At 55.9% G+C, this 69,790-nt stretch overlaps 1 protein-coding gene and 1 long non-coding RNA gene across 4 annotated transcripts; one reads left to right on the top strand and one right to left on the bottom strand.

Annotated features, from left to right (window-relative positions):
- Positions 1-14,982: 14,982 nt before the first annotated feature.
- On the bottom strand, positions 14,983-22,708 carry LOC309812895. Its single transcript, XR_014295413.1, has 4 exons — positions 22,626-22,708; positions 20,976-21,045; positions 20,117-20,281; positions 14,983-18,742 (listed from the first exon to the last, which is right to left on the bottom strand). It is a non-coding gene; the product is annotated as an uncharacterized lncRNA (long non-coding RNA).
- On the top strand, positions 22,540-36,532 carry KLF15 (KLF transcription factor 15). Of its 3 annotated transcripts, none has more exons than XM_082637181.1 (3): positions 22,540-22,928; positions 27,321-28,424; positions 35,447-36,532. In XM_082637181.1, the coding sequence occupies exons 2-3, from the start codon at positions 27,346-27,348 to the stop codon at positions 35,607-35,609; spliced, it is 1,242 nt and encodes a 413-aa protein (XP_082493307.1). In that variant the 5' UTR covers positions 22,540-22,928; positions 27,321-27,345; the 3' UTR covers positions 35,610-36,532. The 3 variants fall into 3 exon arrangements, with proteins under 3 accessions (XP_082493307.1, XP_082493308.1, XP_082493306.1); XM_082637182.1 differs by lacking the exon at positions 22,540-22,928 and adding an exon at positions 23,200-23,355; XM_082637180.1 differs by lacking the exon at positions 22,540-22,928 and adding an exon at positions 25,894-26,312.
- Positions 36,533-69,790: the final 33,258 nt, after the last annotated feature.

A 69,790-nucleotide genomic window follows, 5' to 3' on the forward strand; every position in this document is an offset into this window, starting at 1 on the left:
TCGGCCTCGGGGGGCCTGACATGTGGGCCCACGTGACTCAAGTGGACCTCAGAACCCCTCTCCCACGTGTGGCACAGTTCCTACAGTAAACAGATGTGGACCACATGGGACACATCCGTTGATACCCCTTGGGTGTCTGTAGGCTGACAGTGGAAGCAGGAAGAGTAGCCATGCAGCCAGCAGAAACACAGGAGGATTCTCGGTGACTCCCTCTCGGGACTGGATGGGCACCATGGCGGTCAGACGCCTGACTACCCAGGCCTCTTGCATCTGGATTTCCTTTTCTTCCTCCTTCAGTCTCAGAGGTTGCAGGGTGCGGAGAAAGTCTACCCCACGGTGAGCCGGGGTGTTCGTGGGCCGTAGGGCCCACGTGTGCTGCTTCCACTTAACCTGCCATTAAGCTCCAGGCCATCTGTGGTCTACAGTACTCCCGTCTGCCGGACCAGGGGAAGCTGCCAGGTCCTGGAAGGGAGTCTGAAGCAGTATCCCACCTCCCCTGAGGGCCCCCTCCCCACCCCAGTGCCCTCACGGGCCCTTATAGTGCCCTGGCCTGGCGTGCTTTTTATGTCGCTGTCATCAGACTGCTTTCCTGACAGCTCAGATGGACAGATAATTTGACTGGCATCTGGGGAGAAAGCGGGGTGACTTTTGGCATCCACATTTGGCTACAGTACAAGAGAAACAGTGTTAAGTGAGCTGTAAGGAAAGTCTTGGAGCCCGGAGCAAGATCAGTTGGCTTGAATCATCAGGGGAGGCATCCCGGGGTGACTTCACTGGAAGCTGGTTAAAGGATGCATGGGGTCCACATAGGGCACTGGAGGAGCAGGGAAGACTGTGGAGCTCAGGCAGCAGCAGTAACCCTCTGAGACTGGGGTGCAGAGAGTGTGGTGGTAAAGGCGGTGGCCGGAGAGCAGAGGCCGGCGGGGGCCCCAGGAGAAGGTAGGCAGCTGCCCGCCGGATCACGGAGGGTTGGAACGTTCTTCCTGCCGTGACTGGGGTCTTTCATCACTCCCCAGGGACACAAAGAAGGCAAAGCACGATCCGATTTGCTTCAGAGAAAGGAGGCCGATGCATGTAGGTGTGGGTAGAGCCCAGGTGGGCAAAGCAGGAAACGGGCGGAGCGGCGGGGCCGCGCTGTTCGAATCCACCGCGGGGTGTCGCCCTGCACCAGTTTGAGTCCCGGGCCCTGGTGAATGCCCTTTCTGCCCAAGGGGACTTACAGGAGAAGAACCTTTTGTGCTAGGCAGCGGTGAAAGGTTCCCGGGTGACTCAGGCTGGTAAACAAGCTGCCCCGAGAGCGCGCGTCAGGCGCAAACGGAGACCTTGTCGGCGGGCGAGCGCGCGTCCCGCGGCTCTGCGCTCGGGCTGGCGGTGGGCGTGGGGCGGGGATCCCGCTCGGCGTCCTGCGCGCCCGCGGACGAGGACGCGGCCGCCTCCGGGCACCGCGTCCCGCTGGGGACCCCAGGCACCCTCCTGGATTGCTGCAGACAGCCGCAGGCAGATGCCGGAGGGGGTGCGGGGGACATCAACATGAGAACACCCTCCCCCGCCAGTTTAAAGCTTGCTGGGAAATGTGCAGTCTGGGCGCCATCCGAAACTTCATTTATTCGGAATCCTGTTTCAGGCTCACGTTTTTAACCCCGCCCTCCCCAAACACTAACCCGAGGCGTTTTTACCCCAACTCTGCTGGGCCTTTTAGTGAAAACCTCATTTCTAACCCCAAACCCCCATCTACTGACTCTAGTCAGAGCACCCGTTAAACCAACAGCAGTGAAACCTAACCCAACCCGGATGTGACCAACTCCAAACCCAACCCTGGACTCACAGACATTTTAAACCAGACATTTTAAACCACTGAATAAACAGACAAGAAATGCACAAATATGTTATGAGTGTAAAAATCCCAGTGACACCAATGAAGCGGGTCAGGCGTGGATGGTCAGGGGTCTGACGCACTCCCACCTCTCCAGAACCCTCGGCTTTGCAGGGGGCGTCCATCCTTTGGGGAGTGGGATCCTCCCAGCCCCACTTTCGCGGAACTTGCTTTTCAGACGAAGCTGTCGCCAGGCAGCCTGTGGAGAGCTTGCCCGATTCGAGGTGCCTGGCCTGGCACGTGGTGGCCACTCGCGTTTGTGTGGAAAGGCTGGCCCACCAGAGATCCGTGCACCCCCTCCGGGTTTCCCCTCTGTTATCAGCAAGTGCTGTCCCCGTACGGAAATGTGTAAGGAGGGCTGGGCTCACTTCAAATCCAGATCGGTGCTGCCGAGTTGCCTTTTGGTTGTATTCTTTTGTTTTGTTCTGTTCTTTTTTTGCCTGTGCCAATTTCACTTCCACCAGTGTCGCTGAAAAGTGTTAGTTTCTTCAACATTTACCTACACTGAGTGTTACCAGTCTTTCTCATTTTTGCCAATCTGATGGGAAGAAAAATCTCAAATATCATTTTAATATGCATTTCTCAAGGACATATCTGCAATCTCTCCAACAACTGTTTATTAAGTGTTCAACAAATATTTCTTTATACCATATAATAAAAATCAGCACTTCCTTGCCCACTTCTCAAATTCTTCTGGCTGCTTCCTCTCGTTTATTTCTCCATATTCCTAAATAATCTGTTTAAGCTTTGATTTCTCAATTTATCAGTTTTAGATACGTGTCAGTTGACTCCCCACAGTTGATTCAGGGTTTGGGAGTCCGTCTTTTCCGATGTATGCCTATATCAGTGTGGTTCCCTTGTGAGACGTTACGTTTTTGACTGTTCTCCCTGAAATTAAATCCTCCATTTTCCACCACCTTCCTTATTTGTCCACTTTTTGAATTATGAAATATATAAATTATACAGAAGACTGTATAAAATATATGTACAATTCAAAGAATAACAATTTTAAAAAGGAACAAATACCCAGGTTAGGAGCCAGACTGTTGCCAGTTCCTTAGAAATCCCCGGTGGCCCCATTCTGACTTTTGGGCTGTGCTCCCCCTGGCTTTGTAGTTTTGTCATCCACCTTTGTCTTCTGAGAGAGTCTGTTGAGTCTTCCCTGGCACATGGTGGGTGAACTTTGTGGAAATGGAAGCATTTGTCCTTATTCTTGGAGGATGAGCTTTCCTCTTCAGCACTGGGAGGGGGTATGTCCACGTGCCTGCGGCTCACCCATGTCCATTGCCACGTAGCCGCATTTCATCGTATGAACACACCACAATTTACTGATCTATTTTACCGCCGATGACGTTAATGTTTTGTTGTTGTTTGGGCCACGCCTCGGGGCATGAGGGATCTTAGTTCCCCGACCAGGGATCGAACCTATGCCCCCCGCAGTGGAAGCGCGGAAGCTTAACCACTGGACCGCCAGGGAAGTCCCTGCCGATCGCATTTGGATTCTGTGCAGTTTTTTCTTGTACAAACAATGCTCCAGAAACCAATCTTGTACATGCCACCTGAGGCACAGATATGGGTGGAGCTGCTTGGTCCGAAGATGGGTGTTCATTCTGCTTTACTGGCTAACACTAGACTTTCCCACAGTGGTGGTGCCAGTTTACACTCCACCAGCAGGGATTCTAAGTTCCCTGTGATCTGCTGCCTTGCCAACACTCTGAATTGTCATTTTTGTCATCTGATGGGAGTCCCATCTCAGTGTGCTCTTAGTTTGCATGTCCCCGGGGACGAGGGTGGTGGGTGAAACCCCTTTCCCTGTGCTTCTTGGCGCTCGGCCTCCCTGTTCTGTGCAGCGTCTCTGGAAGTCGTTGCTTATTTTCCTGTGGAGTTGCTGTCTTTTCCCTGTCAATTTGCAGGAGTCCTTAGGTACTATAGACACTCATCCCTGGTCCGATATACGTGTCACAAATATCTTCATTTTCTAAAGGCTTTATAGATTTGCTTGCCACATTTTTGTCTTTAATCCACCTGGAAACTACTTTTGTGTATAGTGTGAGTCAGAGACTCACTTTCACTTTTCCCCTGTTTGGCTAGCGGATTACTGCGGTACCATATACTAAGGTCTATCCTTTCCTCTATCTGCACTTTGATAGTGGCCGTATATGAAGTATCTGTACATACCCTGTGTCCAGGCCCCATTTTATTCAGTTGGTTCCTTTATCATCTGTTTGATTCTATATGTCATGATTACTCATCATTACAACAGCTCTAAATATCACTTCTTAATGGACAGACACACAGGCAGTTCCATCAGTGCCTTAGGTGTGTGGGGTTTTTTTTGTTTGTTTTTGTTTTTTGCAGTACGCGGGCCTCTCACTATGGCGGCCCCTCCCGTTGCGGAGCACAGGCTCCGGACGCACAGGCTCAGCGGCCATGGCTCACGGGCCCAGCCGCTCCGCGGCATGTGGGATCCTCCCAGCCCGGGGCACGAACCCGTGTCCCCTGCATCAGCAGGCGGACCCTCAACCACTGCGCCACCAGGGAAGCCCAGGTGTGTGTGTTTTCTTGCATAAATCCCTCCTGGGACCGCCCGCCCTGCTGCTCTTACCTTGACTGGCTGATTTGTTAGCCTCCTGGTTGGTTGTCACATTAGGACGTCCCTTCCTTCTTCCTTGCAAGAAAGTGTCTCCGGCTCCCTGGGTCTACCTTCTTGTTTTGGTGGAGCATTCTTCTAGTGGCTTCCTGAGAGAGTCATGGGAGGAAAACTTTAGAGATCTTACATTTCCAGACAGTCACCTGCTTGAGAGTTTGGCTGGGTACAGAATTCTAAGTAGGAGTAATTTTTCTCCTGGGATGTTGAACGCATTTTGCAGCCCCTTTTGACAGATACTATCTTCCAAAAATAGAGCAGTATGTCCAGTCCCGAACGCTCATCCGTAACCTTGCTACTCTTTAGCAGGACACCCTAGAGCCTCAGCAGGTCCTCGGACAGCCCTGACGAACAGAAGGCGGCAGATGTCAGGTGGTGTGACTTTCCAGGCTAGGTCATGAAAGATGATAGGGCTTCCTCCGGACTCTGGCTCCTGGACTCTCAGCCCTGTAAATCAGCTTCCTTGTTGTGAGGAAGCCCTGGCCACGTGGAGAGGCCACGTGTGGGTGTCCTGGCTGGTAACCCCAGCTAAGGCGTCAGCCAAGAATTAGCCTCAATCCCAGACTCGAGTGACCAATCTTTCAGATAATTTCAGGTTCCAGACTTCAAATCACCCAGCTGATGCCAAGTGGAGCAGAAGTGTACTGTCCACTGAGCCTACTTAGATTGAAGATTTAAGGACAAAATAACCGTTGTCATTGTTTTTTTTTTTGGTTTTGGTTTTTTTTAAATTTATTTATTTATTTACTTTTGGCTGCATTGGGTCTTCGTTGTTGAGCGCGGGCTTTCTCTAGTTGTGGCGAGCGGGGGCTACTCTCCGTTGTGGTGCACGGGCTTCTCATTTTGGTGGCTTCTCTTGTTGCAGAGCGCGGACTCTAGGTGCGCGGGCTTCAGTAGTTGTAGCTCGTAGGCTCTAAAGCGCAGGCTCAGTAGTTGTGGCGCACAGGCTCGGCTGCTCCGCAGCACGTGGGATCTTCCCGGACCAGGGCTCGAACCCGTGTCCCCTGCCTTGACAGGTGGATTCTTAACCACTGCACCACCAGGGAAGCCCCCGCTGTCATTGTTTTGAGCCAGCCAGTTGTGGGGTATTTGTTATGTAGCCTGTGTGACTGGAACGCCCCTCTTCATGGCAGCTCCTGGCTCAGCAGACTTGAGGACATGATGGTGAGCCCTCTGCCTGAGAACATGATCTAGTCAATCAATTTAAATAAATTTTAAAATACTGTAACAGAAGGTGAGCATCCCACGTGTTCCCAGCGCCTGACGTTTGTTCCTGTTCACAGCAGCATACTTGGACGTGGCGGCGGGCAGCCTTCCCGAAGGATGGAGGACCAGCGGTGGGTCTGCTTCTCTGGGCGCATTCTGCCAGATTGGGCTGGTGACCTGGGGTGATGGGAAGCTGGAGAGCAAAGCCCTGTGAGGCCTGTGCTGGCCCTCGCTGTGCTGCGGCCATGAGTCGCTCCAAGTCACCAGGGCCCCAGATGAAGCAGGAAGGCGAGGTCACCCGGGGAGGGTGTGAAGCAGCCCAGAACCGGGCAGGGGACGCAGGAAGCCCAGGCCCAGACGGGCCCTTTCCTGACCCGGCCATAGGTCTGAGCGGGTGCTGGTGCTGGCACCGAAGAAGGGGCTTTGGACTGCCTCCCGGGGGTGGGCCCCAGCCTGAGCAGGGTGAGATTATTCCTTCAGTCGTTCAAGAAAGAGTTACTGAATTGTCACCCCCCGCCAGGCATGCTGGCAAAGAAGAGAAGAAGCGAAAGCCCCTCCCCTCAAAGAGCTGACCTTCTCGTGGAGAGAGAGACAGCGCCTAACAGCCCAGTGGGCCGCTGGCCAGGAGAAGGGGCAGTGGGTCCAAGGCAAGCCTGGCGGGCGCTGGGAGGGCGGCGGGGGACGGGGGTGGTTCTTTGAACACTGGTCAGCCAGCGGAAGTTGTCTTTGAGGCAGAGGCCTGAGGAGGTAAGGGTGGCAGGCAACCTCCCCAGGCAGAGGGAACCCCCCAGGGGGAGCAGGACAGGGAGGGCACTGGGTGTGTCTGGTGAGAGCGAGCCTGGAAGAAAAAAGTCAGGAAGAAAGGGGACTGCGTGGGTTGGAAAACACCCCCAGTGCGCCCGTTAAAACGAAGGTGAAAACTCACACGCGGGGCTTTTTTATGTATTTCAAGATAAAACACTGCAACCCTAAAAGCTTCCTGGGAATTAGAAATTACTTTCAGAGACAAGAGCTTCAAATTTACCCTCAAAACACAGCCTCAGAGTGATAGAAACTTTCTGGGGGAAGGATAAGACAAACGACTTCACAACCCACTGAGCAGGTCCCTCTCTGCCAAAGGCCCGGAGCTGCTCAGATTTGCAGCTCTCCGTGGAGATCCAGCCCGTTGGCCCAGAGGCTCCTCTCAGGGAGCCAGCGTTTTCTTCTCTGTTTCACAGATGAGGAGACTGAGGCCCAGACAGGTGAAAGCATGTGAAGGCCACACGGCTGGGGAGGCTCTGAGCCAGGCCTGGTGGTCCTGGCATCGCTCTGCCTTCCCAGTGGTCACCAGCCCCCAGAGGCCCTGACTGCAGGCCCACCTCCTCCAGGGCATCCGTCCATGGCCAGTGCTGTGCTCCCTGCACCCATGGCCCCATCTCCAGCCCAGCTGCCTGCGAGCTGCTCCCACCCCGGACTGCTCCCTGCCAGACACTCCAACCCAAACTGGCCCACCTCTCTGATGAGGGCCCAGCATTCTGGTTTCTTTACGAACGTCTTCCCTCAGGGCGGGGATTGTGACTTTTCTGCCTGAAAAGTGTGGCTTGTCAAGGGCCTGGGCTCTGGCTTCAGACGACCTGAAGGATCAGATCAGGATTCAGCTGCCTTCGAGCTGTGTGTCCTGGGGAGAGTCACTGCACCTCTCTGTGCCTCGGTCTCCTCCACACAAGGACCACGAGGGGACCAGGCTGTGAGAGCATTAGATGAGTTAATACTGGGCCAGCACTTGGAAGGCACCTGGCCCTGCCCGTGCTCCCGGCCCGCTGAGGGGTCTGTTATAGATTCACCTGCGGTGCTGCTTTGCCTCAGGCCTAAGAGTCTCCACCTGGTCTGGCTCCTCCCTCCCCACTCCTGCCCTCCCGTGGCTCTCCCCGGGCTGCTGCTGTGGCCGCATGGGCCTCCCTGACTTCTCAGCTTCTCCAGGCCGCCGGCCTCAGGACCTTGGCACTGCCTGCTTCCTTGACTTCAAGGCTGCCATCACCTTCTCAACGGGGCCTGCTCCCATTGCGGGTTACAAACTGCAGCACACGCCTGCAGCCGGGCCCCCAGCAGACCCTTGACCCCCACCTCTCATTTCTCCACAGCCTGTCTCCCTTCTGACCTGCCCTCTCCTTTGCTGCCTGAGCGTTTCCACTGTTTCATTTTCCTCTGGCAGAAGGCAAGCTCCCGAGGGCAGAAATCTTTGCCTGTGTGTTTGCAGCTGTGGCCCAAATGCCTAGGCGGCACCCGGCACACAGCGGTGACTCTGAGTAGTGGTGACAGAACTGTGGATTTCAGAACCAGCTGGGTGTCTCCTGAAAATGCAGATTCCCAGGCCCCGAATCAGCCTTTCTGGGGGTGAGGCTTGAGACTGTTTGCTAACCTACTGCCGCCCAGCAGGGACTGATGAAGGCACATGTGAGACAGCCATTGCACTGAAGGGGGCGGCCTGCACCCCAGATCCCCACGCCCCAGTGCCCAGACCACAGACCACCTCTGACTTCTGGGGCCCTAGCTGTCCAAGCCCCTGGATTTCCGTGGCCTTCCAACAGTGGCAACTTGCCCAATGCTGTATGAGAAACATTTGCTTTTGCAAAACGTGGCCAGAGGCATGGGAAAAAGTCCAGCCAGGACCGGGACAGTTAAAGGGCCATTTCCAGGCGGTTGAAGAGGTCCTGAGGAAGGAGCATGGCCTGAGGCTGGCTGGGGGTGGGCCAGAGAAGACGATCCGAAGAACTGGGCGCCGGACCGGCAGTTACCCAAGCAGGGCGGGGAGCACCCCTGGCAGGGGGGAGGCAATGGTTCCCACCCCTCACCCCCTACCCCCCCCCACCACCACGAGGAGTGCAGCAGGCCTTCCGGTGCGCGGGGTTTGGCGTCGGTTAACCGGCTCTGCCTCTGGGTCTCCCGTCAAGCACCAAGGAGTCCTTGCCACTAATCCAACTTTAAAAATGCAAATACCCTTGACCTAATCCCCCACCCCCACCTGCCCAGACTTCCTGCTCCCCCAGGGCACCCGCTGCAGGGGTGGCCTCAGAGGGCACGCCCAGGAGCAGGGCCTGGCAGGGATGACGGCCTGCACGGCGGAGCTGACTGATGGGTCAGGGAACATCCCCACCGGCCCCGCTGGAACAAGCCTGGAGAGACTGTGAAGCCATGAGTGTGCGGGACAGTCCGTTTTGTGTTTTAAAAATGCACGTGCGGAAAATGCACGTGCGGGCTTCCCTGGTGGCGCAGTGGTTGAGACTCCGCCTGCCGATGCAGGGGACAGGGGTTCGTGCCCCGGTCCGGGAGGATCCCACGTGCCGCGGAGCGGCTGGGCCCGTGAGCCATGGCCGCTGAGCCTGCGCGTCCGGAGCCTGTGCTGCGCAACGGGAGAGGCCACAGCAGTGAGAGCCCCGCGCACCGCAAAAAGAAAAAAAAAAATGCACGTGCTTCTCTGCTCAGCATATCCTGGGACTGGCCTCCGGGAAGGGCGCTGGGGAGGGTGGCTGGTCGGGGACAGCGGCTCTTCTCTGAACGTACGGTTTGGCCCGCCTGCCGTGCGTGGATTGCACAGCCGACTCGGCTGCGCTGAAAGCGGACCAGCAGCGCGCACCCTGGCGGCCGCTCACGCCTCGTTCCCTTCGCGGCTGCTCCCGGCTGCGCCCAGGGCAGACGCGGGGCGTTCGGTTTCCAGCCCCGTAGAACCCACTCGTGAGCCGTCGGGAAGCAGAGTTTGAGAGCAGCCGGCGTTGCTGGACCGTGGCGGACGCAGGACACGGATCGGGGGAGCTGAGGGTGGGGCGGCCGAGAGCCCCGCACGGCTCCCCTGCCCGTGCTGGAAGCAAGCCCTCCCGGCCTGCGGACCTCCACCGCGTTCCCTGCGGCCGCCCGCCCGGCTGGCCGCGCTCTGCACGCGCCGGCTTGCTCGCAGTCTGCTTCAGCTCAGGGCCCTGGCGCGTGCCGGGTCCGCGCTCGGCCGGGCCTCATCCTCCGGCCCACGTTCATGGTCAGGTATGCACGGAGCTTCCAGGAGCAGGGACCGTGCTGGTCTCGCTCGCTGCCCTCCTGCAGCCCCTGGAACAGAGCCTGCCCTTGTTGCTACAACACACAGTCTCCCTGATGCCTTCCCTTTCTGGCCCTTTCACCCCAATTCTCATGGCCCAGAGCGCCCCACCCCCGCAAGTATCCTCCCCTTCCCTCAGACTCTGTCCCGCACAGGTGTCCCTGGGGACAGTGCCTGCGAGTGGGCAACACAGAGGGGTTTGGGGTCCGGCTCTGTGGCCAGGACAGGCCATCCTCCATCCCTGGACTTCAGTGTCCTCATCAGTAAAATGGAGACAAAAACCAGTGGAGAGGATGATGTTTCCTTGAGGAAGATGAGAAGTCAGAGGCGGTTGCATCTGCCGGGTGCCAGGGGATGGAGGTCCCAGGGGTTGGAAGTCCCAGGGGATGGAGGTCCCAGGGGATGGAGGTCCCAGGGCATGGGGTGCCAGGGGATGCGGTCCCAGGGGACAGAGGTCCCAGGGGATGGGGGTCCCAGGGGATGGAGGTCCCAGGAGATAGAGGTCCCAGGGGATGGAGGTCCCAGGGCATGGGGGTCCCAGGGGATAGGAGTCCCAGGGGATGGGGTCTCAGGGGATGGGAGTCCCAGGAGATGGAGGTCCCAGGAGATGGGGTGCCAGGGGATGGGGTGCCAGGGGATGGGGGTCCCACAGGATAGAGGTCCCAGGGGATGGGGGTCCCACGGGATAGAGGTCCCAGGGATGAGGGAGGGACTATACTGGAAGCTGCCCTTCTGGGGTACAAGGTGCAGATGGAGAAGGAAGTGGGGGTCCTTGCGTGCCAGCGCAGTGCCTCCCCAGCCCTCTTGGCTGTGAACCAAACAAAGAAACCCACTGCTCAGCGCAGGCCTGAGAGGAAGGTTCCATGCACAGGGCTTGGTGCCGTCCGCAGTGACGGCCACGCTTCCTTTCCTTTGCTTGTGGATTTTATCCTCTTTGTGATTTTTGGCTTCACCAGGCTGACAGCACTTTCCTGAATGGATCCATGACCCACTCTCGGTTCCAGCTGGCAGATGGAGACGGTGGTAAAGACACCTGGCTAGTGTCCATGGAGAAAAAGTCCCTCCTCCAGGCCTGGCGTGCGCCTCCCCCGGCCCGTACTCCTTGGGTGGGAGCTGACGAGGCCACGTGTCTTCCTCCCTCCTGCCGGGGGAGGGGGGCTGTCCATCCCCCCCATGCCACCCCAGGCTGAGCTCCACCTCTGCTATGCTTTTTGCCTGTGTCTTCAGAATATCCCAGCATAACCCACCTTAACCCAGATGAGAGCCATGTGTGGTGATGTACCCAGGATGCCCTGGCCTGGATGGACCAGCTAGGGGAACATTCACCTGTGAGGACAGAGCCCTTCCTAGCCCCCAGGGCCCTCTACTCCCAGCCACTCCACCGGCCTGGACCCAGCCCTGGCACCCCTGGGCGGTCTGTGGCCCCGAAACAGAAGGGGGCACCTCACACCTCCAGCTCTGCTCGATCTGACCAGTGGGGCCTGTGCCTCTCAGCAGGTAAAGACTTGGAGCGTCATCCCTGCCCCCAGCATCCGTGCTGAGCCGGGCTCGGGTCCGGGCCTGTGCTCCCTGAAACCCGCTCCCTCCACCCCACCCTACCTCTCTCTCCACCACAGTTTTGCATCTTGTTTTTATCAAAGAGCCACCACGAGGAGATTCCACCTTCTCCTGAGCCACGTCCAATCCGCCAGCCAGTCCTGAGGTCCTGCCGCCCACACCTCAAGGCCATTCACGTCCCTGCTGTCACCACGTGGTCATCGCTGCCGCCAGCTCTCCCCTGGCTCCCTGCACTTCTGTGTCTCCCAGTGGTCACCCTCCACCTGCCACTCCTTCCCGGGTCTCTGCCGGGCCTGGAGGCTGACCTGCAGGGCTGCGCCCCTTGGGCCTCACCCTGAGTGTCTGCTTTGCTTTGCCCAACAGGAGGCCCCGGCAGGCAGTGCGGGGCTGGGACAGAGAGAGGGCGGGGTGACTCCCTCCTTCCTGCCGCGGTCCTGGCTGCGCCCTCCTGCCTGCTGCTCCTCTGTCAGGAGTCCTGTCATGAACTCATTGTCGTTGACTTCACACCGTTCGGGTGTGTCGTCTTGTTCTTCGGGGACACCAGGGACAGCGCTCAGCCCTTTTGCCCACAACGGTGGGACAGTCTTTCTGAAAACCTGAATCTGGGCCAGTCTCTCCCTTGCTTCAGCAGCGGGCCGCTCCTGCTCCAAGAACACAGACAAAACTCTTTATTACCATCTACGAGGGTGTTGGTTAAATTAGGGGTCGGAAGGTTAACTGACTGCATTGAATTTCTTTCCTTTCTTTTTCTCCCTTCTTTTAATGACACTGGAGCAGAGAGATTAGCAGAGGGAAGGGAATAGAAATCACGAGCACTCACAGCAGAGGCCTGAGTTCGGGGATTGTTTTGGTAACATGCAAGCTGGTTGAGCCAGAAGGTGATGTCTTACTGTGGATGCCCAGTGTTGGGGACCCCTGCCCTGCCCTCTCCCCTCTTCACAGCCCCCACCTCACCCCCCCGCCCCATCCGCCTGGCTCAAGCCTCAGCTTCCTGTCAGTGCCTCAACCATGCAGGCCCGTTCCTGCCTCAGGGCCTTTGCACCTGCTGTTCCCTTGTCCTGACTGCCCTTCCGTCTGCTCTTCCCAGGGCTCCTTCTCACTCCAACATCACCTCCTCAGAGAGGTCCTCCGAGCTTGGCCCACCCGAAGCAGGTTCCCCCTGTCTTCTTTTTCCTATCACGAGACATTGTTTCATCAGAATCTCCATGAGGACACAAAGACCTGTTGTGTGTTAGTGACGGTCCTAGCACTTTTCCTCATCTGTAGTTACCTGTCTCCTGGCTTATCCCCCGGGAATAAAAGCTCCCAGAAAGTAGGCCCTGGTCTCTACTGTTAACTGCACTGTCCCCAGGTAGTTCTGGGCACACAGTAAGTGCTCAGTACATGCCTGTGATTGCTGCCGGGACAGGGCGGCTTTGTGGCACTGTACTGCCAGGGTGCTTGGCATGCTCGGCAACCCAGGATGGGGGCTGGGATTCAGAGGGGGGTCGAGGGCCCTTGGAATCAGACCTGCAGCACCCCCCTGCCTGCCCTGGGCCCCGCGTGCCCTCCCCACCTTCCCTGCCATCAGCTCGCCGAGACGCATCAGGAGACACTCATTCGCCTCCGCCGCTGGCCCTCTTGACCTTGGAAGTCGAGGCAGCACGGCCTGGCTGGAGGACGGAGGGACGCAATGCAGTGGACCTGCTGCGAGACTGATGTGCAGCTTGACGCTGGTAATAAATCACCACGAATCACGGGCGGGGTGGCACTGGTGGAGTGGCCGTGGATAAGCGGCTCCTTGTCCCACGATGGCTCATCCCTCCCTTGGGACGGTGGCAGTGCCTGAAATGCCAGTGTCTGCCCCCTCACCTGGTAGCCGCTCCTGAATCCTCTTCTGAAAGCAAAGACCTCTGGGACAGGCTCATCCATCAGAGAAGGAGAGTCTTTCTCTTCCCACAGGTGGATTATGAGGGCCCAGCCCTGCGGGGGAGATGCTGATGGGGGAAGGACGGGGCGGGGGAGGGTCAGGCGCCCAGGGCTCCACCTCACATGTCCCCATCAGGATAGAGAGGCTGATGGAAACACGGAACCAAGAGAGTGCAGGGAGGTGACCTGGGACCGTGCACAGGCGAGGTGTGAAAATCTGCACATGGTCCCCAAGGACATGACACCAAACGCAGAGCCCACGACAGCATCTGGCCACACAGAGAAGGGGATCCTGCAACTCCAGGGGCGTGGAAGTCACACATGCGACCACGGGATCCACATACCTGCCCGGAAGAAAAAGCTCCACGTGGCTCCAGAGAGTGGAGAGTGGAAGCAGGCAGCGCACAAAGCAGCCGCCGCCACTGAGAAACAGTCAGACACGCCAAACACACCGAACTCCTCCAGTCATCCAGGGGATGCAGACTGAAACAGTGGCGTCTGTTGGGAAAAATAAAACCTGTCACACTGGCAAAAACGGACCAAAAAAGTTGTCACTTTTTATAAAGTGATACCATTCGGTGCTGATGAAGACCTGGCCTCACTGACAGCAGGGATCTAGATGTTCACAGCCTCTGGAGGATAAGTTGGTCACAAATATCAAATCTAAAAATACCCTTTAGGGCTTCCCTGGTGGCGCAGTAGCTGAGAGTCCGCCTGCCGATGCAGGGGACACGGGTTCCTGCCCCGGTCCGGGAGGATCCCACAGGCCGTGGAGCGGCTGGGCCCGTGAGCCGTGGCCGCTGAGCCTGAGCATCCGGAGCCTGTGCTCCGCAACGGGAGAGGCCACAGCAGTGAGAGACCCGCGTACCGCAAAAAAAAAAAAAAAAAAAAAAAATACCCTTTGACTCAGAAATCTCCCTTTTCACATTTATTTGTAAAAAATAGTAGGCTAAGGAGACAAAGACGTGCACACTGGGGGGATTTATTGCAGTTTCGTATAGGACAGTGGAAAACCGGAACCACATAAATGTCCTTCAAGAACGGAATAAATCATGATGGAGCCACCTCTACAGAGCGCTAGGCAATCCTTTTAAATGACAGCTATTAACCTATCATTATCGGCATAGAAAGAAGTACACGCCTATTGTTCTGTTTTAAAAAGACTCCAGAAGCACCCCAAGTGTCCCTCAATGGATGAATAGAAAAAAAGTGTGGTTTGTACACACAATGTGGTATTCTTCAGCCTTGACAAGGTAGGCAATTCTGACACATGCGACAACATGGATGGGCCTTGAGGACATTCTGCCTGGTGAACTAAGCCAGTCATAAACGGACAGATACTGGGTGACTCCACTCATACGAGGTCCCTTGAGGAGTCAGATTCATACAAGGGTGGGTACCAGTGGCTGGGGGAGGGGTGGGGTGTCGGTGTTCATGGGACAGAGCTTCAGTTTGGGAAGAAGAAAAAATTTGAAAATAGATGGTGGTGATGGTTGCACAAAAATGTGAATACACTTAACACCACTGAACTGTACACCTAAATGGCTAAAATGGTAATTTTATGTTATGTGTTTTTAGCCACATTTTTAAAAAAGTTTCCAAAGCAGTATATGTTTCCATTTTTGTAATATAGCAAGAAATGTGAACAATGATGTGATTATGAATGTTCTTTTTTCTTTTTTTATACTTGTCTGTATTTCCTGATATTTGGGGCAGTAAGAACATTAACTTTTATACTAATCAAAAAAACTATTTCAGGGCTTCCCTGGTGGCGCAGTGGTTGAGAATCTGCCTGCCAATGCAGGGGACATGGGTTCGAGCCCTGGTCTGGGAAGATCCCACATGCCGCAGAGCAACTAAGCCCGTGAGCCACAACTACTGAGCCTGCGCATCTAGAACCTGTGCTCCGCAACGGGAGAGGCCGCGACAGTGAGAGGCCCGCGCGCCGCGATGAAGAGTGGCCTCCACTCGCCGCAACTGGAAAAAGCCGTTGCACAGAAACGAAGACCCAACACAGCCAAAAATAAAGTATAAAATAAATAAATAAATTTATTTAAAAAAAAAAAAACTATTTCAGGGCTTCCCTGGTGGCGCAGTGGTTGAGAGTCCGCCTGCCGATGTGGGGGACACGGGTTTGTGCCCCAGTCCGGGAAGATCCCACATGCCACGGAGCGGCTGGGCCCATGAGCCATGGCCGCTGAGCCTGCGCGTCCGGATCCTGTGCTCCACAATGGGAGAGGCCACAGCAGTGAGAGGCCCGTGTACCGCAAAAAAAAAAAAAAAAACAAAAAAAACCCACACTATTTCAGAAATAACATACTAATTTGCACAAACAGACATTCAACAAAACCATATTCTTTGCTCGTTATAGAAGTAATATAAATTCATTATAGAAAATCTGGAAAAGTGAAAGAGATAATGCTAAAAAAGAGATAAACTGTAATTCCATCACGCCAAAGTAAATATTTTTAAAAACCGTCACTGTAAACACTTTGATATCTATTTCTAATTTTTTCTGCAAATATGTTTTTTCTTTACATAATCATATCTAGAGTAATTCCTTTATAGAGTTTTGCATCCTGCTTTTTTTCACTTTAACTTTCATCAGATAGTCTTTTAAAAACCTGATTGAAACAGATAAATGATATTCCACTGCACGGACAGGGCATAGTTCATTATCAGTTTTCCTTTTGTTGGACTTTAGTTGGTTTCCAATTTTTCTCAACTGTAAGTACTGTTGGGAAGAAGTCTGTACATAAATCTGACTGCAAATCTGGTCATTTCTTTGTGATCAGGTTCTAAAAGGAGACTTACTGACTCAGGAGTGACGTATGTAATATAAGGCTGCTTTCAGGGAACGTTCCAATTTCACCTCTTTGCAACAGTGTTATAACTTTGAAACATACTTGGATGTTTTAAAGTTATATGTCAATTGGATGAAAGGGTATGTTGTTTCAATTTGTGTTTCTTTGATCAAGACGTGAAGTTAGAAATTTCCCTTGGCGTCGACAGGCCATTTCCACGTCTGCTTACGTCTGTTTTTCACATGAGCCAGTGTTTCCCTCACTGGTTTGAAGCGAGGAGGAATCCCTCCCAACTCTGGCCTTCGGGGCAGCCCAGGACTCTTGCGCGGACCCCCCTCTCTGGGAAGCCGGCCGGCGTGTGCCCCTTGGTCGGCACTTCCCAGCCCCACCCTTGGTTCCTTGCTGTTTGCCCTGAACGGGTGACAGCCGGTGACCCTGGATGCTCAGGATGGGCACCCGGGGAGGGGGATGGGTGGTGAGGCTTCAGCTGGCCTGAAATGCACATGCTGACCCTGGGGGACTTTAGCCGGGCAAGAGTGACTCATTAACCCCGTCACCCCGTCAACACCCCCCCCCCAGGAGGGCCTGGGCCTGGCGGGGGCGGGGGCGGGGGTGGTTTCCATCTGCCTCTGTTTCTGAACGTGACCCCGACTGCCGCCCAGTGCACCCTGAGCTCAGCTGTGGACTTTTACACGTTCCATCTGACCTTCAGGTTGGTTCTCAGGGGTGTCCGCTCTGCAGATCGGCCTCACTCGGGCTTTCGCGGACACGTCGGCGTTTCTCCACTTTCAGGAGCTCTCTCTGGTTCTCTGACAGCCGCTGTCTCACAGTGGTTCGTCTTGTGTCACAGATTCACCCCGCGGCGCCGTGGTCGCCCCTCACACGCCCACCTCCGGGCCTCAGCCACAGGTCTGGGAGCCGCTTGCAGCCCGAGTTCACAAGCCCTTCAGCTGCCTTAGAAGACCTGTGGGTTCAGAGTCCTCCCGACACAACCCCTCAGAGGCGGTTTTGGCCAAACTCTTGGTGCCGAGGAGAAAACAGACCCACGGGGGGTGGGGACCAACCCAGGTCTCTGGGCTCCCGGCTCCCCCTGCCCCTTCCCAGCGGCCAGGGCTCACGTCGGGGGCTGTGAGTCACCAGGTGGGAGGGCAGTGGCCAGTGCGGGGAGCCTGGGCTCCGCGTGTGGAGCAGGACAGACTCCCCTTATTCACGACGCTGCTGCTTCCAGTCTCTGAGCCACCTCCATCCTGTCGCCCCACAGTGCCCTGGCTCAGCCCGGCTCGACGGTCATTGCCTGACCTGCAGAGCCATGACCTCTGCGCCTCACTCACCCAGCCTGGGTACAGCGGGCTCCCCCAGAGCTGGGGGGCGAGGACAGGAAGGGCCCAGTGACAGAAGACATGGGATGGGTGGATGCCAGGCGTCACTGCCCGGGCAGTGCTTCAGCCCTTTCCTGCCCCCACCCCTTCCCCACCTTGTTAGGGAACCTCTCTAGATCCTTCCCCTGCCCTCCCAACCCCAGGGTCTCAAGCCTTCTCCAGGAAGCAGCAGACCTCCCAGCCTCCCACTACTTTGTTATTTTCTGGTGGAACCGGGGCACCGCCTCCTGCTGGCTGTGAGATCCTGAGTAAGTGACCTCTCTATGCCTCTGTTTTCCCATCTGTAAAATGGACCTACTAGGAGAGGAGTTATGGGGGTTGAATAAAATCATGTGTTTCAAGAGCATAGCACAGCGCTGGGCCCCCTCCTGCCCTTGCCCACCGAACCTTTGCCCAGGGGCTCCTGCCCCGTCTAGCCAGCATGTCCATTACACTGTTTCCCAGGAGGACTCCTTCCTCCTCTGTCTCTTTGCCAGGGGTGGGGCGGGCGGCAGCCACCTTCGAGGAGAACACTTTTCTGTGACATCGAGGCTGTGTAAATGCTGCACTGACCACTTTGGGGTGTGAGTGGAGCCGCTTGTCCAGGTGGACTGCAGGGTGGTGTGGGCCTGCGGTCCGCCTTTGCTGCATCCATCTATACTGGGAGGTGCGGTGGGTGGAGCAGGAACGCACAGTGTCCAGCAGCCGGGGCCCAGCAGCCCGGAGACGCGGAGAGGAAACACCATCTGGAGCGAGGTGGGAGTGGCTTCCAGCTCTGCCTTTGCGCCGCACGTGCTGTGTGACTTGGGGTGAGCTGCTCTACCGCTCTGGCTTCAGCTTTCTTTTCTGTAAAATGCAGAGTTGAGGCACTCATGGCTGGCCTGTGTGTCACAGCACCAGGCCTGGCATGCAGTGGGCCCCGTCTCAGAGCCTGTGGCTGTGAAGTGCTCAGCGTAGGCTCGGCATGTGGTGGGTCTAACCATGACCTGGTCAGGCTGCTAGAGACCCCTTGCTGGGAGGCAAATAAAGTTCCCTCCCAGGGCCGTGATGGTGGGTGGGTGAGTCAGCTGGATCTGGGTGACGAGGAAGGTCTGGAGGCTGTGATTGGCTCTGCCGCCACCATGACGTGATTCCTCAAGGTGACCTTCCGAAGGGCCAGGAGCAGGGCCTCGAAGCCCCCCTGCCTTGTGTCAGGGTTGGGGCAGATGTCCGCCCAGCTTGGGTGGTCTCTTAGAGGAGGGGCTGATTTGCACCACGTCCTCCCCATCCTGCCTGCCAGCTCCACGAGCACTGTCCAATATGGCAGCAGCCACATGTGGTACCTTACTGGACGACAGGGATGGAGGGAACATTCTCCATCACAGAAAGTTCTACTGGACACTCACCGCCCCCCCACCCCCGCCAACACAAGCTGGGTGCTGCGGGCTTACCAGGATGACTAAGAAATGACCCAGCCCCCAAAGAGCTCAGCCATCCATTTGTCAGACATTAATCAAGACCCTTCCAGGTGCAGGAGGATAATGTAAAACCAAGATGTATACGTTCCCTACCTTCACAGAGCTTCCTGTGCTGCAGATGGACAACTGTCTCCCAAACTGAGACTGAAAGTAATTCGGGCTTAAACAACGGAGACTTTTATTTTCTCTCCTGAAAGCCCACGTTGGAGAGGCGGCTCTGCTCCAGGATACTGTCTGGGTCTGGATTCCTTGTACCTGTCACCCCCCACCCCTATGGACACCTTGTACCTGTCACTCCCCACCCCTCTGGATTCCTTGTACCTGTCACCCCCCACCCCTCTGGATTCCTTGCACCTGTCACCCCCCACCCTTCTGGATTCCTTATACCTGCCCCTCCCCACCCCTCTGGATTCCTTGCACCTGTCGCCCCCCACCCCTCTGGATACCTTGTACCTGTCGCCCCCCACCCCTCTGGATTCCTTGCACCTGTTACCCCCCCACCCCTCTGGATTCCTTGTACCTGTCACCCCCCACCCCTCTGGATTCCTTGTACCTGTCACCCCCCACCCCTCTGGATTCCTGGCACCTGTCACTCCCTGCCCTTGTCTGCGTCCTGCCTTCCAGCCAGTGCAGAGGAAGGACTTGGAAAGAGGCTGCCCTCCCCTTTGCAGGGAACTCAGAGCCACTGCCCACACTTCCTGCTGGTCAGCTGCAAGGGAGGCTGTGAAATGCAAGCTTTCTTCAAGGCAGCTCTGCTCTGCTGAGAACTGGGAGTTCTAGGAAGGGGAGAGTGAGTATGTGAGGACTTTGCTACAGAGGGACAAGCATGAACTAAAGGAGCACACACATAAGTGGACAAAGCTTGAGGAATGCTTTGAAGGAGAGGTACGTGGCGTTGGGAGAGCATAGGAAGGAGTCCAGGAAGGCTTCCCTGAGGAAGTGGCATTTGAGATGTGATGTAGAGAATGAGTAGGAGCTAATGGGGAAGGAGGGTCACAGTGTCCACAACAAGGGCAGCAGTGGGTGCAAAGGCCCTGTGGTCAGAGGGAGCATAGCCTTCCCGGGATATCTAAAAAGCCCTGGTCGATGAAGGTCATAGAGGTCTTCTGCAGACGGGGGATGAATTCCCTAAGAAGGAGCTCCATGGGGCTGGGGGTCAGAGATATCTACTCAGTTCCAGGCACTTTTCTAAGTTCTGTACGAATTAATTCATTTAATGCTTGAACAACCCATGAAGTTGTACCTGTGTGGTTCTCATCTTCAGAGAAGCAGACGCCAAGAAGGGATTAGATGTGCGACAGACTTACGGGACTGTCTTGGTTCACTCGACAGATATTTCTGAAGTGTCCTAGGTTCTGGGGATACAGCAGTGAAGAAAAAAAAAATCCAAGTCCATGTTCTTAGGGACCTTGTCAGAGAGTGGGAGAGACAGGCAATCAACAAATAAGAATATAAATGTTTCACTTTGTTTGCCATCTCTGTTTTGAAGAGCACCACCTGGCCTCTTTCTCTTCTCCTTGGCAAGGAATTCCTGGTAACAGATTCTGCCCGCTACATCAGGAGGGTTTTCCTCCCCTGACAGGACCTGGGGTAAGCGCTACCTGTAGCCGGGCAGGTGGATCTTTGGGCACTTGAGCTGCCAGCGTTCCCATTCACTGACTCACTCACGCATTCATTCATTCATTCAGCCAATCCAAGTCGATGGAGCCCTTCCTCTACTCCAGGCCCTGTGCCACGAAGGACAGGCACATGAGCCCCGAGCTAGCCTGCAGGTGGGACGCCAGGGTGAGATGGGACTACACCTTTAAGGAAGTTAAGGGGGAGCTGATATCTGAGGGATGAACGGGTTTAACCAGGCCAAGGTGGTGCTGGAGCGGGGGGAGAAGGGGCCAGGTAGGAGGCACCTGTACAAAGCAGCTCCCTGGCAGCTACCCAGGGGTGTTCTGGGTCTCTTTGGGGACAACTGGTCTCCTAATTTCGCCAATGACCAACTCCTTAATCTGTTTGGCCTAGATTCCTCAGCAATGTTTAATTTCTCTCAAGCTGACCATGCTTGCTTTAAGTCTTTCAGAAATTTATTAATTCAACAATTGAGCACTTACTGTGTGCTTGGTGCTGGAGATACGAAGGGACCAAATGGATAGAAATCACTGCTTTGATGGAATTTACACTCTGTTGGAGCAGACAAAAAGCAAATGAAACAAAATGTAAAATATATAATATTGTTAGCAGGGATTAAGCACCAAGAAGAAAAGTTCAACAGGATAAGGAAAGAGGAAATATTAGGGAGAGTGTGAACGTTTTAGATTGGGTGGTCAAGGCAGGGCTCCCTGAGAAGGTAACATTTGAACGGGTGATAGAGCCACGGGGGAAGAGCTTATAAAGGCAGCAGAAACAGCAAGTGCAAAGGCCCTGAGGTGGGATTGTGCCTCGTATGTCGGAGGGGCCACAAGGGGCCACTGTGATTGCAGGGATGTGAGCAAGGGGGAGAGGAGTACAGAGAAGGTTGGGGTCAGGATGGGGGCCGAACCTGTAGGGCACTGAAGGCAGTGGTGAGGTGGGAGCCATGGAATGTTCTGAGTCAAGAAGGGACGTGATCTGACTCAGCTTCTAACACAGCATCTTGGCTGTTTTTCAGTTTCTTTTTTTTTTCTTTTTTTCTCCAGTTTTATTGAGATAAAATTGACATATGTCACTGTATAAGTGTAAGGTGTACAACATAATGGTTTGATTTACGTATTTTGTGAAATGATTACCACAATAAGTTTAGCTACCATCTCATATGAATACAATAAAAGCAAAAGCAAAAGGAGGGAAAAAAAGGTGTTTTTCCTTGTGATAAGAACTCTTTGGATCTACTCTTAATGACTTTCATATATAACACACAGCAGTGTTAATTATATTTATCATGTTGTACATTACATGCCTAGTACTTATTTATCTTATACCTGAAAGTTTGCACCTTTCGACTACCTTCCTCTAATTCCACCCCCTCACCTTCCTTTGGTAAATCTGATCTCTTTTTCTATAATTTTTTTTTGTTTCTGGTTTAGATTCCACATATGAGACCATACAGTGCCTGTCTTTCTCTGCTCAGCTTCGTACTAGCCTGTGCCGAAGCTTCCTTGTGTGCTGAAGCTATGGATGTGTCTCTGTTTCCAAGCTTCTTCTGACTTTTCGGTGTGATTTTCACCAAAGAGATGGGAGACACTGGCCTGGGAGTGTGTGAGGAGCAAAGGACCAATGACAGGCGACCAGGCAGTGAGCTTGAACCCTCCAGACCTCTGTCTCTTCTATAGGAATGGGTGAACTCCGTCTGTTCTGCGGATTCTGGCCACGGCCTCCATAAACGTTCAGGCAGCGCAGACAGCATCATTATCATCCTCATCCTCAACGCTAGCGTCCTCCAAACCCACCGGCCAAGCCCCAGTTTGGCCCCTCGTGGTAGCAGGAGCTGCCTCCCTGGCACTGCTGTGTGCACGGGGACGGCCCCGGGATGCAGGATCCAGTGCCCGGCATGTACTTAGGAGCCCAGACCCACAGCATTCCAGAGAGCCTGGACAGGTCCTGGCTATCAGTTCCGGTTCTAGCAGTGTCCTGGGGGAGGAACGGAAACGCTCTCCGCCTCCCAAGCCAGGAAGGGAAAGGATGCAAGCTCCGTAGAAGGCGCTCTCTGCCCACCATCCCGGTTGTCCGGAAGATGCCTTCTCGGGGCAGACGGACGGGCCTGCTCACCCCTCCTCCCTCCTTACCAGCTGTGTGCCCGGGAGGACCACGGCCTCAGAGTCCTTCTCTTCATCTGTAAAATGTTGGCTGAGGATCCGACAGGTGTGGTTAAAGGGCGCGCTGGGTGCGCGGCACCCTCAGCTCACGTGTCTCCTGGGCCGCTCACTCTGCGCCTCGCGCCTCCTGTCCCCGAGGGGCTGCTGCGGACTCCAGCGAGCGCGCTCTCCCGAGGGAGCGCGAGCCTCACCTGGCCGGACACCCGCCCGCATCTCTCCAGCCGCGTCCCCGACTAGTCCTGGCTTTACCTGTTGGCCCGCCCGGGGTTGCAGGTGAGAGCCGGGGAGAGCGGGTCGGGCCGGGTCTGCTCCGCGGCGCCCACCCCGCGTGGGCCCTCCTCGGAGCCCCACGTTCTCACCTGGGATAGAGCCTCGGGAACGGACACCGCGGCCGCCGCGAGTCCACTGCGAAGGGAGGGGGCCGGAGGGGGCGGGGCCGGGGCGCGTGACGCGCGGCGCGGGCCAATGGGGCGCGCGCCCGGGGCCGAGCCTCCTGCGAGCCTTCGCGGCGCCCGCCGCGTCACGTGAGCCCGGGAGTGAGCGCCGAGCGGGCGGCGGCGGCGGCGGGGGCTCCGCCGCAGCGACGCGGGCCGGGGCGAGCAAGAACGAGTGCAGGACGCGCGGCCGCCGCCCCCAGCGCAGCCCGCAGGGCCCCGGGACCGCTGGGCCTGGCCGCCGGCCGGCCGTGCGCCGAGTTCAGGTGGGAGCGGCGCGGCGAGGTCGGACGCGAGTGGACCGGGCCTGGCACGCAGGGGGCTGGCGGGGCGCAGGGGAGCTCGGGGGGCGCGGGCGGGCCTCTGCACGCCAGGCCGGGCGCCCGCACGGCTGTCCCAGGCTCCGCGTGAGCGTCTGAGGAGCGGGGTAGCCCCGCGCGGGGCCGGGGGCGGACAGGCTGGTGGGTCAGCGACCTCACGTGCCCACCGGCACTTTCCCCGCGCGGGCTGGTCCGCTGCCTGGGCGCCTGGCCCCGCGTGTCCGTGCGCGCCTCGCGGGCCGGCCTCCCATATGGCGGGCGCGACGGGGCCTGCGGGCGGGCGGGCGCGCGGCGGGGAGGGGCGGAGGGGTTACTGTCGGTCACCGCAGCCGCCCGAGGGAGGGGGCGCGGGCCGAAGGCTCGGTGCCCCGCGGGCGGCGCCCCAGGCTCCCCCTGCCCCCCTTTCCCACACACGTTCCCACACACGCGGGGACACCACGCGGCTCCACGCGCGAGTGTGTCGCGGGCGCCCCTCCCGGCTCTCACCACGCCCCGCACACGCAGTCACACGGCAGGAACTCGCACCCCCGCGCGGTTAGCGGAGCGGGGAAGCCACGCCGCTCGCCGCAGCGGTCCGCTCGCTCTCCCTCCCCTCGGTCGGCCCCCTGTGGACCCTCCCCCCCCCACCCCCGCTGTTTTCTGGCCCGGGTGACAAAATCCCCAAGTTCCTGAGCCCCTGAAATCACTTCCCCTCAAGGGCCGGGTGGCTCGTGGGGAGCCCCGCCGCCCCACAGGTGCGAGGACGCTGGGCTCGCGACTTTAGGGCCTGCGGGCGGCGCGGGAGTGGAGACTCTTATTTTGAAGGGCGGCCCCCGCCCGCCGCCCCCGTGATTTGCACGCTGACCCAATGGAAGGCCCTTGGCCGGCGCTCGGCTTGTTATCAATTACATGTTGTTCCTGCAGCCGCTGTGTCCCCGGGAGGATAAACAGCAGGCCTGGCCGGGCCGGGGAGGGGCGGAGTCCGGGACTGGGCGTCCCTCCCCCTGCACGCAGCCTGCGTCTCTGGCCGTGCCACGTGCTGCTGTGTTTCAGGGCCGGCGCCCGGCGCCCCGCAGACCCTACTGAGCTCTCAGTGCCCCCGTCCACCCAGGCCGATGAGCCCTGCGTTAGGACCCAGGCGGTCTGCTGCTGCTTCCTCACCCCACCCCCGCCCCACCCCTTTCACTCAGTCAGCAAAGTTCTGCCAGGTCCTGTTTCAGACTCTGGGGTAACAGTCAAAACGGCTTATATTCTGGTGGGGAGGTAGACAGAAAATGAGGTACACAAATACATAACTAAGATAGTTTCGGGCAGTGGCAACTGTTAGGAAGACTGCGATGTGGGGTGGTGTAACAGAGGGTGGTCAGGGAGGTCCCACGGGGAGTGACTTATGAGCTGAGACCTAAATAAGGCACTCCGTGCTAGAGTGCTGGGGAAGAGGGGTCCACGGAGGGGAAACAGCCAGGGCCCTGGCCTGAGGCCATGAAGCTGGTGAGCTTGGGGCACAGCCAGTGCGTGCGGCAGGTGGAGCTGAGGTCTGGGGCGGATGGGCAGGGTCCAGGCGCTGGGCTGCTGGGACGAGATTGGGTCCCATTTCCTTGGGAATCTATAAGCTTCCTCCTACCCCGCCCTACTGCACTTATTTATTTTCCCCTCTATTTCTTTGGTATCATTTAATCTGTGAACATCTCAGTTTATATCTCTAAAATGTAAGGCATCCTTTGAAAAGTATGTACCAACCACAATACATCATCACAGTTAAAAATATTAACTGTAATTCCTTAATATCGTGGAATATTCAGTTAGTGATCACATTTCAGGGGAGAGTTTCAAGGGCAGGAACACAGCCCAATCTGCCCCTTACCGCCTCAGTCCTGGTTCCAGGAAGGCTGGAGTCCCCGGATTCCTAAGCGTCACAGCAGAGGGGCAGAAAGACCACATACTCACCCACTGAGGCTAACCCTGGAGGCTAGTGCTGACGGGCACCTGCATGGACGCCTGCCCTTGTAGTGAGTGCTCAGCGTGTGTTAGCTCACTGGTGTTACAAAAACCCAGGAACTAGGCACAGTTGGCAGGATCCCCATCCAACACATGACACAGAGAGGTTGTGCCACCTGCCCAAGGTCACACAGCTGGTAAGTTGCAGAGGCAGGAGCTCAGCGTGGGCGACAGGGGAGAGGGGGTCTCAGGCTGAGTGTGGGCTCTGTTCTTCACATTATCTGGCATTTTCATTCCTTCTCAGCACCCGACATGGCGAATAGTGTATGTTTTTAAACTCCCAGTTTTAAATCCTTAGCTGAATATTTAAAACCAAAAGGCCAAACGTTCTCCTGCAAAACTGCCCTGGGTGCAAACCTGCTGCCTTGCCTTGGCTTCCTGGAGCTCTGTGAAGCTTCCTGGACAAGGTCATCAGAGCATGGAACAGATGGGACAATGAGGTTTGGGAGAGCGAGGCCTTGCCCAAGGTCACAGCTGACGATGACCTGGCTCTGGGAGGTCCCTGCCCCTGGTTGGGCCTGTTGACCGTTGGGCAGTGCTGGGTGCCAGGGGCAGGACTGGTGCTCGAGACAGAGCAAGGGGGTGGGTGCGGACTTGATGCCAGGCAGCAGAGACTCTCCGGCTTTGGGTGCAGAACACCCTTTCCTCAACCTCAGCAAACACCCCGCTGTGGTCCCTGGGTGGGGACAAAGGTCCGCAGAGGTGGCCCTGTCACAGCCAGACACTGTTGACTCTCCTTGGACACCGGACCCAGCATGGCCTTCAGCTTCCCCCTCTCCTCTCTGCTGACGTTCTCTGAGCCCCTCCTGGGCACCAGCTGCCTCACCAGGAGCTGGGGACACAGCCGCGACCCGATGGCCCAGCCTGCCCTCATGGAGCCCCTGGTCCAGTAGGGAGACGGGTGTGAGCTGGGCCTTCCTGAGGTGGTGAGTGCTCCACGGGGTGCAGCCCAAGGGGTCTCATCTTCCACGCAGCAGGCAGGTGTGAAGTCAGGAGATAACAGCTGGGCTCTGGGACCTGGGTGCCCCTGCTCCATCGGGCTGCCGCCACGGGGCACGGCCCCTGCACCGCTAGGAGAGCCCCGGGAGGGTGCCGGCCCAGCTGAAAGCGTTTTGTGAAGGCCTGTCCCTGCCTTCCCTGATTCACAGAGCAGGCAGCTGAGACAGGAGGGGTCCGAGAACTGGAGGGTGGGGGGCTGCCCCCCTTCAGATGGGGAAACAGCCTGTGAGGGCATCTAATTTTTTGCCTCCAACTAGACTTGCCTGATTAAAATGCAAACTGCCCAGTTATATTTGCATCTCAGATGAAATAATTCTTTAATATAAGCCTACCCCATCCAACGTTTGGACACACTTATATTAAAAGTTGTTCATTCTTTAGAAACTGAGTTTCAAGTTTAACTGGGTGGCCTTTATTTTTATTTGCTTAATCTGGCAACCCTACCCAAGCTGCAGCAACACGGGGGTCAGAGGGCAAGTGGCCATTCTCCTACCCCCTCCAGTGATTCTGCAGGAATGAGGCTGAGATCGGTTGTCCTTGGGACGGCAGTGATTCTGCTGAGCTGGACAGGGGAGCCGCCTGGCTGTTCGGGGTGCAGAGGGCCTCCTCACACGCTCACCCTCTCCCTCCCGTGCACTCACACCCAGTCACTTGCAGACACACGCATGTTCCTTCCCAGAATTGTTCTGGAAAATCTCTGTGCAACCACAAGAGCCGGGTTGTGCAATGGGCTTGGAGAGCACTTTTGCAAACAGGTGGTGCAATTTCAGAAAACACTCTTGCAGACAGAGTTCTCCCGTGAGCCAGGATGGACGCAGGACACAGACGTCCGGCAGTGGGCGGCTGTGGCCGGCCCCAGAGTGGGGACAGGCGCCCCCAAGGTGGCGGGTGAGCACGCTGCCCTGCTGACCGGGCCTCCTCCTTCCTCTCCGCAGCCGCCCCCGGCACGGCCAGGCCAGCATGGTGGACCACTTGCTGCCAGTGGACGAGACCTTCTCGTCGCTGAAATGCCCCGTTGGTTATCTGGGTGACAGGCTGGCTGGCGGGCGGGCGTACCACATGCTGCCCTCGCCCCTCTCGGAGGACGACAGTGACGCCTCCAGCCTCTGTTCCTGTGCCAGCCCTGACTCGCAAGCCCTTTGCTCCTGCTACAGCGGCGGCCCCGGGGCCGAGGGCCAGGACAGCATCTTGGACTTCCTGCTGTCCCAGGCCACGCTGGGCGGCGGTGGCGGCGGTGGTGGCAGCGCTGGGGCCAACGGCGGCCCCATGGCCTGGGGGACCTGGCGGAAAGCACCGGCATCTGTGAAGGGGGAGCGTTTCTGCTTCCCCGAGTTCCCTGTGGGAGACCCTGATGACGTCCCGAGGCCCTTCCAGCCCACCCTGGAGGAGATCGAAGAGTTTCTGGAGGAGAACATGGAGCCAGGGGTGAAGGAGGCCCCAGAAAGCAGCAGCAAGGACTTGGAGGCCTGTGGCCAGCTCTCCGCCGGGCTACACAGGGGCCACCTCCATCCTGGGGCTGGTGGGAGAGAGCGCTGTGCCCCCCCGCCGGGAGCTGGTGTGGGCGAGAGCCAGAGCCCGGGTGGGGGTCCCGCCCCCGACGGCCCCATCCCCGTGCTGCTGCAGATCCAGCCGGTGCAGGTGAAGCAGGAATCTGGCGCCGAGCCCGTCTCCCCCGGGCAGGCCGCTGAGAGCGTCAAGGTGGCCCAGCTCCTGGTCAACATCCAGGGGCAAACCTTCACGCTGGTGCCCCAGGTGGTGCCCTCTTCCAGCTTGAACCTGCCCTCCAAGTTCGTGCGCATCGCCCCTGTGCCCATCGCTGCAAAGCCCATTGGGTCGGGACCCCTGGGGCCCGGCTCCGCCGGCCTCCTCATGGGCCAGAAGTTCCCCAAGAACCCGGCGGCAGAACTCATCAAAATGCACAAGTGTACTTTCCCCGGCTGCAGCAAGATGTACACCAAAAGCAGCCACCTCAAGGCCCACCTGCGCCGGCACACGGGTGAGAAGCCCTTCGCCTGCACCTGGCCGGGCTGTGGCTGGAGGTCAGTATGGCGGCGGCAGGCCGGGCGTCTCCATGCCCCTGGGTGTGCTGCCGAGGCCACATTCCCCACCCTTAGATAAGGCTGCTTAGGAAGGGGAGAGAGGGGTGGGCAGGGGCAGGGCCAGAGCTGGCACACCGCCCAGAGGATTCCTTGCGCCTCCAGATCCCTGGTCTGCGGTCTCACGGTGACCAGGTAAGGCTGCGCCCGTGCTGGAGGAGAGGGGCTGGGCCACGCAGAAGGGCTCTCGTGGTAGTGATGGGTCAGCTCAGAATAGTGCAGGGCGGCTGCAGCCGTGTGCCCCGCTCCTCGTGCCTCGGGGTGCCCCCAAGGGTAAGTACCACCCTTACTCCCCTTTACGGCTGAGCAAGCAGAGGCTCAGAGCAGCTAAGTAACTTGCCCGAGGGCACGCCACTTTGCAGAAGGGATTTGAAGCCAGGGGTCAGATTAGAGAAGTCACAGCCTGAAAAGGCTGCTTGCCCGACCAGAGGCACCAGCTGTCTTTACAGAGTCCTGGGGCACCTGGGCTGCACTCCCCACGGGGGACCTGGCGGTGGGTTTGGGAAGCCAGAAAGGCCAAGGGAGAGCGAGGACCAGGCTAGGGGTGCTGCACTGAGGGCGGCAGACTCCTTGCAGGCTCTCGACTCTGTGGCACCGTGGGGGAAACCAGCTCTCCAAGGGTTAGGGGCGGGGGCTTGCCCAGGGTTCCCCAGCCCATGGGAGGCCGAGCTGGGCGGCACCCCTGTGGCTCTCCCCCAGGCCCCCGGGGGGGCTCACCTTCTCGGAGGGCACGTTCACCTTTTCCTGAAGCTCAGGCAGCAGGTCGGGAGCCGACACGCTCAGGGGTGCCCCCGGCGGCGCTCCCCTGTTTAGGACACCCTCCCTGCAGGAAGCTGGCTTGCCCGGGAGGTGCGTGTGCTGCCGACACAGTGTGGGTCTTGGCTGGTGTGGCTTCCTTGTGTGTGTGTGTGTGTGTGTGTGTGTGTGCAGCAACAGGCACGCTCTCCCGGGTGCAGAGCCGGACCTCACGAGGGGCGTGTGGCTGTGTGCGCGGGCTCGTGTCTGCACCTCCCCGTCTCCACGTGGGTTTCTGCTGCGTGACCAAATGTGGTGGTGCGTGTGCGCGTGGCACGTTTGTACCCTGGGCGTGTGTGTGCGTGGGTGCGCGCGGCACACGGGGGGCAGTTCGCAGCTTTTGTTTCCTGCTGGGATCTCATCTGACAGCACCTGAGAGTTGGCCCCCTGGACAGAGGTTCTGGCCGCAGAGTCCCGGCTGGCCAAGGCTGTGGCGTGGCTGGGAGCTGTGACCTGAGTGTTGGATGTGATGCTGGCGGCCCCTTGCCATGGAGCGCTGAGCTGGCCAGAGAAGGGGCTTTTCCAAAGGCGCCCACAGACCTGAGGGCTTCTTCCAGAGCCCCAGCCCCAGCCCCGCGGGCCTCCCGCCTCCCGGCCAGGTGTGCTTGCAGGGCAGCTTGTGGGGCCTGTGGGCTGGCGAGGTGCCATGTTCAGTGGTCAAACTCAGGGCTGTGCAGGGGCTCAGCTGCAGGAGAGGGCGTCCTGACGCCTGGGGTGGGGCAGCTGGCCCTCCAGTGGTCCCCTGGGCAAGCCTGCGTCTCCCATCTGAAAAGTGAGGACTTGCTCCCTGCCACTGCCTGCCAGGGCTGTGCGTGCAGGGGCGCACAGCAGCGCCCCTTCCCAGAGGTTGTGCGGTTGCTCTCATACGGGGTCAGAGTGTGAGAAGGACCCGGAAGGGGTTCGGCCCGGCTTCCACGTGGGCATCACTCCGGGTTGGAGGCACCCAAGACTCACAGGACTCGGCCTGCGTTCTCCTCGTGGCGGGGCTAGGCTCTGGAGACATGGGGCAGCCTCACTTCCCCGGGCACTGTCCCCGGCCACTGCTGACTGTTAGGAAGGGGCCCCTCCGCTCAGAGTGAGGCTGGGTGGAGCCGCAGGGAGGGAAGGTGTGGTCTTGGTCAAGGCCACCCGCCCGCCTGCTCCACCAGGAGGAGAGGACCTGCGCCCTACTGGGCTGCCCCAGAGCGCAGATGGGACCCTCAGCCCACAGTGCTTTACAGGGGGGCAGACTCAGCCCCGGCACAGTGGCCTCAGAGGGACTGAGTTCCCCATGGGAGGAGTTGTATGAGCAAGAGTGGGATGTATGGTGGGGATTCAGCTCTGCCACTGTCTGAGCCCTTGCATGGGTCTTGCCCAGGACCCCCTTGGCAGGGGCAGGCATGGTGGATGCCTGGCACAGTGAGGTCTCCCCGGACCCCCCTGGGAGCCGTCCCTGCCGTCAGCCACTCCTGGAGCTTCTCCCAGGTCTGGGTCAGGCCTTCATGGGGTCACATGTGGCAGACGCCCTGCCTGGCTGGGAGCTGAGGGCACCCGCCCCTTGGAAGGGCTGTTTCTCCCCGGTTGGTCTTCAGGGATCCTGAACCCCTGGGAGTGTGCACGTGACGTGAGTGTCCCTTAAATATGGCCGTAGCCTCCAGCTGAGGGACAAGGGTGGAGGGAATCCTTCCAGCAGTTGGGTGGGAGGATAGATGGGCTTTGGGACAGCTCTGTCGGGACAGGACAGGGGATAACATGACAGTCACCAGCTCACAAGCACTCATGGAATGCCAGGCACTGTTCTAAGACTCTCAGAGCTGGAATTCCCTCCACAAATCCCCACACTTGCTTGCATACTTCCTTCCATGGGGGACTCATTACCTACTCTGGCCTTTCGGCCTACTTTGGTACACTTAGATTCCTATCCAAACTCCTCACTCTGGCCCACGGGCACGCGCGGTCTGCTCGCCAGCCTCCCCTCCGCAGCGCGGGCGCGCTCGGCCCTCCCTGTGCCCCGTGGCTCCAGGGGCCCGCGCTCGGCCCTCTCTGTGCCCCGTCTCCAGGGGCCCGCGCTCGGCCCTCTCTGTGTCCCGTGTCTCCAGGGACCCGCGCTCGGCCCTCTCTGTGCCCCGTCTCCAGGGGCCCGCGCTCGGCCCTCTCTGTGCCCCGTGTCCCCAGGGGCCTGCGCTCGGCCCTCTCTGTGCCCCGTGTCCCCAGGGGCCCGCGCTCGGCCCTCTCTGTGCCCCGTGTCTCCAGGGCCTCCTTCGGTGGTACCTGTCGTCAGTCTTGCGATGCTTCTGGCTTTGTCCTTCCCATGTCACAGGCTCTCTGAGGCCTCCCAACAGCCCCGTGATGTGTCGGCACCATCACATTTTACAGAGGGGGACACTGAAGCCCAGAAAGATCAAGTCCCATGCCCGCCGGGACAGAGCACGACCCCCCTCGCTGTGGCCAGCCCCGTTCTCCCACGTGCAGCCCCAGGCCCTCTCCCTGGGCACCTACTGTCAGTCGTGGTGGCAGGTGTCCCACCTCTTCCCCAAGGCTGTCAGCTGCCAGGCATCAGCTTATGGGCCGGGAGAAAAGAGCGGAGGGGTGACAACAGCGAAACGAAAGCTCCTGACGTGCTGAGAAGGCTCCATAGTCGTAGCAAGTCCATGAGCAGGCATCAGCCTGTCGTCCCATTTTAGAGAGGGGGATGTTGCGGCCAGAGCAGTTAAGGAAGTTGTCCAGTCACACAGCTGGTAAGTCGCAGAGCCAGGACCTCAGCCCACCTGTAGCCTCAGGATGTCTCTGCAGCCCCCTCCACACCTCCAGTCGGGGGTGGACCTCGCCCTGAGCCAGGCCTGCCCTCTGTGTGGGGAGCTCACCACCCCCAGACTCCTCTCTTCTTCCTGGTGGTCTTGGCGAGCAGTTGGCTCTTCCTCCTCTGGGTCTGGTTCTGGCCGTGGCATCGTGTCCTGTGCCCTGCCCTGCACACCTTTGGGCCGTGAACAGTGTCCCCCAAGGTCGTCACTGGCCCAGGTCACCAACCGCCCCTTCCTTCGGTGTCTGGTCCTGAACCCAGTATGCCCTGTTCTTCCCCCGTAGTGGCGTGGTTCCGGCGCCCTGGAAGGGGCTGGGGCCAGACTGTCCCTATTTGGATCTGACCGTCTAGGAAGAGCTGTTTGCCGTCTCCCTAGAGATTTCCTTGCTTCGCTCCCGGACGCAGTTCCATGCAGTGGAAAGGCCCGTGCCATCCACAGAGAGTGCCCTCCTGCCGCAGCTCATAGGGGTACTGACGACGTCCAGCAGCCCCACGTGGCGGGAGGCCCCGGAAGGAGGCTGGCAGGCTGAGGCTGCAGAGCCAGGGACGGGATCCGAAGCTGCGGCCCCGCTGCCGCGACCCTTCCCTGCAGTTTCAGAGCCCTAGTGCTGTCGGACAGGTCGCGCACTTCACGACCCTGGGGCACCGTTCCCACCGCAGCGCTTAGCCTGACCGTTCACGGCGGTGGCTTTCTGGCTGACGGAGGGGGCGGCTCTGGAGGGTCCTCTGGACCCCTGTGCTTCCTTGCCCTGCACCCCAGCAGCACCGATCATGGTCGTGACTCACTGGGGCCCAGCTCACAGCCGTCCAGCGATTGCCCTCCGCGCTCCTGGTCTCTGCACCCTCGCGGTCCTTGAGGCCAGTGTGCCCCTCCCTGTGTCCGGGGGAGCAGCCTCAGAGAGCTTGGCGACGTGCCTGGGCGGTTCAGGCAGTAGGTAGCAGAGCTTCCTGCCCACCTGGCCCCTTCCCGGTACGGCTGCCGTACGGGAGAAAGTGGTGAGGGGGTATGGCGGGGGTCTTCTCAGGGCCCCTGTGCTACAGGGAGAGGAGGGGGTGTGTGGCTGGGAACAGCTCTTCTCAGGCCTGGATGTCCCTCGGCTGCCTGCCCGTCCCAGGCATTCCCCTGATGAGAGGCCGCTATGGCCCTTGTGTCACCAGTTTGGCCTCTGACACAAGTCCTGGGAGGTGGGCAGGAATCCCAAGGACCTCACTGGACGAGAGAGGACGGACTCTGAGGCCCAGGGACACTCCTGGTGCCCAGGACAGGTGGTGAGTTTGCTCAGGGCCACACAGGCTCGACGTGGTGGGGGGGACCTGAGCCGTCTGGGCACCCCACCTGCTGTGGGACCCCAGCAAGCCCCTCGTCCCCTTCGAGCCCTCGCTGTGCTAGCGTCAGTCCAGGGAGGCTGGTCCTGGCTCTCTGACCGGGAGGGTGAGGCTGACCCCACACCTCGTGCCTGGTGGGTGCAGGTCCTGCCGGGGGCATTTTTGAAGCCTTCGCCTCGGGCAGGCCTGGCTCTGCTGGGGGCAGGTGGCCCGGGCTCTGATGGCCAGGAGCCTTGATGCCGCTTCCTGCCTGCACGGGGCTGCAGTGGCACGAGCCGCCTGGCTCGGCTCTGTGGAGGAGGCCAGGCCCTCTGCGGGCAGCAGGGCAGGCAGGGCGCTGTGCAGAACCTTTGCTCTGGCCTCGGCTGCTCTGTCACTGGTGACCCTGGATCAGGGACTCATCGCTCTGAGCCTCAGTTTCCTCATCTGGCAGACGGGCCAGTTCCTTATTGGCAAAGGTAGCCGAGAGCACTGCTCTGTGCCTGGCCCGGTTGGCTCCCTGGGATGGGAGGCGGAGCACCAGCCTCTAAGCACAGAAGCCTGGCCGCGTCACGCCGTGGGGCAGGACCCTGGCACCGGAGGGGCCGAGCGACGCCGGGCCAGGCTCCCCATCTGGTGCCGAGGCCCCCCTGCCCTCCACCTGAGCCTTCCCTGGGCTTGTGCTGCCGGATCGTCCTGGCCCTCAGCCCGCTGTGGGACCAAGGCTTCCACACACAGGGTCAGGCCCGAGGTGGGCCGCCAGCCCCGGCCTGGGCTGGGCGGGGGACAGCTACTCCGGGCCACCACCTCACCTACCTCGCACGTGGCCCCAGGCCCACGGACAGGGCTGTTGGGCCCGGTGCTCCTGTTCACATGTTCTTACGTGTGCACATGTTCACGTATCCATCTTTGTGGTATGCACATGTGTATACATGTGAGTGCTTGCACCTGTGTTCATGATGTGCATACGTGTGGCATGTATGTGTGTGCAGTGTGCATTGTGTGCATGTGTGTTCTGGGGCTAGAGAGGACTGACTGACTGACAGCTCTCCATCCTCCCAAGGGCGCTGCCGTGTCCGCTCTTTCGCATAAATGCATGTACTGGACACCTTCCATGCGCTGGGCAGTGGGCTGGCCACAGCGTGTATGTCTTTCCTCATGGAGCTGACGGGTCTAGTGGCACAGACTGACATTCATCAAAAAGTTGAAAACTGAAGTTGCAACGGTGGCTGGGGCCAGAAAAGAGAAGTGCCTAGTGCCATGGGAGCTGAGGATGGGATGCAGTCCTGGAGGGCTTTCCTGAGGAAGTGACATTTGAGCTGAGCTCTAAGGGATGGGTCGGAGGGAAGAGCATTCCAGACAGGGAACAGTACAACAGTAGGTGCATATGTCCTGGGGTGAGAGAGGCCAAGGCAGGTCGTGTAGGCAGAGCACAGAGGAGGAGACCGTGTGTAGGGAGGGTGGGGTCTCACTGCCAGGCCCAGGGTCGGGGGTGGGGAGAGCCTGGAGTGCCTGAAGTCGGTGACAACAGCTAAGCCCTGTGGTCAGCTCGGGTCCCCTAGCAGCTGCTTCTCCCTAGTGGCCTCTGGGCTCCCAGGCTGGTGGGGGCCGCAATAGGGAGGCCGCAGGGGAACCATTTACACCCTCAGGAACACCTCGCAGGGGTGCAGTTTTGCTTCGGGACGTCTCAGGGGGCCCAGCTTTTAGGAAAGTAGGGTCCAGGGGTCGTGGGGGCCAAGTCTGAGGGCCCTTCCTCTTCCGTGGCGGAAGCGACAGAGGAGCTGGGAGCTCCCTGCAGGGCTGGGCAGGAGCCTCGTCCCCGGGCCTGTCTCCTCTCGCGGGGGAGGGCTGCCCGTGCGGACACTCACAGGAGCCCCAGGTTCTGGTGTAAGGGGGGCGCCTGTGGGGTCACCGGCGGCCCTCAGGCCCCAGCACGGGCACAGGCCTGCTGTCAGCTGCTCTCGCCTCCCTGGAGGGGCCGGAGGGGCAGCGGTGCGGGGGCGGGGACAGCGACCCTTCCAGCGGACCCCGAGCGCTCCGGCCCGGGGGCTGCAGTGGTGTGGCCGCTCACCGCCCTGTCCCACAGGTTCTCGCGCTCGGACGAGCTGTCCCGGCACCGGCGCTCGCACTCGGGCGTGAAGCCCTACCAGTGCCCCGTGTGCGAGAAGAAGTTCGCGCGCAGCGACCACCTGTCCAAGCACGTCAAGGTGCACCGCTTCCCCCGCAGCAGCCGCGCACCTCGGCCCTGACCCTGACCGGGCCGGAGCCGCCCGACCACCCGCCCTGCCCGGTACTTTGTAGCAACAAGTTGTTGGCCTCCTTCAGAAGGACTTGTGGACGTTCCAGGCCACCTTCTGGAGCCCGGGGATGCGGACCCAGGCCTCCACCCGCCCCCGCCTGGGGGGACCCGGAGGCGGCCTGGGGGCCCTAGTGCCTTCCTGCGGCCCGGCCCCTCTCCCGCTGGGCTCCCCGCCTGGGCCAGGGCTAGCACTCGATTGCTGGGGAAGAAGCAATGTGCAGTTTTGAAATGTCAGTTCCCGGAGGGAGCCGTGCTGGGCAGAAGGAAGTAGGCCAGAAGTCCGGTGCTGCACTGGAGTGTGAGCGTGGCTTTGTCCAAGATGCCTCCCTTGGCCTGACCCCTGGAGGGTACGGTGGGGCGGTCTGGGATGCAGGACGTGGCCTCCGGGTGGATGTGGGATTGGGTGACAAGCCCCCTCTCGGCGAGGTGGCAGTGCGTGTGCTTGAGTTAAATGTGCAGGGCAGACGGACAGATGCAGGTCTGCCCCAGGGCGATGGTACTGGTGTGGCTCAGCCCCTCATCCTGTTTCCAGACAAATCCAGACGGCAGCCTCCAGGGTCACCTGCAGGAGGAGCGGGGAGCCGCTGCATTGTGTGTAGAAGAGCTAGATAGAGCCTCCCCAAATCCGGATTTAGAAATGCATTCCTTATTTTGTCTAGAAATTAATATCAAATGAACTAGCTTGTTTTGAGAGGTTTATTTCACATCCTATGAATGTATGTAAATAAAATGTACATAGGTGCATCTACATAAAATCTTTTAATAACATGTCAACATTGTGTAAATTTGAAATAAAATCTATAAAGCTGGTGTACATATGTTACAATTATATATATTTTCTTTGGTCCTTCATAAAAATATATTTACTTTGCCAATAAAAAGAAAAAAGAACTTGATAACTGTGGCATCCGTGTGCTGTTTTCCTCTGCTCTGCCAGGAACGGGGGTGATTTTGGGGGCTGAGTCTCCGTGTCTGCATCTGCAGCACTCAGGGGACCTTGATTTGTACCCGGAGGGATACAAAGTCTCCTTGGGTGTCCAGCCCCTGGGCCAGCAGTGCAGGGTCCCCACAGCCCTACTTCCACACCATGGGCTGGGTCTCTGCTCAATCTGGTTTCCTGGAGGGCTGCCTGTCTTCCACAGACCCACGGCCACCCCATCCCAGCATCACTGTGGGAAGAGACCGCAGGCCAGGTCCAGCCCACAGGGCCACCGCTCCCCTGAGTTCCTGTGTGAGACCCTTGCTTGGCACTTCCCACCTTGTGTGCAGTGCACTGAGCATCTATCATGCACTTACTGTGTGCACCGTGGCGGGGGTGTGGAGCAGACCGTTTCCCCCTCGAACCCCTCCAGGAGATGGTACGTTATCTCCACTTGCGATTCTGAACCGATTAGGAGTCTTGACCAGGCGGAGGCAGACGCTGGAGGTGGGGGGCGCGTGGAGTCGGGGATGGCCAGTGCATGGGGTTAGGCTGCCGCCTCGACGCAGCCCAGCTGCTCCGAGCTCTGGGGAGACAAGGTTGAGGCCTGGACCCATCTGCACACCCTGGCGGGCTGGGAGCAGGGCCGGCGGGGACCAGAGAGCGAGGAGGGGCCGAGAGCTAGCAAGGAGGGGCAGGGCAGCCGCACTGGGCACCGCAGCGAGAGGGCTGCCCAGTTCTCTGTCCACACGACGTGGAGGCCGTCCTTTCCCGGGGCCTAAGGCACGTCGGGCAGGGGGCTCTCAGTGACACGCTCGGACCTGGAGCAGGTGGCGGAGCTCCGTGGGTTTGCAGTGGAGAGGTGGAGCGAGGCGTGCGCGCGTGTACGTGTGCACGTCTGCACGTGTACTCTGTGCATCTCCGGAGGTGGAGGCCACTGTCCCCGCTGACCTGGGAGCCTCTCGCTACAGCTGTCTTTCCTGTCGGTGGAGCTGGCAGGTGTGCCCAGCACAGCACAGGGGATCTGAGAATGGGCACCCCATCCCGACTGGCCCTGGTCCTGGGGAAAGGACTCGGCCTTGTGACCTCTGCCCTTTGACCCTGACCGGACATACTCTCTGTGGCCAAACATGCTCTGGGGAAGTGAGGCATTGATTTCCAGGTGCATTAACGTAGAGCTTTCTTCATCCATAAAGAAGCAGTAGGACCCAGATAAGAGGGACACGGGCCATCAGGATAGTCACACTGGAGGAGCCCGTGAGCACACAGATGTGTGGGGCTGGGCGCTGACCCAGGACACCGCTCACCTGCTCTCGGTGTCTGTCCCCAGCAGCCACCCACTCAGAGCCCGCGGCCCCCCCCCGGCTGGCCCTCTGTCCGGGCCGAAGCCAGGCTGGCTGTGTGTGCCGGGTGGTGAAGCCATCCCCCTCTGCCTGGGCTCCAGATCCCCTTGGGCACCTGCGCTGGCCGGGGGCGCGGAGGGAAGGGACGGCGGTGATGAGGACCACCTCTTGACCCTCGCCCACCCTCTGGGGGAGTTTCTTGAGCCTCTTGACCCCGCGGAACGGGCGTGACAGCCCCAGGTGGCAGGCTGGTGCTGACTGAACAGCCGCAAAGACCCTTTCCAGGGCGTGAGCCTGAGTCTTGGCCGGACGGAGGGCCGGGAGCCGGGCCTCAGTTGTCCTGTGCCGTGGCCTCTGGCAGCCCACAGAGTCCAGAGCGCTGTGGAGGCGCCTGGCTTGGCCGCCTCTGGGAGACCCCCGCCACCACCTTTGTCACCCTTTGTGACTTGTGTGGCCGGAAGAGGAGTGTTTGTCTTGGCCTGCAGGCCCAGTGTGCCCACAACCGTTCGTAATAGGAATCTGGAAGGTTGCAGAGCAGAGAGCCAGCCTCAGCAACCCGGCACCGCCCGGCCCTGCACGGGGCCATCCTGCACGGCAGGCAGAGGCTGGGGAGGCACATCTCCGGAGACCGTACCAGGCAGCGTGGGCTAGGCTGCCGTAGCAAAGAAACCCCAGCACCGCGGAAGCTTATTTTTCTCCGTTGAAACAGCCCTGAAGCTCCCGGGCACCTTCTTCGTTGCCCTTGAGCCTGGCGCCCCGGGGGCCCTGCGCCCGCCCGCAAAGAGCAGCTGAGGGCTCGTGCTCCCCCCACACATCACAGGCCTGTCCACTGATGTCCCCTCGGCCAGGATTAATCACACAGCCTCACTCGCTGCAAGGAAAGCTGGACAACATAGCCTTAATCTGGCAGGTTATGAGCACAGCTAAACGCGGGGCTTCCATGACAGGGAAAGGGGGGCAGAGGAGTGGTGCGGCTTCGGCCAGGTGCCCCCCAGCGGGTAAGTCGTGGTGGCCCCGTGGCATTGTCCACATTCTCAGAATGGGCGTCACGGCAGGTATGGGACCAACGGTCAGGCCTCCAGAGACAGCAGGGTGTCACGAGGGGAAACCCTGCAGGCGCTTTGCAGGCGCTTTGTGTGACGACTGCAAATGGCAGGTCCCTGCCTCATACGGACGAAAGCAAACAAGAAACAAACCCGGTGATGTCGCCATCATCTATGCTTGGAGGGGCCCAGAGTCCATACATGTGCCATGGGGTTGGGGGACAGAAGCAGAAAGGCCTGGGGTCGGGGCTTGCAGGGGTTGTAGCTTTCCTTATGCTCCGCCGTTTAGGGTCCTGCAGGCCTGGGCAGTGGGCACAGCAGAGGAGCTGCCAGGAAGGGGCCTGCTGTCTGCTCGGCAGCCGACGGGACGGGGGCTCTGAACGGCATGTGAGGGCCTGAGAGTGGGGCAAGGTCGGGCTCTGACAAACACCAAGGCTGAAACGATCTTGCTGTACTTGAGGTCGGGCAAAAGGGATACCGGACGCCAGGGGGCTGTTAGGAAGACACGGATGGTGGTCTAGAGAGCAGCGTTCAGAAGACAGAGACGCACACGTCGGAGGCCCACGGCGGGACCAGAAAGGCAGCTGCGGAGGTTTCCTGTAGTCGTCAACAGGTGGAAAGTCCCGTGGCTCCTGGGAGGGCACGAAGAGATCCCAGGCAGAAACAGAAGAGTGACAGGATGGGGTAGACAGAGCGCTGGGAGGGATGAAGGAGCGTCTCAAGGGAAGAGAAAGGGCGGCAGCAGAACTAAAACCTGCGGTAGGGGCGCCGCCCTGGAGGCGAACCCACACAGACCTTCCAGAAGCTGGCGGTGAACGAAGGAGGGACATGAGGGAGACAGGTGCGGAGGGCAGAGAGCAGGGGCCCGAGAGCTGGCAGGTCCGGATCAGAGTCTGGGTCAAATGACATAGATACTGACGCATAACATGTATAACGTATGAATATGTAACATGTAGGATACACAACATATATAATACACGAATGCATAACGTTTGGCATGCCCATACATAACATAACATACTGATACCTAACACCTATAATACACTAATACATAACATGTAGGATCACTAATACATAATATATAATACTCAAATATATAACATGATATACAAATACATAACATGTAACTAACTGATACATAGCACATAATACAGTAATACGTAACATGTATAATAAATACACTAATGCATAACATATAATATACTCATATGTAACATATGTACTATTCTAATATATAACATATAACACGCTAACGTGTAACATATATACTAATACGGTTACAATACACTGATATATAACTAAATAATATTATGATAATTATAGCTCCGTCCACACATAAGGCAAGTGGAGAATCAAGACAATATCCCACCGGGGAGCGGGGGGCAGGAGAGAACGGCAGGTGGGTCACCAAGGGGACAGTGGAGTCCAGGCTGGGTGAGCCCGCAGACTCGCGGACCCTCAGGTACATCCCCCTGTGTGAAGGGCTGTGAGAGATGAGGTAAGTCAGCACGTTTAAAACAGCACAGACAAGAGAGACTCAGACACCAAGGAGGGCATCCAGCAGAGGAGCGTCCACATAAGCACTCTGGGCCGGTACTCAGCTCAGGGGGAGGGGCCCCGGGGGCCTTGCAAGAGGATCCCCTGGGGCTTCCCTGGTGGTGCAGTGGTTGAGAGTCTGCCTGCTGATGCAGGGGACACGGGTTCGTGCCCTGGTCCGGGAGGATCCCACAGGCCGTGGAGCAGCTGGGCCCGTGAGCCATGGCCGCTGAGCCTGCGCGTCCGGAGCCTGTGCTCCGCAACGGGAGAGGCCGCAACAGTGAGAGGCCCGCGTACCGCAAAAAAAAAAAAAAAAAAAAAAAGGAGCCCCTGGTAGAAGGAGGTCTGGATGCTGAGACCCAGGAGCCTTCCGGCCGCCGTGGGTCCTTCCCGGTCTGGCTTATCCGCTCTGACCCCAGGAGCCATGGGCGGAGACCCAAGCCTGGCCCCGGGGCTGCTCTTCCCGCTGGTTCCTGTGTTGGTTTTGTGAACAGGCCTCGACTCTGAGCTGAGCTAATCCTGTAAAACCCAGAGCAGCCTCAGAATGGGGTGGCTCTGGAAACAGTGAGGAGTGGGGTCGCCCAGCTTAGTCACAAGGTCACGTCAGAGGCCAAAGGACCAAGACGCCTCGCTGGAAACATCCGACTCCAGAGAGAAAAGGCAGCACGTACTTGTGAGTCAATAACTGCAAACGGCTTTTAAAACCTGAATGCAGACGCCAAATACTGTTACAGGAAGAGAAGCAGGTGTCTCAGTGTATAGGTAGTCACATTACGCCAGTCTGGCTCCGGCCAGTTAGACAAACACTGGAAGGTGTGCAATGCTTGAGGTCTCCTGTCCCCCAGAGAAGCCTCTGCCTTGAAAAAAGCAATTTAGACCACATGGTTTACTTGTTCATAGACTGTGCTCCATGGGCACAGGATTTGCTATAAACCCAGATCCTAAAATAAATATCATCACACTGAGCTATAAATTCTGGTTTCTGGGCACCACGATTTACTTACCAATTATATTTAATGGTAAATTATTTACCATTAATAAGCTTTTAGATTGTTCCCATGTGTTTGCTGTGATAAATAATGATATAAAACAGAACAGACTTTGCACACAGCTTCATACACAAGCTTTAATGCTGGGCTTGCTGGGTCGAAGAGCAGGCACATAACTTTTGCCAAATCATCATCCCAAAATCAATTGCGCGGGGAACATAATTTACTCACTCATTCATTTTATTATCTGGCTTCCCCACTAGAACATAAACTCCTTCGGACTAGGGGTTTTGCCTGTTTTGCTCAGTGCTGTGAGCGCAGCTCCCAGAGCAAATATTTGTTGAGCAAATGACGTGGGTGGCAGCAAGAGCTTTTGCTAAAATTGATGGGATAAGATACAGAGGTTAAATATACTGTTTAAAGTTACACAGTTAATGCGGTCGGCAGAATCATGGCCCCAAGGCTGTCCACGTGCTAATCTCCAGAACCTGGGAGTACATTCCCTTACGGGGCACAGGAGCCTCTGCAGGTGTGACCAAGTTAAGGCTCTTGACGCAGGGAGATACCCGGGATTATCCGGTGAGCCCGGGGGTAATCACGTGGGTCCTTTCAAACGGGTCAGAAGGAGGCGTGGCAATGGGGGCAGAGGTCAGAGGGAGAGGTTGGAGGCTGCTATTCCGCAGGCTTTGCAGGTGGAGGAGGGGCCACAAGCCAAGGGACGCAGGCGCCTCCAGGAGCTGGAAAAGGCAGGAGACTTTCTGCCCTGGAGCCTCCAGGACGGACCGGCCCTGCCGACGCCTCGATTCCAGGACTTCTGACTTCAGAAGTGTGAGCGGTCGTGGGAATGTGTTGCAGCGGCCGCAGTAGAAAGTCAATCCACGTAACCATAGAAGAATGAAAATAAACATGTAAGTCCCAAGCGCGAGCTGTGCGGAGGCGGGAAGGAGAGGGGAGGGAGCGGAGGCGGCTGAAGGTGCCTCTCTCCGCTCAGGGGGCCGGTGGGGTCGTCAGCAGCTGCACGCGGGTTGTTGCGTTTCAGCTGCGCGTAGGGACTGAGCCCCTAGAGAAGGATGGAAAGCGAACGCTTACAGAATCCGCCCCCGACGCCGAGGCGGCGGGCGGGGCTGCGTGACCTCCGCGAACGCACGTGTGCAACCCGCTCTTACACGGCGCTCCGTTACGGTGCGCGGACGCTCCTCGCGGCGGCGTCCACCCCCCACCCCCCACCCCCGGGAGGTGCAACCGGGCGGTCGGAGTCGGAGCAGCGGCGCAGCGCCCGGCGCAGGTGCGCGCGGAGGGGGGCGTGGGCCGCACTCCCTTCTCTCCTGGGGACCCACTTACGTCCTCACTCGGCCCCCATGCGTGCGGCGCCGCCTGGCCGCGGGCTAGCCGGGTGCTTCTCTGCTAAACATTCTGGGATGTTGACACATGTGTATTGAGCCTTCTGTATGCGTTGCAGATCTCTGTGTGTGCGGGGCTCAGCTCTGGCCGGGAGCTAAGGCCTGAGCACCTTGAGGGGCTCCGCACCCCCAAGACGTGGCTTCTCCGCTGTGTCCCTGCTCCTGGTGCCTCAGCTGCCCCGTCGGATCCATGGGGGTTGACGAGGACCCTTGCCAATACAAGCTTCAGGTTTCAGGGCTCCCATGGAGATTACTCCTCTTGGACCTGCCCCCAGTGGGAATTGAGGGGCTCGGCTCCCCTGGGTCCAGTGTTGGGAGCGCTCTGAAGGCAGGGGGAGGGGAGGACCACAGACTGAGGCCTTGCCACCAGCTCCCACCCTTTCTGGCTGTCACCTGGGGGGATAAGTCCCTCCCTGGGTCCCAGTCTGCTCACCTGCCCAGCAGGTATACTGGCTGCTCGGCCTTCCTGCCCTCCTATGGGGCTGAGGGTCAAGTGAAGGAATTGCGGTCCTGGGTCCTGACATCGCCAGCGGGGTCTGGGGTGGACTGAGGAACTGGACTGAATGTGTGCTCTGATCTCTCCGTCCCGTCCACACACTGGGCCGCTTAAACCACAGAAGGAATCTGTCTTTAGCCACCCTAACTGGAGACATTCTTGAAAGGGAATCCTGCAGAGTGCTGTTTAGGGCAGACAAGTCGACAAAGCCTGTCTCAGGAATGCAAGTTCATTTAACATTTGAAAAACTCAGTCACCATATTAATAGATTAAGTAAGGAAAGCCACATGACCATCTCAGTAGAAACAGAAAAACGGTTTGAAAAAATCAATATCCAATCAGATTTTTTAAAAAATCTTAGAAAACTAGGAAAAAAGGGAACTTCCTCTGTCTGATAAAGGCCCGCTAACGCTGTATTTAATGGTGGAAGACCGTTAAATTCCTCAGACCAGAAAGAGACGGCACGTCCATTTCCACCACTTTAGCCCACGTTGTGCTGGAGGGTTCTACCCAGTGCCGTAAAGCAAGAATCAGAAACAAAATGCGTTGAGGCTGGAAAAGAAGTAAAACCATCTTCATCTGCAGACGACAGGATTGCCTGTGCGGAAAACCCAATGGAATATACCGAATAGCTACTAGAACTCTTAAGTGAGTTTAGCAAGATTTCAGGATACAAATCAATAAACAAAAATGAATTTCTCTATACTAGCAACAACCAGAAACGGAAATAAAGAATCAGCACCATTTATAGTAGGACAAAGAGTATTAAACTTAGGAATAAATCTAAGAGGCTAAAAACTGCAGAACATTTTTAAAGAAATCAAAGGAGACCTAAGTAAACAGAGAGTCTCTGTTCCTTGCTTGGAAGACATCATTGTTTTGATGTCAGTTGTCCCCAGATTGATCCATAGATTCAAGGCAAGCTCATTCAAATTCCCAGCAACCTTTTTCATAGACATTGGCTGGTTCTAATGCTCATATGGAAATGCAACAGGACTGGAACAGTCAAAACAGCTCTGAAGAATGAAATCGCAGGCCTAAAGCTGCCTGATTCTAAGCATTTTTTCACGCACTCATTTGCCATCCTTATATCTTCTTTGGTGCAATATCTGTTCAACTCTTCGTCCTTCTTTTAGACATTGAGATGTTCGTTTTCTTTACTACTTTGAGTTTTGAGCAGAGGGGTAACTCTGGGTGACGTGTCCAAACCTGCGGTGGAAGCTCTAGGCCTGCCTTGTGGGCTCCCTGGTGGTCAGCCGCCAGGGGACAGGCCTCGATTGTTAAAGCCCCATCGGGGGACAGACAGGAGAGATGTGAGCCCCCCGTGGTGCAGGCGAGGCTGTGAAGCTGACCACCTTTCTGGGCGGAAGGAGCAGCGACAAGGAGGGACGCGGTCGGTCTGGCCACGGGCGCTAGAGGCACAAATGTGGACAACTTTTCACCCAACAACTCCCGGATGAGTCTTTTTTTTTTTTTTTTTTTTTTCCCTGAGAACAGCACACAGGCTGGGGGCACAGGCCTGAGTACAAAGGGCTGGATTTGGTTCCCAGCTGCCACTCCTAAGATATGTCACCCTGGGCTGTGGAAGGCACGGTCTGTAAGGGGAGTGATGGTGGTGTCTGCCCAAAGTTGTTCTAAGGGTTGATTGAGCTACGTGACAGCCTGAGCTACTGTTACCTTCTTTTACTGTTTGATTTTTTAAAACAGTGACCTGACATGTAAAGTGTATGTCCATGTGTCACACATGTCTGCACTGTTTGCGAATATGTACCTATGTGTGTGTGTGTGTGCCTGCACGTGTGTCTGTGTGTGTGCAGGGGAGGCCCCCCCACAAGGCCCCCAACTGTAAGAGGTGCAGCTCTGAGAGAGGTTTCCTCACAGAGCACGTGGCAGGTCTCGCTCTGGGGAGAGACCCGGGAAGCACAGGCCAGAGCACAGGGACACCAGTCGCAGCCGGGACGAAGGGCACTCAGGCCAGGCCTCGAGCAGGGAGAAGCTCGGGGAACCTTTGTCCTGGGAGCCTCGCCCTCCCTCCGGGCCAAGCTCTGTCGAGGGCGTGTGGCTTAATTTTTGATGCTGAAAAGTGAGTTAACGTCTTCCTTGCAGACAGAGTCCAGCTAATATGTGTAGGAGAAGCGAAAGCAAAGCGGGTCACCCCAGAGCCGTGCGGCACAGCTGCCCCACGACGGACCTTGGAAGCAGCAGCCCTGGTCTTTCCCCAGCTGTGGACACGCGTGATCTCGGGACACGTCCACACGGGGAGTGGGCAGCTGGGGAAGGGGGGCAGGAACTCTTCTGTCCGTCCCACCTGATCTCCAAGCGAAGTGCTTGTGCGCGAGCTCTGGACTGGAAACAGGTACTGGGGGTGCTGTGAGTCCTGCGAGGGCCTGGCGGTCCTTGTTCTGGTCTCTCCTGGGGCCTCGCGTTGCAGGGACGAGCAGGGGTGTTAATGCAGCGCGCGGTCCTGAGGGCGCATTTGCTGCTCCGTCTTCGGGGCAGCACGGAGGGCCTGTGTGAGCCCTGAGGGGGTCGTGGCTCTGAACCGAGGACCCACAGCACCAAAGAGCGGGCCTCTCCCACAAAGTCCAGGCCTCGGCCACGGGTGCGGGCTCGACAAGGCACCGGCCTGGGCTGAGGACGCACCTCCAGGGTAACCAGCAAAACACCACGGGCTGGGCTTAACTTAACAGACCTGACGCCTCCCCAGTCCTGAGGCTGCAAGTCCAAGATCGAGGTGCTGGCAGGTTCGACCCCAGCTCGTGGTGGCCACCTTCTCGCCGAGTCCTGGCACGCAGGGGAACGCGGGCTCTGGTCTCCTCTTGCGAGGGCGGGCGCTGCTTCCACCATGGGCCCCACCCTATGAGCTCATCCCTCCCTGATGACCCGCACAGCTGATAGCACCACACTGGGGGTCAGCATCTGCATCTTGCGGAGACACCGTCTGTCCGGAGCGCCGGCCAGGACACGTCTCTGCATCGTGGCCGCCCGAGCCTGCTGCTCCCCCACTCCGCCCCATCTCAGAAAACGGCCCCGAACTGGGAGGCCTTTGAGCCGTCTGCTCCCTTCACTCTTCCCTGTCGGCTCGGCCTCCGAAATCTATTCTCCGTCCCTCACTTTCTCCTCCTCTCCCCACGTCCACCTCTGCCACCCAGCGTCCACTCTCCACCCAGCAGATATTGAACCTTTTAAGGCGTCTCTCGGAGTAGGCCACGCCCCTCTTAGAATCCCCTGCCTCGCCAGGGTCCACAGGTCCCGATGATCCTACCCACCCGCCCCCTGCTGTTTGTGTGACGCCCTGGGGTCCCACTTCAGCGGGACCTCCCCGTTGCCGGGGCCAGAGGAGCCCACTCTGCCTCTCACCCTCCCGGCCCGGTTCCTTGAGGTGTTTATCCCCACGTGAGAGTCCCGTTCACCGCATCCTGTATCCAGTGACCTGCGCCTCCTGGAACGTCTGCTTCGCCAGGGGACGGGGACCCACCACAGCGCCTCACCCGCACCTCCAGTGTCCACAAGGCTCTGAACATGGACATTCTGCCCATAACCATTTGCCAGAAAACCCTGAACTGATCTGGACCCATGTGGTGGCCAAACCTGATGGGAATGGCTGGAGCCATTGTGGTCTGAACTCACCCTGTGGTCTGAATGTTCTCAAGGGCCGTAAGGTATGTTGATGTGTTTGATGATGGGGGGTTATCCTCCAACCCTGGAGAGCGTTGCAGACACAGAGTGTACGCACCGTCACAGCTTCCAAAACGAGGCATCCTCCAAGATCCAAACCATCTGGCCCGTGGGATCCCGGGTCTCTCCGCTTTCATCCTCGGCTCCCTGGTCCTCGTGCTCTGGGCAGGATGCTTTATTCTACCAGGAGAAGCACAGGATTAAATCTGTCACACTTCACGGACTGTACTACTCTTGTAGTTCAGAGGGAGAAAGGAGATGATAATGCAAGTGTAGCCCGATGTTAACAACAGGTCGCTGTGGGTGAAGAGAGTGGGCGTCTCTGTACTGTCCTCACTCGCGCACGTTCTTCTGCAGGTTTGGAAGTGTTTGCACATAAAGAGTTAGAAGCCCACCCATGTCCTGTGTCACTCCTGCCTGCCCCTCAGCATCTCCCATTTAATCTCAGCTTGTTGTCTTATTACCATTAATATCTTGTTCCACGGATTCCCAGGTTTTCTAGAATCTTATTGACCTAGCTTTGCAAATGCTGTCTGAAATTTACATTTTGTAGTTGGTCATTTCAACAGATATGCTCTTCCTCTGTGCATACAGTTCTTTGCCAACTTTCTTAATTTCTTTGGTCCTCTGTCTTGCCTGATCTTTGCAGAGGCCCCATTCACCTCATTTACTGAACCACAAAGCCCCCAGGCTGATGCTCAGGGGTGAACAGTGAATGGGCTGCCCTACCCCGCAACCATTTCTTGGCACTTCCTTGCTTCCAGGAGCCCCTGCTGTCCCGGGGGTGGGTCTCCTGATCCTGTGGCCTGACTGTGCTTCCATGAAGGAGTGTATTCCTACAGCTCGGAGCGGCCTGCTGGGCTTCCCTTGCCAGCCGGACACCCATCGCCCAGAACGCAGGCTGGAGGTGGGCGCGAAGCAGCTGTGGCACACGCAGCCAGCACACATGGCACGGGAGCTTCTGGTGGACCTTGAGCAATGGTTCTAATTCCAGTACTGTCGAAACGTCTCGGTGTTTCACAAGCATTGCCTCTGTGATGTCTGCACAGGGGAGATTGTGCCATGAGTTACTGAGGTGTTGCCGTCGACTCTACTGCTGAACTGAGTTTAGTTAAAAACAGAAAAAGAGGGAGGGAGGAGAAAAGCAGGCAGAGGCTGCTGCGAACCAAAAGACTGGGTGACAGGGCTGTGGCTCTGTCTGAAAACACCGTATCTGTGAGCGAGTTCCTTTCCTTACACTCACCCTGACCCTTTCTTGCTCACCACTCGCCACACACCCATCACTTGCAGGGTTAATGTTGCACCAAGGCACCCCGTCTGGTTTCACACCCAGGGAAGCAGGGTCCAGCTGGACAACATCTCAGCGGGCCTTTGGGGGTGGCTCGTGCTCCCCACCCCGGGGCAGGTGGGAAAAGGAGCAGGTATTAGTCCCGTCTTCACAGGGCCGGAGAGCCTCAGACCCTGGGGCAGGGAGGGACCCTGGGAGTCCTGGAGGTGAGCTCTGGGGAGACCCTGAGTGGGAGGAGACCAACGGGAAGAGCTGACACGGGACCAGGGTGGGAGGGGGAGGGGCGGACCTCCATCTGGGGCCTCGGGCTGCGGGTTCCCGCCCCCCCGCCGTGCGGGTGTGACCCTGCATGGACGGGCGGCCGGGCCTGTGCCCTGGGCCAACAGAGGCACAGAGCGATTCGGCATGTTTAGCCCTGGAGCTCTGCATCAGAGCCTGTGTTCAAAGCCCCAGGGGCCAAGGGTCCTTCCAAGGGACCTCCTCCAAGGGTCTCCCCGCAGCCGAGACTCCCTCATTCTTACGCACCCCCGGGTGCTCTCAGCCCCTCCACAGGGACCCTTCTCTCCCGCCCCAGCTCAAGCCCCACCGTCCTGCTCCCCTCCTCCCGGGGTCCCCTCACCCCTCAGTGCTTCTCGCTGGAGGTCCTGAAATGGCGGAGCAAGCCCTCTGGCGGCCCCTGGCCCACAGCAGCGTGTCCCAGAGAGCAGTCGCCTCCCTCGCCAAGGTCGTGACTTTGGCCGTGTGCTTGAACCAAGTGTGTTATCTTGCACTTAACCTTGGTTTTCAAATCAACTGCCTACTTAAACATACTTATTTAAAAGGAAATGCTGTAGGTCTCCCATACATGGAATACCAGTGCTTTCCTTAAAATAAATAGAAAACGATTAAAATTTAAAACACTCATCCAAGGACCACCTACAATCAGGAGCACTTCCTCCTGGTACCATCCGAAATCACACGTTCATCTGCAATTGTTTGTGTGACCCGCTGTGAACATTCAGCCTTTTAAGGAAGAGGGGAAGCAAAGTAAGCATGAGACAAAAACACACTGAACAGGGTCCAAAGGGTTAGGAAGGGAGGTGCCTCTGAAATGACCACCTGCAGGACCTCACGAAGATGGCCGCCGTCGCCCCGCCTTTGCACTGGCAGCTTCTCCAGAGTCGCTGGTTTGGGTTTCCGGCTGAGTTTTCAGTGGGCGGTCCTTTCATTTGTTGACCTCACTTGTTTGTCTCTCATCGTAGATGTCAGCTCCCTTCCGGGCAGCTTTTCTGTGTTTATTTCTCTTTTTCCACAGCTATAGATGAAAATTTGCTGCCTGGATGAATGTGGAGAGTTTTGGTTTTTTCCTGTGTCGCTGAGAACTTGGAAGGGTTGCAGCCAAAGCTGCTCTAGTCCATTTCTAAAGAGACGATCTGTTTGTATTTATTGACACAATGAAGTTTTGAAATGTTTTCTGGTCCAACCCATTACCTTTGCCTTATTGTTTTAATCTTTGGTTTCATGTTGAGTAGGTTCTCCCTCACCCCCAAGATTACATAAATATTCACTGAAATATGCTTCTAGTGTTTTCATGGTTTCATTTTACGTTTGAATCTTTAATCCATCTAGAACACGGAACAGGAATCTAATTTTATTTAATTTCAGCGGGTTGGCGATTTGCCCAAACTGTTAATTGAAAAAGGCCCTTGCTTTTTCCACTGATTTGAAAGGTCATCTTTTCATGTATCAAACGTTTATATAACTTCAGGCCGACATGTAGACTTTCTCTTGTTTTCCATTCCATTCTTGCATCAGGAGTTCGGTGTTCAAAGGATTTTAGCCTTCATCTCTGATAATCCCATCCCCCACCCTCTTGCTTTCCTTTTCAAATATTTCTGCTAGAAAATGGACATTTTAAAAATATCATGTCTTTCTATCCAGAGACACGTCTTTCTCTCCATCGACTCAATGATTTTTATTTCTCAGGTGAGAGCTGGAGCCTCCTGTCCTGTGTGTGTTTCCTTGTTTAGTTTATTCCTGGGATTCCTAATTTCTCATTGAATTGTGAATGGGATCTTTTTTCCAATATATTTTGTTACAGTTATTTTAGGGCGTTTGGCAAGCCACAGGTTTTGTATATTTATTTTGTAACTGGCCACCAAACTGAATTTTCTTTTCAGCTGGAACGGCTTTTCCCCCCGTGGCTTCCCTCGGAGGTGGCAGCCCAGGCAGCAAAGGCTGAATCCCGGCCCTCACCCCGGATGGCTCCGGCTTGGCGTGGGGAAGGAGGCACTTTACCCTCCATCAGCATCCGGGGGTCCATCTCCAAGCAAAATATTTTTTCCGTGAAGGAGCTTCTTTTACGTCAGCTGGTATTTTGGTCAGGACTTACAGAGTGTACTCTGCAACAAGTTCAAAACACACCGCTTTCTAAAACCAGGCCTTTCCCAGCAAGATCAACAACAAATGTGTTACTTTTCTCACACCTCGGACATGCAGGAAAATGTGTGCTCAGGGAGCTGGCCGAGCGCCCGCCTGGGGAAAGTGCCAGGCGGGATGAATGCGCTGGGGCAGGGGCTCGGGTGGTTCTTGTTTGCCACACTCTGAAGAGCTGCTAAGAGTCCCCCCAAACCCCACGGGCGCCCAGGGCCTTGGAGGGAGCTGGCCGCCTTTCCCCAGAGGACGGAGGGGTGTCTGCAAGGCAGAGCCCCATGGGTTTACCCGCTGGGCACACCACCCACTGTGTTCTGTTTCCAGCCTCACGCACGCCCGTGTGGGCACCAGCAGGGAGGTGCCGTTCTGCCCTCTTTAAGAAGAGGGGCTGCAGGTTCTTAGGTTAAGTATTTGCTCCAGGCCTTGTAGACTGTCAGGGAGAGAACCTGGGTTTGAACCCAGTTTAAATTGGCGATTCTCAAACATTTTGGTCTGGGATACCCTTTTTTTTTTTTTTTTTTTTTTTGCGGTACACGGGCCTCTCACTGTTGTGGCCTCTCCCGTTGCGGAGCACAGGCTCCGGACGCGCAGGCTCAGCGGCCGTGGCTCACGGGCCCGGCCGCTCCGCGGCACGTGGGATCCTCCCGGACCCGGGTACGAACCCGTGTCTCCTGCATTGGCAGGCGGACTTTCAACCACTGCGCCACCAGGGAAGCCCCTGGGATCCCTTTTTAAATTAATTAATTATAATTAGAATGGAGAAATGTTGAAGCGCAAGGATACACAGCACACGTCTCATCGGCTGTCGGAGCTGCGACTGCACGACACCACGTCACCCTGAAGATGCTGCTGTACCCTCAGGAGAGGTGAGAGAGGAAAACACACCCCCGCCGGGCACTATCACGAGCATGGTTTCACCCCAAGACCCCCTGAAAGGGTCTTGGGGGCCCAGAGCTCTCTGGACCAACGTCGAGAACCACCGCTGTAAACTGCAGAGCAGCAGGCCTCTGCGGGCACAAATGGAGGTGACTCAGCTTCTCCCTGGGAGGACGGGTCCAGACAAGTCCATCATGATAAGGAGACGGGGAGGAGGAAGGAGAGGGTGAGGTGGGGACCAGGGGGCCTGCACGTTTGCCGAGTGACTCCTGCCACTGCCCCCGGGGACACCAGGACCACCCCTGCCCACCGACGCTGAGCAGACAAAGCCTGCCCGGTCACAGTGACCTGCCGGAACGGCGCAGTGATCTGCCCAGGTCTTCCAGCCCAGGAGAGGCCCCCCGCCCGGTGCGTGGCCGATGCCTGGCTGGCTGAGCGGGACCCGTAGGCCCCCTTGTTCCAGCAGCTCCCCCGTCAATCACAGAACCTCTAGGCATCATTCTGGCTAATCCGGGGGTCACGGGGCCTCAGGTGGATGGCAGCCTGCAGCGGACAGGTGGACACATGACTTTTTTCTCTGCCTTTTGAAGATGGTCCTCTGCCGTCCACCACCTGCCTGCAGCGTGATGCTAGGGCCCATCCAGCGCTCCCCACAGAAGGCTTTCTTCACGTAGCCCCTGTGCCAGCCGCTCCCCCAGCCCCCAGTTCCCCCCGGCTGTCCTCAGACACACAGCAGAGCCTGCACCCTCGGTGGCCTGGCCCTGGCCAGGGCCAGCAGGACTGGACACTGAGTTGTCTACTCCACGTCATCCCTGCTCAGCGCTGGGACGAGGCCACAGCTGTCCCAGCCATGCTGGCCGTGCCCTCCGCCAGAGCCCCCTCTCCTCCCCACCACCTCCCTGTCCACCTGGAGCCGCGTCAGATTCAGCTGCTTCTCGCCTGTTCTCTCTGCCACTGTGTCCAGTGGGGCCATGACATCCCTCACTCCCACTGCCTATTGGCCGGGCACAGGTGGGATTCAGGCCCCGTTCTTGGGGAAGGCACAGCTCAGCTGGGAAGGTGAGATCCTCCCCAAAGCAAACGGGACAGCACACCCAGGGCCAAGAGGAGTGGCGGGGCATGGGGGCTTTGGAGGAGGGCGGCACTCAGCTGAGGGAGATGTGGGCATCAGGCAAGCAGACGCTCCCCTCAGTGGGCCAGGGCTTTGCAAAGGCTGCTGCTGCTGTGATGATGCTACCGGGCACAAGCGCCTTCATCGCTGAGGCTCAGTCTCCTCATCTGTACAATGGGAGTAACAACAAAACCTATAGCGGGCCTGCGGGGGCAAGACTACCTGTACTCAGGCTGCCCAAAGGCCCCTTGGCCGCCTCTGACCGTCACTGCCCCCTGGGCCCGGTGCACCGTGGTGCTGTGTCCGAACACAACCACGAGGCCACCTGTGAGCAGCCGGCGGGCTCCCGGGAAGCAGCTCACGTGCTCCTCGCCTCCAGCGCTGGTCCTGCGCCCAGCCAAGCGGAGCCTCGTTCTTCCTCCGTTTAATCACTAACTCTCCGCTCCGCCCTCCCTCCCCCGCTCGAGGGAGTGTTATGAATGGAATGTACCGATTCCGGCCTGAGCGCGCGCAGGAATGCGCCCGACCTCCCCCGGGCGCGGCGCTCCGCCCAGAGCCCTGCCGGATGCTCCAACGCCCGCAGGGGGAGGGCACGGGGGTGCCGGGGTGCGGGGGGCGGGTGCGGTGGTGGTGCTGAGCGCGTCTTGGGGGCGCTGGCCTCCGGGGCGGCGGGGGCACGCGCACCTCAGGCCAGGACGTGCGCAGGGGCGAGCGCGCGCGCACACACCAGAATGCACCGACACTCTTAAGAGGAGCACACGGCCTCTGCACAAGCAGACACTGCGGGTGGGACACGGACAGTGGTCTACACCATCCACACCATGCTCCCCACAGACAAATACACATCGTAGGGGTGTTTGCACACAGAGCCATGCACTCACAGGCAAGATGCTTGCACACGTGCACGTATGCATGGCAGTGGAGTGCACACACAGAGAACCTTCAGACACACTTGGAGGGAGGCCCTGGGTGAGCAGCCTGTCTCCTTAGTGGACGAGCCAAGGCAAAGGGCCCTGAAGTCCTGGGCACAGAAAACCACGTCTAGCTCCCCCAGGGGGAGGGGCACCCTTGATTCCTCTCTGGTGCAGCCCAGCCCCTGCCCTGCTGGCCTGGCCTTCGGGGCCTGAGGCCTCCTGGGAAGAGCTGCACAGGGGGGTGCTGGGGGCCAGGCTTCTTCCTCAGGGGCTCCCGCTAACTGAGGTTTTTGTGTTTGTGCCTTTGTGCTTGTGTCCAACCGTGACAGGAGGGCTTAAGGAGTGGCAGCCGCTGCCCAGGGAAACAGAGCTCCAGCAGGGCCCCTGGGCCTGACCGCACAGCTCGGTCCTCCCCCCCAGCCTCTCGCTGCCATGGTTGTCAGCCAACCCTCCGGTCCCTGTGGGCTCCGGCACTTCCGTGGGCAGGCTCCCTCTGGACGCCATGCTCTCCCACGGGACATGGGGTAAACAGCCTCGCGGCCCCATGGGAGCCGGGCATCCTGCCAGAACTTTCATTCATTCGTCCATCCATTCATCCACCCATCCAGGAATTACTTGCTGAGTGCCTGGCATGACAGGCACCGCAGGGACCCCTGTCACTCAGGACACCCCAGTCCCCATCCCCACCCCCCTGCAAGCATCCGGCTCACAGATACGCTCTGTTTGGCCTTGCTGTGATTTTAAAAGTTTTGATTTCCTATAAAACCCAGGTTCCTGTCTTTTTGCAGAAAATGGGACATTCTGACGTCAGGCCTGCTCAGCTGCTTCCTTCTGACAGTCACCCCCCCCCACCGCCTCCCACGGGCTACGCTCATCTTGGGGCTGCTTGACCACCCCCCCCCAGTTGGCCTTTGTGTTTGGCCCACAGGGTGTTTGTGGCGGGGCCCCCAGCCTGGGCAGGGGCAGCCCCCAGTGGCTGGAGGGACTGGATTAACTCCCCTAACTTGGAACTCTGGACATGTGTGTGTTTTAAATGTGAGGCAGGCAGGGAATCCAAGTGTTTTGGGAGAAAGGCCAATCTGGATCACGAGGTGGCAAGCCTTGGACTCTGCATAAATGACTGTAGCTTGAAACATCTCGGGCACTGCGCTTACGTGAAGCCAAGCGGAGCACTGCCCGCTTCTGTCCCAGATGCCCCTCCGAGGAACACCCGCTGCTGCGTGGCCAGGCTTCGGGGTGGGGGTGGGGTCCTCCCCCAGCGGCTCTGATCCCACAGAGCCCTGAGCCCCCTCCTGTCTCAGAGTCTTTGATGACACATCCCCGCATTTCTGACTTGTCGTTTGTGTCGTCCTTTGCTTTCATTGATGGACGTCTGGTTGCAGGCTGAGGTCCAGAGCCCAAGGGAGTGACCCAGACACGTCTTCCAGCCCCGAGGCATCGCCCTGCCAGTTCAGGCCCAGCACCTGCACGTTCACTCCTGGGTGGTCTGTTTGTTCTGATAATGAGAACACAGTGCAAGGTGCAACAGGACGTTTGGACAGTTGCACAGGTATCCTGCCGACGGCAGGGTGAGGCAGCCAGGGGGGTCGGCTGCGTCTCTCTACGAGGCTGTCTCTGAAGGGGTCTGCTGTTTTCCCCTCACGTTCTGGGTCTGTGTCCTCACACCCGGGCCACAGGCCCCATGGAAAGAGGGCCTGCCCGGGAAGTGTCCCACACCCCCAAGCTGCGTGTGGGTTTCCTTCCCTCCCCTCGGCCCGTGGGGTGGCCCTGCCCCTCTCCTGCTGAAGCCTCATGCCCTGGATGTGCGGAGCTCAGCTCACCCCACAGGGACAGGTGCCGCTCTTCACAGGCCCGTTCTCTGCTCTGAGACCCTGGGGTGGAGGGCCGGGACTGGCAGGACAAGCGTAGGGGAGGACGAGGTGGCCACGTGCTCCGTGGAGGCCAAAGCGAGAGCCCGGATATCTTGGGGCCTTGCCCCGGCAGGAGGGTTGCCACAGATCCCTCTGTGCCCCATCAAAGCCAGTTTCTCAAGAGGCAGCAGAAAGCCCTGGAAATGCTGAATCACACGCTGGCCTGGGCCGCTGAGCTGATGTAACCCGTCTCCGTTGTGCAATGGGATGAAAGGGCCAGCAGGGAGGGGAAGCGCACACGGGGACTTTGCATCATGCACACGTCCGACGGGGCCAGATCATCAAACGTGCTGCCGGCGATGCCCGCCCAGGAGAGCACCGGGTGGGAGGAGCTGAGGCGCCTACTGAGTGTCTGCTCTGTGTCCCACAGCCCTGGTGGAACGAGCACAGACGCCTGGCACCTGCCGCCCTGCAGCAGGTCCACGTCCCGGGACCTCTGTGCCCTCCCAAGGCCCCTCCAAGGTCTTGGGCCCCAGGGCTGAGCGGTACCAGCAGCGCCCTGACCCAGCGGCAGAGGCACTTGGCTGTGCTGACTTAGCCAGGCCGGCTGCTCGCGGCTGTTTTCCACGGGACTTTAGAGCGGCCGGCCCAGACCCTAGAACGTGGCCCCTGGGGGCACCGCCATCCCCGCCAGAGCTTTCCAGCAGAACCAGGATTCCAGATGGTCTGCTGCACTCCACTGCCCCCCTCCGGCCAGGCTGCAGGGCCACCCGCAGGTCCAGCTCCGGTCTGGTCCGTGGGTCAGGGCACCAGTAGGAAGGCCCTTCACCCCACAGGGGTGACGCCGGGATGGCGCCTCTGTTATTTGTACGGGGGTCCTCAGGGGCCTTGCCAGCTCACTTGCATCACATAAGAGGAAACTTCCTGGCCTCTGAGGAAGGAGGGAGGGGCTGGCCAGCCTTGGGCCAAGCCTGGCACCCTCTCCTCTTTGCTCTGTTTCCCCTTCATGAGAGTGAAAAGATCTAGGAACCGTCCCTGCTCCGTCAGGTGCTGTGAGAACTCCCAGGGCCTCACTTTCTCTATCCATAAACAGGGGCTCTTGGGCTGAGAGGTTCTGTACTCTTCCAGACACTGAGATTCAGGGCAATTGAAGAATGTTTCCGGCCTCCAGGAAAAGATGCACTGATGGGGCCTTTTCCCTTTGTGGAGGCTGGGAAGGAGGAAGACAGAGCACAGGCTGGCAAGCCCCTCTCTTTGCCCCTGCATCCGTGTGGACCGGTTGTGAGGCAGGATGATCAGCCTGTGCCACATAAGGTGGCTGCATAGAGACCTAAGAGCCCCACAAAACCCACCCCCCAGCAAGTTGCCCACCAGCGGGGAGATAGGACTTGAATTCAGAGGCCTGGGCCTTCGAAGGCACCCAGAACCGGTGTGCGCTGGATCCTACCCCCTCCCCCTCCCCTCCAGCCCAGGCCTCCCCATCTCTCTCCTGTGCCCTCGGTCCCCACAGTCAACACTGTCTCTGCGTCCACTGTGTCCACTCACCCGAGTCGCAAGGCCAAACACTTTACTGGGGCCAGGAAGGCCCATAAGTAAGCAAGGCATAAGCTTAACAAACAACATCCGTCTCAGGACAGTGGTGGTGGCCATGGTGTCAGGGACACGAGGCGAGTTGGTGAGCAGGGCATGTCCTGAGCCTGCCCAGCCCTGCTGACTGTGGTCCCAGGACCACGGAGCCCGGTGGCCCCTCTGAGATGGGCAGCGTCGTGAGCCTCGGCCTGAAACCTTCTGAGTGGTGACGCTGTCGCTGTTACTCCGTGTGTGACCGAGGCTGGCTGAGGGCTGGAGCTGCCCCAGGACTGAGGTGCTAGCCTCCAGGCCCAGTGCCCTCAGCATCCCAGGCTGCCTCTGGCTCTGGGGAGACCCTTGGGGGCCACCGTCATTGCTCAGCCTCCCCACAGGGCCTCAGCCACCGTGAGGCATGCAGAGGCTTGGAAAGTGCTTGTGGTGGGTGCTCCCCTGGGGCATCTGCGGCATCACGGAGACACGCCAGGGCTGGCCTGCGGGAGGGTGAGAAGCACGCCGGCCATTCTCCCCCGTTTCCCCAGCTGATGACCAGCCAAACCCCAGCAGCAGAGCCCCTGCTGACCTGCGGCCAGATGCCTGGAGCCACCCCGGCAAGGCCAGGTCAGATTGCCTGTGGGCAAAACAAAACCACTGCAGTTTGGGTAGTTTGTTATGTACAACAGAAAACAGAGTAAACCCTTCCACGCCATCTGTCTCGCTAAAGAGCAAGAAGGAATGGACACTGTGAAAAGTAAACAACTCTGGAGTGGAGAAAGTGAAGCTTGGCCTCCAGGTATTTCTATCAAAGACAATCACTGCCAATGTCCAGATAAATCTTCCAAAAATCTCTTTTAAAAAAAATTTATTTATTTATTTATTTACTTTTTGGCTGTGTTGGGTCTTCGTTGCTGCACCCGGGCTTTCTCTAGTTGCGGCGAGCGGGGGCTACTCTTTGTTGCAGTGCGCGGGCTTCTCACTGCGGTGGCTTCTTTTGTTGCGGAGCACAGGCTCTAGGGCGCTTGGGCTTCAGTAGTTGTGGTGCATGGGCTCAGTAGTTGTGGCTTGTGGGCTCTAGAGCACAGGCTCAGTAGTTGTGGCGCACAGGCTTAGTTGCTCCAAGGCATGTGGGAGAGAGTGAAAGCAAGTAACAGGTGCCCTTGCTTGTTCCCTGGGGGGGGTGGTGATCTGGCTCCTTATATGGGGTGAGGGTAGGGGTGGGTCCAGGGGTCGGGCTGGAGGGGTGACTTTAGGTGGTCTGCTCACCCCATGGGTGGTGCTGTGTGCAGGGTGCATGCCCAGGACCCTGCTTCTGCTCCTGCCTCATCAGAAGTGGCAGTTGGATTTTTGGTCTTTTTGTATCTTGTTGTTCATAATTTGCCCCAACTGAGCATGCATACGATAATTTTTACTCCCTTATACTAGTTTCTTTGTACCTCTTGCCCGAGGGACCGTCTGTCCAGGTGCAAGCCCTGCAGCAAAGGGTCCCAGGTGCCAGGTGTTACACGGCTGATGTATCCGTCCGCGTCTCAGCAGGAGACAGACCACATGCTTTACAGAGTTTAACTAAGAGAAATAGGTGAAGGGTTGATTTTCAGAGGGGAGGGCTGAGTCAGGGGGGCTCGGGAATCGGGCAGGTGTGTGGTTCCTGGACCCACGATGGCTGCAGCTGCACAAGGGGCAGGTCCAGGAGGGGACGGTGGCCGCAGAGGACAGAGCTACACTACGGGAAGGTGCGGGGAAGCGGCACTAATACACTGTCCCTGCCCCCCTGCCGCCTGCCCCCACCGGCCCAACCCCCTGGAAGCCTGGAGGATCTGCCTGTAGCGCACGGGGCAGAAAGGGCTGGAGAAGCAGAGGGCTCGCTTCTCCTTGGGGATCAGGGCGAGGTTTTCAAGGCAGGGTTACTGAAGGCGGTACAGGCATCGTCTTCTGGGAAGAGGAGGGCTCTCGCTGGAACTCCCTTCTTTTTTTTTTTCTTTTTTTTGCGGTACGCGGGCCTCTCACTGTTGTGGCCTCTCCCGTTGCGGAGCACAGGCTCCGGACACGCAGGCTCAGCGGCCATGGCTCACGGGCCCAGCCGGTCCGCGGCATGTGGGATCTTCCCGGACCGGGCACGAACCTGTGTCCCCTGCATCGGCAGGCGGACTCTCAGCCACTGCGCCACCAGGGAAGTCCAATGAACTCCCTTCTTTAATCGTCCTTCACGGGCCAGGTGCACCTGGATGCTGAGGTACCACGCGGAGCCCGCCGGGAGGAGGGGCTTCCGGACGCACGCACGCCGCCATCTTGGACTTGGCCGGTTCCGGTTCCGGCGCCTCCGGTTTTCCGGTCGTCCTGTCGCTGCCGACAGCCTTCGTGCCCTCAGGGATGGCGGGGAGCTAGCGCTGACTGCCTTGGCGACAACCCCCTGCCTCGTTGCTGCTCCTCATTCTCAAGGGGACGGCAGGCGGTCGCTGGGCTGAGAAGCAGGGTGTCCGTGGCCAGCCGAGGGAGCCCCGGTGGTCACCCGGCCGTCGCCGCGGTTTCTTGTACCCCTGGGTCGTCATTTGGAGCTTGATGGCCTCACTTCTCGAAGAGAGAAAACTCACCGGGCAGACTGAGGACACACGGACCAGAGAGCCAGAGCCGGCGAATAACTGAGGGGCCTAGAAGGCGGAGCGCCTTTTGGATGCCGCCCAGGCCTGTTGAGTCAGGCCCTGGCTCCGAGCGATTCGCCCCGCGGCCTTCCCAGCAGAGGCTGCCGTTCCTCTAGTTGACCGTGGCTGTTACCATAGCAACAGCGGAAGCGTTTGCTGGGGCACAGTCCCCCCTGGACCAGCCAGCAGGGAATCAGGAGCAATGCGGGGGTTGACTGTCTTGTGGGCCAGAGAGTCCAGTGAAGCTTTGCCTTCTGAAGTCGGAACCGGGCCCTCCAGTTACCCAGGCCACTGTCGAGGGCCTTCCCGCCAGGCTCACCCGGGCACCTACAGGGGCGACCACGCCTGCGGCCTCCAGCCCAGCTCTCCTCCTGCCCCGAAGAGTGGCTCTGCAGCCGGGCGGAGTGGTAAGTGAATTTAAAAACCTGAGTGTAGCGTGGGTCGGGTGCACACCGCCGACAGCCCCACGTCCACTGGGGCTTTCCTGGAGGCAGTTTGCGGCCTGGGTGCCCTTGTGCTGGGGCCCAGGAACACATAACCCTCGGGGGCGTACACTGTGTGGGGTTCTCTTTAGTCATCTTCGGGCTAATGATGGTGCCCTGACATCCAGGGCACTGACTGCATGGGCCGGACACCTTCCAGGCTCGGTGTGACCATGTTTCCAGGGCCAAGAAGCATCCCATGTACCCAGGCTCCAGATGGGAAGATGGGTTGGGCCCCCAGAAAACGGGGATTCAACTAACGCACGTGCCTTTGTTGGGGTGGGCGTGGTAATGGGGGCGACCTTGATGTTCCTGGGCAGGAGCACAGACGTGGAGGAATTAAACTGGAGTTTGGTGAAGTTCCCAGTTGTCAGTGGGGTCCCCTGTTGGTCCAGGGGCCAATCTACTTTCCTGGATTGAGGCTGACGGCAGACCCAACAGTCTGTAAAATTCCAGCCCTGTTGGGTGTCTCGTGTGATGTTAGAGAAAACTTTAACCTGCCAGGGAGAGATAACAGGAAGGACCCTAAGAAGAATCGAGCCTTGCATTCTAGTTGGGGACGGTGTTAGTTGTCTTTAGGATGTCTTCAGAACCTTGGGGTCAGAAGGAGGCTCCCATATGCATTCTGGCCAAGGGGAGTCTGACACGGCTATAAGGAGCTCAGGGTCCAGAGCCTGTGTGACCCAAGGGTGTTGCATCTGTAAGGTTATTCCCTGTAAAAATTCCTTTGTGTCGACAGAGGATCTAAGGACACCTAGAGATCACAATGTTGGAGCTGCTTTGAGAATGACTGGAGGTGTCCTTGGGTCTGATACAGCTCAGAAAATTTAAGTTTTCAGTTCTTTGTCTGAAGTCTTGCCCACAGTGGCCATCCAGCTCTGTTGAGGATGCCCAAAACACAGTTACTATATTTTGATTTCTAAATGTATTTTTCCTTAATAATTAAAGGAGATGTACAATGCATAGTCAATAGGCCACAAGAGCAGGCTGTTCTAGTTAAGTTAAATCATATATAAATCACATATAACGCATACCTCAATACGTGAAAACTTTTTCTATCATTTTCCCTTTTTGTTTGTAATTCCTTTAATAAATCAAAATATCTTACCCTCTGTCCAGGGTGGTTTCTGCCTGCCCTGGACCCATAACGTCCCTCGGTGGTAAGCCTACCTTTTGTTGATTCGTTTGCCTAACTATTCACGTTGGGGAAGACTAGTCAGATATCATGGACAAGCTCAGAGGTACGTTGGTGGGAGAAACATTTTATAGGCTATGCATTTTATCAATCATACGAAATTGTCACACAGACATTGTGCACGTGGGCTTAGCAGCAAGCAGTGTTGCATGTCACGGTAGTTATACTCGGGGACAACTAAAGAATTTCCTTTTCTTCCTAAGTATTAGGGGCAACAGTACAGTTAACACAAAAGCTTTCAATTCTGACAGGGCCTGGACGCAGGTCATGGGGCATTTGATCTTCAGGTGAGGATAAATCACTGTGATAAGCTTCAGAAACAAACTTAGAGTGTCTTTTTAATAATTCAGCTAAACTTTACAATTATGTAACATAACAAGGAACTATCTGGCAGGTGAGTCTTAGAATGTAAATGCAGACCTCAATTAACAGAACCAGAATTTAAAAGCCACTGAAACATAATCTTTTGATCTCTAAAAATTACCCTCATTTCTACCAAATATAGCCAAAATAAGGCTAATTTATTTGCAAAATAAGTCTGGTTTCCATAAACTTGGTCTGATGATTTCCATAAGTGTAGTTGATCATACACATTCTTTAAAAATTTGCTTTGCTGGAACTTTTTATAAGGAATCTCAGATTGAATTTTTAAAAGACCTCTCAAGGCCAGGAAAGCCATGACAAGGGCTTGCTACCAGATTCTTCCTACGATATCTATAGAGCTGGATGAGTTCTTCTTTTCTTGAGATTCCCAAAATGTCTTGAGATTCCTGTACCTGTCAACAGATGGCTTTCTTTATTCACCTGATAAGGCTGCTGGGAACCTAAGAGCTTCCAATCTCTGGAGGGATCAGGTAGAGAGAAAAGATAAATGTTTCAGTTCTGCTTATGAAGGTGTAATTTACCAAATTGCTGTAAGTCATACTTAGCTTGAGGGGAAGGATTTCCTTATATCCGGAAAACACAGGTTAAAAGCCAGTAATGGGGCTTCCCTGGTGGCGCAGTGGTTGAGAGTCCGCCTGCCGATGCAGGGGACGTGGGTTCATGCCCCGGTCCGGGAGGATCCGACATGCCGTGGAGCGGCTGGGCCCGTGAGCCATGGCCGCTGAGCCTGCGCGTCCGGAGCCTGTGCTCCGCAACGGGAGAGGCCACAACAGTGAGAGGCCCAAGTACCGCAAGCAAAAAAAAAAAAAAAAAAAAGCCAGTAATGTTTCAGACAGAGCCTGTAAAAATTATAACCATCTTCACCAGTTCATTCAGTCTTATGTAACTACTCCTTGATCTCTTATTAACAGTTTTATGAAGCCATCAGGGTTTCAATTAGAATTCTTTAATTTCTTTACCCAGTCCAGTGATATGATCTAAAAGTTATCAGAAACCTGTACTTGTCAAAAAGTCTCTTCTATGAATTTTCTTACAGATAAAGCATTTTTGTAAAAGCATCAGAGTGACACGATAACTGTTTATGAATGACAGAAGACCTTTTACAAAGCCTGATTAAAGGTCTGATTATAAGGCACTTGGCAGTGCTGTAACACACACCACTTTAAGATAATAACTAGAATTGTGACTGAGAACAGTATACCAGGACATATTCAACGTTTAGGACCTTTATATAACTTTTTTTCTGGAATATTTACATTAATGACACTGACCCATACAGTATAACCTAAGAATGTTTATCACCATTCATCTGACAATGTAATTTAACATACCAAGCAATCCTAATTAGTTTCATAGCTCCTTCTGAGATGGCTCAGGGGCCCTTTGGAAAACTCCAAGCTACCTAGAGAAAGACACTTACAGTCTGTGGTCAGGAGCAGCTCAGTATTGCAGGAAACTTTGTTCTCTTAACAGAGGGCAAATCAAACTTCAGTCTTGCACCAGCTCACTTTTTTTTTTTTTTTTTTTTTTTTTTGCGTTACGCGGGCCTCTCACTGTTGTGGCCTCTCCCGCTGCGGAGCACAGGCCCCGGACGCGCAGGCTCAGCGGCCATGGCTCACGGGCCCAGCCGCTCCGTGGCATGTGGGATCCTCCCGGACCGGGGCACGAACCCGTGTCCCCTGCACCGGCAGGCAGACTCTCAACCACTGTGCCACCAGGGAAGCCTGCACCAGCTTACTTTTGACCGTAAACTTCACTGAATTAAATTCACTCTAAGCCAATCCTGATCACACACAAAGCTCTCTTTTCCAAGGTTCCTCTTCCATGCACCTTCTACAGGTTTTATCTGTATTAGTTTAGAAATACCAGCTTCAAGACATAATCATCCTCCTTCACACTTTCCTGGCTTCTGTGAGTCATTCTGGTGAATTATTGAAGCTGAAGGTGTCATAGGAACTCCTGAATTTATAGCCAGTCAATCAGAAGTGTGGCGGCTTGCGGAACCCCTGAGACTTGCAGCTGGCGTCTGAAGTGGGGGCAGCCTTGGAGTCTGACACTAACTCCAGGTGTTCAGAGTCAAGACTGAATCGCAGCACACTCAGCTGAGTTTCCACCAGATTAATGGCTGACTAATATTCCATTGCATGTATGTCACAATGTTCATTCACTCATGCGTTCATGGACCTTTGGGCTGTCTGCACGGTTCTTTTGGGCTATGGAAACTAGTGCTGCTGGAACATGTATTTATCTGTTTTCAGTTCTCTGGGTAAATACCTAGAAGTGGAGTTGCTGAGTCATACACTTATTCTATGTTTAACTTTTTTTTTTTTTTTTTTTTTTTTGCGGTACGTGGGCCTCTCACTGTTGTGGCCTCTCCCGCTGCAGAGCACAGGCTCCGGACGCGCAGGCTCAGCGGCCATGGCTCACGGGCCCAGCCGCTCCGCGGCATGTGGGATCTTCCCGGACCGGGGCACGAGCCCGTGTCCCCTGCACCGGCAGGCGGACTCTTAACCACTGCGCCACCAGGGAAGCCCCCTGTGTTTAACTTTTTGAGGAGCTTCTACACACAGATCCATAGTAGCTGAATTATTTTACATTCCCACCAGCAACGTACGGGTTCCCATTTTTTCACATTCTTGCTATTTTTGCCTGTTCGGGCTGCTATAACAACCAAATACCACAGGCTGGGTAGGATATAAACAACAGGGATTTATTTCTTACAGTTCTGGAGGCTGGACGTCTGAGATCATGGTGCCGGCATGGTCTGGTGAGGGCCTTCTTTCCGGTCCATAGCTGGTGCTTTTTCACTGTGTCCTCACAGGGTGGAAGGGGTGAGGGAGCTCCATGGACTCCCTTTATAATGGCACTAATCACATTCCTGAGGCTCCACCGTCATGACCTAAGTACCTCCCAAAGGCCCCACATCCTAAAACCATTACACCAGGAATGAGAATTTCAATATATGAATTTTGTGGGGACGTAAACATTCAGACCATAGCACTTGCCAGTGTTTGTCATTTTCTGTTTGTTTGCTTGTTTGTTTTTGTTTTAATTATAGCCATCCTATTGGGTGTGAAATGGTATACCATTGTGGCTTTGGTTTGCATTTCCCTAGTGACTAATGATGTTGAACATATTTTCAAGTGCCTTTTGGCCATTTATACATCTTCTTTGGAAAAACATCTATTCAAGTTCTTTGCCCATTTTTAAATTGGTTTGTTCGTATTTTTGTTTGTTGAGTTTTAAAAGTTCTTTATATACTCTGGATAGTAGGCCTTATCGGATATGTGATTTGCAGATATTTTCTCCCATTGTGTAGATTGCTTTTTCACTTTCTTGAGAATGTCCTTTGATGCCCATAAGTTTTAATTTTGATGAAATCCAATTTACCTATTTTTTTCTTTTGCTGCTTGTGCTTTTTTTTTTTTAATCAGGAAGGTTTTTGTATTTATCCTAGAACTTATTGTTTTTACATCTTTATTGGAGTATAATTGCTTTACAGTGGTGTGCTAGTTTCTGCTTTATAACAAAGTGAATCACTTATACATACACATGTGTTCCCATATCTCTTCCCTCTTGCGTCCCCCTCCCTCCCACCCTCCCTATCCCACCCCTCTAGGTGGTCACAAACCACCTAGCTGATCTCCCTGTGCTGTGCGGCTGCTTCCCACTAGCTATCTATTTTACGTTTGGTAGTGTATATATGTCCAAGCCACTCTCTCACTTTGTCACAGCTCACCCTTCCGCCTCCCCATATCCTCAAGTCCATGCTCTAGTAGGTGTGTGTCTTTATTCCCGTCTTACCCCTAGGTTCTTCATGACCTTTTTTTTCCCCCTTAGATTCCACATATATGTGTTAGCATACGGTATTTGTTTTTCTCTTTCTGACTTACTTCACTGTATGACAGACTCTAGGTCCATCCACCTCACTACAAATAACTCAATTTCGTTTCTTTGTATGGCTGAGTAATATTCCATTGTATATATATGCCACATCTTCTTTATCCATTCATCTGTTGATGGACACTTAGGTTGCTTCCATGTCCTGGCTATTGTAAATAGGGCTGCAATGAACATTTTGGTACATGACTCTTTTTGAATTATGGTTTTCTCAGGGTATATGCCCAGTAGTGGGATTGCTGGGTCGTATGGTAGTTCTATTTGTAGTTTTTTAAGGAACCTCCATACTGTTCTCCATAGCGGCTGTGCCAATTCACATTCCCACCAGCAGTGCAAGAGTGTTCCCTTTTCTCCACACCCTCTCCAGCATTTATTGTTTCTAGATTTTTTGATGATGGCCATTCTGACCGGTGTGAAAAATAAACAAATGGGACCTAATGAAACTTCAAAGCTTTTACACAGCAAAGGAAACCATAAACAAGACCAAAAGATAACACTCAGAATGGGAGAAAATATTTGCAAATGAAGCAACTGACGAAGGATTAATCTCCAAAATTTACAAGCAGCTCATGCAGCTCAATATCAAAAAAACAAACAACCCAATCCAAGAATGGGCAGAAGACCTAAATAGACATTTCTCCAAAGAAGATATACAGATTGCCAACAAACACATGAAAGAATGCTCAACATCATTAATGATTAGAGAAATGCTTGTGCTTTTGGTGTCAAATCCAAGAGCCCACTGACCCTGTGTTTTCTTCTAAGCATTTTATATTTAGGTTGTTGACAAAATTGTTTTTGGCTCTGTAGGGCCCCTACACTTATGTATGGATTTGAGAGTTGACATTTCCATTTCTGCAAAAAAGGCTGTTGGAAGTTTGACAGGGATTGCATAAAATATGTAGATTGCCTTGAGTATCATTGACATCTTAGCAATATTACGTCTTTCAGTCAAGGAACATGGGATGTCTTTGCATTTATTTAGGTCTTCTTTAATTTCTTTCAGCATTGTTTTGTAGTGTTTAGTGTACAAGTCGTTCACTTTTTTGGTTATATCTATTCCTAGGTATTTTATTATTTTGGATGCTATTATAAATAGAATTATTTTCTTAATTTCTTTTTTACCTTGTTCATTCATTGCTGATGTATAGAAACACAACTTAATTTTGTATATTGACCGTTTATATCCTTCAACTTTGCTAAATGTGTTTATTATCTCTGGTAGGGTTTTTTGTTTGCTGGTTTTTGTTTTTTGGGGTTTTTTTGGTGAATTCTTTTGGATTGTCCTATATCGTGTCATCTGTGAATAGACATAGTTTTACTTCTTCCTTTCCAACTTTGGTGCCTTTTATTTCTTTTTCTTGCTTAATTGATCTGGCTAGAACCTCCAGTACAGTGTTGAATAGCAGTTGTGAAAGCAGGCATCCTTATCTTTTTCTGATCATAGAGGGAAATCTGTCTTTCATCACTGAGTATGATGCTGGCTGTGGTTTTTCATGAATGCCCTATATCATGTTGCAGAAGTTCCCTTCTACGTGTGAGTAGTTTTTATCATGGAAGAGTGTCAGATTTTGTTAAATGCTTTTCATCCATCTACTGAGGTGATCATGTGGTTATCGCCCTTCATGCTCTTAATGTGGTGTATTACACTGATGGATTTTTCTCCTATTGGACCACCCTTACATTCTCGGGATGATTTAACTCTGAAATACAGTAAAATTTGTCAGTCTTTCAATTTCTGAGTTCTAGGTTTGATATCATGCTTAGGAAAATCTTTCTCTATCCTATGTAGCTCAGAATATGCCTTGAACCCACTGAAACCTTCTTCTTAATAGCTGCAGAGAATGTCATTGCATGGGTGACCTGCACTTTCATGAACCAATATCCAGTTGATGGGTGTTGGTGGTGGGCAGTGCTGTTGCCCTTCCCAGGTCTCCTTTTCCAAGATATTCAAAGAAAACATTGTGCTTTCTAGTGGGGACTCTGCCATTCACCAGCATAATTGAGTGGCCACATGTATAATCATTCATGGTTGGACAGCTGTTCGCTGGGTGCCTCCCCTAGGCTGCAATATGAAGAGGACATGCCTACGAAGTGTTTTGCTCCAAATCTTTAGCCTGAACTCAGTTAAGCTCCAACCCCTAATTTCCATATTCGGAAAAGTGGAGGAACAAATTAAATGATCCTATTACAAAAAATCAGGCAAATCAGAATGTGGGACATTTTACAAGACCTGGGCTCTTCAAGAAGTCAGTGCCATTTAAAAAAAGCTGGGTGACTGTTCTAGAACAACAGAGACTGAAAAAGCATAATAACCAAATGCAATGCATGAATGTAGATTGCATCCCCACTTTAAGAAAAAGCTGTAGAAGGAATTCTTAGGATAATTGAGAAATTTAAATAATGATGAGATATTAGATGATACAGAATTATTGTTAATTTTCTTAGATGTGATAATGGCATTATGATTTGTAGGAAATTATTTTTATTTTCGAGATGTGGGCTGACGTATTTACAAGTGAAGCATCATGATGTCTTCAGTTGACACTCAAATGGTAGAGCTTAGATAGATCAATAGAGAACAAAGATGGGAACATTTTATTTTATTTTGTTTTTCTGGTTTTTTTTTAGTTTTTGGGTATTTTTGGAATTTTTCAATTATATTTATTTTTTTATACAGCAGGTTCTTATTAGTTATCTATTTTATACATATTAGTGTATACATGTCAATCCCAATCTCCCCAATTCATCCCACCCCCTCCCCCGCCACTTTCCCCCTTTGGTGTCCATACGTTTGTTCTCTACATCTGTGTCTCTATTTCTGCCTTGCAAACCGGGTCATCTGTACCATTTCTCTAGGTTCCACATATATGTGTTAATATACGATATTTGTTTTTCTCTTTCTGACTTACCTCACTCTGTATGACAGTCTCTAGATCCATCCACATCTCTACAAATGACCCAATTTCGTTCCTTTTTATGGCTGAGTAATATTCCATTGTATATATGTACCACATCTTCTTTATCCATTTGTTTGTCTGTGGGCATTTTGGTTGCTTCCATGACCTGGCTATTGTAAGTACTGCTGCAATGAACATTGGGGTGCATGTGTCTTTTTGAATTATGGTCTTCTCTGGGTATATGGCCAATAGTGGGATTGCTGGGTCATATGGTAATTCTATTTTTAGTTTTTTAAGGAACCTCCGTACTGTTCTCCATAGTGGCTGCACCAATTTACATTCCCACCAACAATGCAAGAGGGTTCCCTTTTCTCCGCACCCTCTCCAGCATTTGTTGTTTGTAGATTTTCTGATGATGCCCATTCTAACTGGTGTGAGGTGATACACCTCATTGTAGTTTTGATTTGCATTTCTCTAATAATTAGTGATATTGAGCAGCTTTTCATGTGCTTCTTGGCCATCTGTATGTCTTCTTTGGAGAAATGTCTATTTAGGTGTTCTGCCTATTTTTGGATTGGGTTGTTTGTTTTTTTAACATTGAGCTGCATGAGCTGTTCATGTATTTTGGAGATTAATCCTTTGTCCGATGATTCATTTGCAAATATTTTCTCCCATTCTGAGGGTTGTCTTTTTGTCTTGTTTGTAGTTTCCTTTGCTTTGTAAAAGCTTTTAAGTTTCATTAGGTCCCATTTGTTTATTTTTGTTTTTATTTCCGTTATTCTAGGAGGTGGATCAAAAAAGATCTTGCTGTGATTTATGTCAAAGAGTGTTCTTCTTCCTATGTTTTCCTCTAAGAGTTTTACAGTGTCCTGTCTTATAATTTAGGTCTCTAATCCATTTTGAGTTTCTTTTTGTGTATGGTGTTAGGGAGTGTTCTAATTTCATTCTTTTACATGTAGCTGTCAAAGATGGGAACATTTTAATAGTTGTTATCTAGGTGGGGACTCTACAGATACACAGTTGTTTAATGTATTCTTTCAACTTTTCTGTATGTTTGAAATTTTTCCTAAAAGTTGGGAGAATAAATTTACAACAGTATGAATGGAAATACTCCATTCATACTGTTACACAACTTGATTTTTTTCCTCATCAACATATTGTGTATATCTTTCCTCATCCTCTTTATTCCATTGTATAAATGTCAAGTGTTTGA

This window comes from Mesoplodon mirus (assembly GCF_964341445.2).
Source record: "Mesoplodon mirus genome assembly, chromosome: 12".
Taxonomy (NCBI): Eukaryota; Metazoa; Chordata; class Mammalia; order Artiodactyla; family Ziphiidae; genus Mesoplodon; species Mesoplodon mirus.

What these genes read in the sequence shown, in the direction of transcription:
- KLF15 (XM_082637181.1), top strand. Translation starts at nt 27,346, where the DNA reads ATGGTGGACCACTTGCTGCCAGTGGACGAGACCTTCTCGTCGCTGAAA. An exon ending in TGGCCGGGCTGTGGCTGGAG is followed by an intron (nt 28,425 to 35,446) that starts GTCAGTATGGCG and finishes CCTGTCCCACAG; the next exon opens with GTTCTCGCGCTCGGACGAGC.